At 43.4% G+C, this 72,089-nt stretch overlaps 2 protein-coding genes and 3 long non-coding RNA genes across 5 annotated transcripts in view; 3 read left to right on the top strand and 2 right to left on the bottom strand.

Annotated features, from left to right (window-relative positions):
• The window catches only part of LOC128458395 (tripartite motif-containing protein 29), a 2,502-nt gene extending 1,524 nt beyond the window's left edge, over positions 1-978 (bottom strand). The window contains exon 1 of the mRNA XM_053443219.1: positions 1-978. This exon is cut by the window's left edge and continues 351 nt beyond it. Within this exon, the coding sequence (XP_053299194.1) occupies positions 1-834 (834 nt within the window). The 5' untranslated portion in view covers positions 835-978.
• A 9,226-nt stretch (positions 979-10,204) lies between these two features.
• Positions 10,205-13,351, bottom strand: LOC128458964 (uncharacterized). Its single transcript, XR_008342078.1, has 3 exons — positions 13,240-13,351; positions 11,001-11,183; positions 10,205-10,381 (listed from the first exon to the last, which is right to left on the bottom strand). It is a non-coding gene; the product is annotated as an uncharacterized LOC128458964 (long non-coding RNA).
• A 4,891-nt stretch (positions 13,352-18,242) lies between these two features.
• Positions 18,243-22,599, top strand: LOC128458878 (uncharacterized). Its single transcript, XR_008342069.1, has 3 exons — positions 18,243-18,768; positions 19,652-20,147; positions 22,236-22,599. It is a non-coding gene; the product is annotated as an uncharacterized LOC128458878 (long non-coding RNA).
• A 7,618-nt stretch (positions 22,600-30,217) lies between these two features.
• Positions 30,218-31,361, top strand: LOC128458986 (uncharacterized). Its single transcript, XR_008342079.1, has 3 exons — positions 30,218-30,389; positions 30,749-31,079; positions 31,157-31,361. It is a non-coding gene; the product is annotated as an uncharacterized LOC128458986 (long non-coding RNA).
• Positions 31,362-39,047: 7,686 nt separating this feature from the next.
• fam20ca (FAM20C golgi associated secretory pathway kinase a) lies at positions 39,048-71,305 on the top strand. The gene is made up of 10 exons (XM_053444280.1): positions 39,048-40,468; positions 41,358-41,542; positions 45,755-45,833; positions 65,647-65,739; positions 67,631-67,746; positions 68,293-68,473; positions 68,610-68,719; positions 68,816-68,897; positions 69,155-69,214; positions 69,474-71,305. The coding sequence occupies exons 1-10, from the start codon at positions 39,918-39,920 to the stop codon at positions 69,730-69,732; spliced, it is 1,716 nt and encodes a 571-aa protein (XP_053300255.1). The 5' UTR covers positions 39,048-39,917; the 3' UTR covers positions 69,733-71,305.
• Positions 71,306-72,089: the final 784 nt, after the last annotated feature.

Raw genomic sequence — 72,089 nt, 5'->3', positions numbered from 1 at the left:
CTCCTGCTCCAGTCTCTCCTGAAGCTCTCTGACACGACTCACTTCAGTTTCCTGCTGGGATCTGATCTGCTGCTTCACATCAGAGCTTCTTTTCTCCAGCAGACGGATCAGCGCAATGATGATCCTCTCACTGTCCTCCACTGCTTTATCAGCAGAGCCGTTGATGGCCTCCTCCTCCTGTTGAAGCAGCTTCATGTCTTTCTCTGTGTCCTGGACTCTCTGCTGGATTGTTTGTCTCCTCAGCCCGAGCTCTCTCTGCCTCTCAGTCCTTTCTGCTGCAGCTGACACTGTGTCGTGGTCTTTATGTTCCTCCACAGAGCAGAGATAACAGATACACTGCTGATCAGTGCGGCAGAACATCTTCATCACCTCGTCGTGACGAGAGCAGATGTTCTCCTGGAGCTTCTCCGAGGGCTCCACCAGCTTGTGCTTCTTCAATGCAGCTGACTGAAGATGAGGCTGGAGGTGTTTTTCACAATAAGAGGCCATACAATTCAAACAGGACTTGATAGCTTTCAGTTTTCTCCCAGTGCAGACATCACAGGCCACATCTTCAGGTCCAGCATAGCAGTGATCAGCAGGAGCAGCTTGGAGTCCAGTCTTCTTCAGCTCCTCCACTAAATCAGCTAACATGGTGTTTTTCTCCAGGACAGGCCTCGGTGTGAAGGTCTGTCTACACTGAGGGCAGCTGTAGCGTCCTCTCTCCTCCCCATTGTCCCAGTGGGAGTTAATACAGCTCTTACAGTAGCTGTGTCCACAGACAGTAGCCACCGGATCCTTCAGTAGATCCAGACAGAATCTTTCTCTGTCTAGTTGAACTTCTTGCTGCGCCATTTCAGCTGCTGCCAGAGACTGAGGAACAGATTCACTTCCTCTGAACCGAAACAGATCTCTGCTCCTCCCTCTCTCGTTCACTCCCTGCAGTGACTCATCTCCCACAGTTCACAGCTTGTTGTTCACTGGTTCTTACACTGACACACCTGTGAAGGGAGGAGACACAGACATGTCCTGACTGGGAGGAGCTGGTTGTGTTTGAGGAAGAAGTTGTTGGTGTTTCAGGATTTCCTGCATTTCACAACTGGTGTTAAGAGGAGATTCAGTGAGAGTGTGTTTTACGAAGAATGAAAAACTAACAAAGTAGAATAAAGGTTAAGTTAAGGTTAAGGTCGTCTTTACTGTCCCTGTGGGGCCAGCTGGTTTGTAAACAGTTATGACACACAACCCATACACATCATAACAATACATACATACACAAAAAGAGCATTAAGAAACCATTAGTCATTTGTCAAAATACTCAAATATATTAAAAAAGTGTGTGTGCCAAACACCAGGGCTACAGCTGGTATAAAAGTCCGGCCGCTGAGGGGACAACAATCTTGTCTGTCTGTCTGTTCTGTTTCTCTCTCTCTCTCTCTCTCTCTCTCTCTCTCTCTCTCTCTCTCTCTCTCTCTCTCTCTCTGACACAGCATCAAACTGTGTCCGGCTGTGGACTGCTCGGAGGAGGAGGTCAGTCTGGCTGTAGGTGAGGTTGTTGGGTATGACAGTGTGAAGTCTGCCTCACGAATGAACAGCGATGTGATGGTTTTCTAGACAGCCCAGACAAGCTAACCAGCTACTGGAGAGTGGAGTTGTGATTCCGGGCTCCTTCACACCTGTGTTGTCCCCGGCTGATCCTGTCAAAAAAGTCCTTATGTCTAATGTGTCCCCGTTTCTGAAAAATGAGCTCTTAGAGAAAGAGCTGGCAAGACATGGACAGTTCATGTCCCCGATAAAGATGATCCCCATATATTGTAAATCTCAACATCTCAAACATGTCGTGTCTTTCAGGAGACACGTGTTCATGGTGCAAAAACAGAGTGAGGATGAATTAATCCTGGTCTTCAGGTTTAAAATATAGGAATTTAATTACACAGTGCATGGTACATCAGGTAACATGAAGTGTTTTGGCTGTGGGAAAGAGGGACATCTGATCCGATGGAGCCACAGAGCGACACACAAGGTTCACAGGAGGAGAACAGTGAGGACAATTTTTTGATTGAGGAAGATTTTCTCAAACTGTCAACCAAAAGAAAAATCCCAGAAAACAAAACAGATAGTAAACAAGCAAACAAAGTTTCAAAGATAAACCCACCGTGTTCTTCCTCTCAGTCAGAGGACAGTTTGATGAACGCATAGGAGAACCTGAAGGAGGATGAAGACAGTCTTTACTGGGGGGGATGACCTGGAATAAAGAAGGTCTGAGATAGCTGGGCATTCATCTTGGGGATACAACCTTCATGAGCAAAAATTGGGACAATGTTTAAGAGAAGGTAGAAGGATGTCTTACAAAATGGAAGTGGCTTTCCCACACATGTCTTTTAAAGGCTGCACCCTTATCATTAACAACCTGGTTTCCTCCATGCTATGGCACCGACTGGCATGTGTGGACCCCCCAGCACATCTGCTGGCCAAAATACAGGCTGTGATGGTGGATTTCTTCTGGGACCGTCTGCACTGGGTCCCAAAGAGTGTCCTCTTGCTGCCTAAGGAGGAGGGGGGACATGGACTTGTCCACTTGGCGAGCAGGGGGGCCGTTGTCAGGCTCCAGTTTGTCCAAAGACTCTTGACTGGACCTGGCGACCTGGTCTGGAGACCCGTAGACCGTGCCTTACTAGAGCGATGTGGTGGGCTGGGCCTGGCTGAGTCGTTGTTTCTAATGGATGTAAATGGATCTAAGTTGGACAACCTTCCAGTTTTTTACAAAGGACTGCTCAAAATGTGGGGAATGTTCCATAAGGACAGACTGAAGAACTGTGACTCTCTGCTCTGGCTCCTCAAAGAGCCAGTGGTTCACGGGACTCGGTTCCGATATGATGTAGAACCAGGCCTACCTCAGAAACTGTGCCAGGCCAAAGTCCTCACACTGGGCCATGTGGTGGAGGTGTGTGGCCCTCGCCTAGCCTACCCTGCAGGAGTCACATTTAGAACCGTTACGTACGCACAGAACGGGGCCTGAAACGTGCGTACGCCACTTCTCACGCAAACGTTGGGATTTATAAAAACAGTCTTTTCCACACAAACTCTGACCCATGCGTACGAACGTTTTGGAGACGGGAAAGTGGCGATGCAGACGTGAGGTGGTGAACTGTTCCACACAAACCTTTTAATTTAAAAATAAAAAAAAAGACTTAAAGCAAATTACGTTTAGAATCTATTAACAGCAAAGTTACAGAGCCAAGTCATTAATAGGTTTATAATATCCTCCAACACTGTGTGTATCATCAAATCACTGCAGTGAACGTGACTGGGCTGGAAGCAAACGCTGCAGCCTCTTCAATGTTTTTCCTTTCTTGATTATAACTCCCTTGAGCTGAAGACATGTACTTATTGTGGCACTGGTTTATCTCCGCAGTCTCCGGTCCTCCCTCCACCGTCAGCTTCCGTCAACCGACACTAACGACTTCCGCTGGACTCTTTCACACTAAAAGGCTTCATACGCTTCATTTCCTTTCATCGTAAATTAAAAATGTTAATGATCAACACTATCAAAGTGTTTTATTATAAGTTCATCTGCTAATTATGTATCTTAGAAAGTAGTACGAGTCGCTGCCACAACCCAGCATTGTGGGAACAAATCTAAACTTATGATTTAATCTACATATTTGAAAAAGGAGTGAGAAGTACAAACTTTTGTCTTGTATTTTCATTCGATCTGTTAATACGAGATGAGGAGAGCTTTATTCTTAAGGCAAAGTCATTGACATATATCGGCCAAGAATTTCCATATCGGTGCACCTGAGTTAGACGGATCAGTTCTTCTCTGTCTCTCTGCTGCTGGGAGCCTCCAGTCTCATCACCCCTCTGGATGTATATACAGTGCCTTGCATAAGTATTCACCCCCCTTGGACTTTTTTTCCATTATGTACTGTTACTAACTGGAATTCAAATAGACTTAAATAAACTTTTTCCCGTTTGATCAACAAAACATGCATAGTACTTTGAAGGTGCAAAATAAATTTTATTGTGACACAAACGATAATGAGAACAAAAAAGTTGACATCTGTTGGGTGCATAAGTATTCACCCCCCTGTGTCAATACTTGGTAGAACCCCCTTTCGCTGCAATTACAGCTGCAAGTCTTTTGGGGTATGTCTCTACCAGCTTTGCACATCTAGAGATGGAAAGGTTTGTCCATTCTTCTTGGCAAAAAAGATGAAGCTCAGTCAGATTGGATGGAGACCGTCTGTGAACCGCAATCTTCAAGTCTTGCCATAGATTCTCTATTGGATTGAGGTCTGGGCTTTGACTGGGCCATTTTAAGACATTAACATTCTTTAATCCAAACCATTCCTTTGTAGTTCTGGCTGTATGTTTAGGGTCATTGTCCTGCTGGAAGATGAACCTCCGCCCCAGTCTCATGTCTTTTGCAGACTGCATCAGATTTTCTTCAAGGATTTCCCTGTATTTGGCTCCATCCATCTTTCCCTCTATTCTGACCAGTTTCCCTGTACCTGCTGAAGAGAAGCATCCCCACAGCATGATGCTACCACCACCATGTTTCACTGTTGGGATGGTGTGCTCAGGGTGATGGGCAGTGTTGGGTTTTCGCCACACATAGCATTTTGCATTGAGGCCAAAAAGTTCAATTTTGGTCTCATCTGACCAGAGCACCTTCTTCCACATGTTTGCTGTGTCTCCCACATGGCTTCTGGCAAACTCCAAACGGGATTTTTTATGGATCCCTTTCAACAATGGCTTTCTTCTTGCCACTCTTCCATAAAGGCCAGATTTGTGGAGTAGACGACTAATAGTTGTCCTGTGGACAGATTCTCCCACCTCAGCTGTGGATCTCTGCAACTCCTCCAGAGTAACCATGGGCCTCCTGGTTGCTTCTCTGATTAATTTTCTCCTTGTCCGACTCTTCAGTTTGGGTGGACGGCCTCCTCTTGGTAGGTTTGCGGTTGTGCCATATTCTTTCCATTTTCTTATGATGGATTTTATGGTGCTCAGAGAGATGTTCAAAGCTCTGGATATTTTTTTATAACCTAACCCTGCTTCATATTTCTCCACAACTTTATCCCTGACCTGTTTGGTGAGCTCCTTGGTCTTCATGATGCTGTTTGTTCAGTAATGATCTCCAACAAACTCTGAGTCCGTCACAGAACAGGTGTATTTATACTGAGATTAAATTGCAGGCAGGTGGACCCTATACTAATTATGTGACTTGCAAATGTGACTTGTGAATGCAATTGGTCGCACCAGATCTTTGTTAGGGGTTTCACAGTAAAGGGGGTGAATACATATGCACTCAACACTTTTCAGATTTTTATTTGTAAATAATTGTGAAATCCATGTAATATTTCCCCCCACTTCCAAATGATGCACTATTTTGTGTTAGTCCATTACATAAACTCACGATGAAATAAATTTTAATCTGTGGTTATACCATGACAAAATGTAGAAAAGTCCAAAGGGGGTGAATACTTATGCAAGGCACTGTATGTGTCTTTTGTCATGAATCTTTTTGTTCTCACAAAAGTATACAGAGATAATCGGTAATATGTGATTAATCATGATTAATCCACAGACAACTGTTATTAATTTGATTCAAATTTTTTATTATTTCACAGCCCTAATAAAAACAAAAACAGAATAAACAAATATCGTTATCGGCTAGATTGTTGTTTTAAACATCGGTATCGGCCAACAATTTCCATATCGGTGCATCCCTAGCTGTTGCTTGAAAGTATCCGCTCTTCCGGCTTAAATTCAATTTAGAGATTGTTGTGTACACTACTCTTTCACCTGGTCTTGGACCTTCAAGGCGGTTTGGAAGCCTACGCTCCCGCTTGATCACAAATTTGCCTTCATTGACCATAGCACCCTTAACCTGAGGACATGTTCTTGTGGTACTTTCTTTTTCAAGAGCAGAACCAATTTGAGCAGCTCTCTTTGTTTCTTTTCCAAAATCAGATGCAGTGTGTTTGCTTTGCTCCTCCAAGACAACCCTTTGTATCTTTTCCTGTTTTAGGGCACCTTCAGGTTGGGCCTGTCTTGTCTTGTTCTCTGACTGTTCTACTTTGAATGTATCGACCGTATGTTGGCGCTTAGTAATCGTAGCTGGATTCTTGGATGTGATATCATCTTTCTGTTCCCTGATTTCTTCATGTCGTTGATAGGGAGCTCTGATGGGTTTGCTCTCCATACTTAGCATCATCTCCTCTGCATCTGATGAGGCGTCTTTTAGCCTCAAGTATTTTCGATATAGTCGAAAGTTCAGGTCTCTAGCGTTCTTCATGTCTTCATCGAGTCTGATGCGAGCTTCTCTTTCTTTCTGGCCGTAACTTCGAGCGAGCTGACTCTCACCTAGAGCATCCTGAAGCTCATATTGTAGCTTCTTGTTCTCAGAAGCCAGCTGGTGATTTTCCTGAGTAAGCTGGTCCAGTTTAGCTGTGTCCTCCTGGTGCTGGGAGATGAAAGCCTGATGAGCAAGGTCCTTCTCACGGAGCGCGTCATCAAGTTCACTCTGTAGACTCTTCCTCTCAGAAGCAATTTTGTTAACTTTCCGACACAGGTGGTTCGCTTTATCTGTGTCCTCCTGGTGCTGGGAGATGACAGCCTGATGAGCAACGTCTTTCTCACATACAGCATTCTCAAGTTCACCTTGTAGCCTCTGGATCTCAGAAGCAAGTTGATGATTTTCTTTGGTCAGCAGGTCAAGTTTATCTGTGTCCTCCTGGTGCTGGGAGATGACCTCCTGATGAGCAAGGTCCTTCTCACGTAGAGCGCCATCAAGTTCACTTTGTAGACTCTTCCTCTCAGAAGCAATTTTGTTAACTTTCCGACACAGGCGGTTCACTTTATCTGTGTCCTCCTGCTGCTGGGAGATGACAGCCTGATGAGCAAGGTCCTTCTCACGTAGAGCGTCATCAAGTTCACCTTGTAGCCTCCTGATCTCAGAAGCAAGTTGATGATTTTCTTTGGTCAGCTGGTCCAGTTTAGCTGTGTCCTCCTGGTGCTGGGAGATGACAGCCTGATGAGCAAGGTCCTTCTCACGGAGCGCGTCATCAAGTTCACTTTGTAGACTCTTCCTCTCAGAAGCAATTTTGTTAACTTTCCGACACAGGCGGTTCACTTTATCTGTGTCCTCCTGCTGCTGGGAGATGACAGCCTGATGAGCAAGGTCCTTCTCACGTAGAGCGTCATCAAGTTCACCTTGTAGCCTCCTGATCTCAGAAGCAAGTTGATGATTTTCTTTGGTCAGCTGGTCCAGTTTAGCTGTGTCCTCCTGGTGCTGGGAGATGACAGCCTGATGAGCAAGGTCCTTCTCACGGAGCGCGTCATCAAGTTCACTTTGTAGACTCTTCCTCTCAGAAGCAATTTTGTTAACTTTCCGACACAGGCGGTTCACTTTATCTGTGTCCTCCTGCTGCTGGGAGATGACAGCCTGATGAGCAAGGTCCTTCTCACGGAGCGCATCATCAAGTTCACTCTGTAGACTCTTCCTCTCAGAAGCAATTTTGTTAACTTTCCGACACAGGCGGTTCACTTTATCTGTGTCCTCCTGCTGCTGGGAGATGACAGCCTGATGAGCAAGGTCCTTCTCACGTAGAGCGTCATCAAGTTCACCTTGTAGCCTCCTGATCTCAGAAGCAAGTTGATGATTTTCTTTGGTCAGCTGGTCCAGTTTAGCTGTGTCTTCCTGGTGCTGGGAGATGACAGCCTGATGAGCAATGTCTTTCTCACATACAGCACTCTCAAGTTCACCTTGTAGCCTCCGGATCTCAGAAGCAAGTTGATGATTTTCTTGGGTCAGCTGGTCCAGTTTAGCTGTGTCCTCCTGGTGCTGGGAGATGACAGCCTGATGAGCAAGGTCCTTCTCACGTAGAGCGTCATCAAGTTCACTCTGTAGACTCTTCCTCTCAGAAGCAATTTTGTTAACTTTCCGACACAGGCGGTTCACTTTATCTGTGTCCTCCTGCTGCTGGGAGATGACAGCCTGATGAGCAATGTCTTTCTCACATACAGCACTCTCAAGTTCACCTTGTAGCCTCCGGATCTCAGAAGCAAGTTGATGATTTTCTTGGGTCAGCTGGTCCAGTTTAGCTGTGTCCTCCTGGTGCTGGGAGATGACAGCCTGATGAGCAAGGTCCTTGTCATGTAGAGCGTCATCAAGTTCAATTTGTAGCGTCTTCTTCTCAGAAGCCAATCTGTAAATTGTCCGTCTCAGGCGGATCACTTCATCGGTTTCCTTATGCTGCTTGGAGATGACCACCTGATGAGCAAGGTCCTTCTCACGTAGAGCGTCATCAAGTTCACTTTGTAGCGTCTTCTTCTCAGAAGCTAATCTGTAAATTGTCCGTCTCAGGCGGATCACTTCATCGGTTTCCTTATGCTGCTTGGAGATGACAGCCTGATGAGCAATCATTATCTCATGTAAAGCACCCTGAAGTTTGTCTTGTAGCTCCTTGTTCTCAGAAGCCAGTTGGTGTTCTTTCAGTTTCAGCTGGTCCAGTTTATCTGTGTCCTGCTCCAGGGAGATGATAGCCTCATGAGCCAGGTGCAGAGCCTCCTCAAGGTCATCTTGTAGCCTCTTCTTCTCAGAAGCTAGTTTGTGATTTTGATCATTTCTCTGATTCAGGTTGATGACAGTGTCCTCACTAAACTCCAGAGCACTCTGAACTTCAGATTTTAGCTTCTTGTTCTCAAAAGCCAGACGTTGGTTTTCCTGAGTTAGACGGATCACTTCTTCTCTGTCTCTCTGCTGCTGGGAGCCTCCAGTCTCATCACCCCTCTGGAGTTTGCAGTTCTCCCCTTGTGCCTTCATGTGCTGACTCTTCTCTCGCCGACGAGCTATTTCTGCTCGTGCTTGTTCTTGCATCCAGTCCAACTTCAGTGCAGCTCTGGCTTTGCTTTCTCTCCACGGGGCTTTTCGCAGATGAGCTATTTGAGCTTTTTCTTGCTTCAAGTTCATCTCCAGTGCAGCTCTGGCTTCTCTTTCTCTTTGTGGGGCTTCTTGCAGCCCACCTGCAGTCGCCTGCTTTGATTTACTTTCCTGTGAAACAAAACAGTTATTACTCATGTGCTTTGAAGCTGAACCAATTTAACAAAATTGGGGGTGAATTATCTTATACATTTCGCACGGAATTATTAAAATAGAGTCAATAACTGAAATGGAATCAATAATACCTCAAGCTTTATAATCGTCTCCATTTTCTCCTCTTTGTCTTCGGTCTCCTCAAATTCCTCTTCACTCTCCTCTATAATAACTTCTAGTAAATCGATATTCCAATGTTTGGTCATAGTGACATACAGGATTTATTGTCTACCTTACTGATACTACTTCATTTCTACAGTTTACTATTGACAAGTGGTAACCAACATCATAGGAGACCAACATCATCCTTTAAGATCTTTAGTTCTTAGATTCCTATTTCCTATGAAGTTGACCTCTTTATTAAGCATCACATCTGAGGCCAATGAAGGGTCATTATAGAGCTCCTAAAGGCTTAATTATGTTTCAGCTTTAAAAACAACAATATTATATCGGTGCTGAATAATTGCAAAAAAATATACTGTTACACACAAATACTACATCATGCAATTACCGTGTTGATTTTCTCTTTCACTCAATTCATAAAGAAGTCATCCAAAGCAGAATCTTGCTCTTTGAAGTAACTATAAATGATAAATTCTTAAAATCTTTGGGGGGGGGGGGGGGTAATTCTGATTGCAACTGTACATACATCGTACTCTCACGGCTGGGACCGCCCACGTTGGGGAGTCTCTTCGGCGTGGGTCTCTGCGACCCGAAGGCTCGCACCGGGGGGGGGGGGGGGGGGGGAGAGGGTCGCCGCGCTGCCGCTCGCAGACATCACCTCATCTTATGGTTTCAGTTGTCAAGAGATACAGTGTCATTTATACGAGAGAAAATATGTAGAAATATGTAGGCGGACACTGCACTGGTTAGCGGAGTCATACAACGCAGTGCGGTAATTCTAGTGTAGTTTTTTTTTAATGAATGGGTTATCTTTTTTATAATCTACAAAAAGTTATCTATACATTTGGTCACAGAATGTTACACAAATAAATTGGCAATAAAGTTGGCATCTTGCTGTCTGGCCAGTCTGACGATGCAGCTGAAGCGTCCATCAAGGGTGTTCTGCAGGTAATTTGGATTTTTTGTTTCTTGTGAAGAGGAGAATAACATGAATTCATACCAATATCAGTTTACAATCAAACCTTTTTGTGTTAACCTTGTGTAAACAGAGTCAAAGGACATTGTACAACAATGACACACATTTTTCCACAGTACCTGTCGTTCACTACTGAAATTCTGACACCCATTACTGGACTGTGTCTTCCTGTAGAGTGGTGATGTTCTCAACGTTCTTTTCACAGTCTGTCAAAACAAAATTAGAGTTACAAATGTTAATGCCCCACAACCCATTGCAGATACGGTTGTATTTGCACACCACATCGGATCAAAACAAAACTGCAGTCTGTGAAACAAGCAGTTTTGGTAGATATAAGGGAAATGCTAATATTTCTACATGAAACATATTCAGTCCCTTAAGCAAAATAACAATGATGGCAGGCCGCAACCTCGATGCCTTCGTCTGCTTTGCTTACAGACTAGTTTGCGGAGTCTCGTGCTGCCACCCACTGACCGATACATCATCGCTCTTTTCTGAAACTAATGAAGGCAAATTCACACATGTAGACAGAAATAAACAGTATAAATTAAAAGGTGTAAATATTGCTAACATTATGTTTGATGGGGGTCATCATTATACATAACAGAGGAAAACTTTGCACATGTATTCCTTAAATTGACTTGCCTTCCTGTGGAAAAAGTTGTTTTCCCAGTTAAACAATCACAGCAGGGAAGCATGATTGATCAAAATTCTTTCAGTGTGATATTAACTTGTATTTCAGCAAGCGTACTTTGGGGATGTAATAAAAATGTATATTTAGCACATTATATAAAATGGTGTTTCTGGTATGTAACTTAAAAGTACCTCTTTAATGGTAGGATCACTTCTCTCCCTCATCTTCCTCGTGGTACGTGGATGATGGTAGTGGGCTCAACCCGGCTTCTCTTTCTCTCCAGGCTGCCCTTCCTACTCTTCATCAAGCAAAACAAACTGTTCGGTCCAAGTTGTTGACGTTAATGAAACTCCTGTAGCTTCACTTGGATCCTCCTTGATTAAAAAACAAAACATAGCAATTGTTTTATAAAATGAATCGCAACTCCATAACATGGAAACATTATTGTCATAGTGCATACTATACATTAAACCAAATTGACCTGATATTGTGGAGTAATAGTAGAGAAATACACTCCTTATTAATCTAAAGCATTCATAAATCAAATTCATGTTTATATTTATATTGTAGCGTCCCTCAATGATGAGCTAAGCGTCTTGAACTGGTTTCAACAACCATGTATTCACCTCCCAGGTAGCACAGGCTACCGTGGGCTGAAGCATGTGGCTAACAATGGCGTATTAGCTGATGAACAGCGTCCATAGTGTGGATTGACGGACTCTCTCCGCACTCGGACTGTAAACCTAGATCGTAACGATCTTTAAAAACTAGGGCTGTGAAATGATTAAAATTTTTAATCAAATTAATCACAGGTTTCTATGGATTAATCATGATTAATCACATTACCGATTTTTTCGGAATATTTTTGTGAAAACAAGATTTATGACATTTAACTGTTCTTTTGTGCTGCAACTCAGCAGTTCTTCAGCAGTTATCATTGCTTTTCCATATGGAACATTAATATAATCTTCATCCTAAACAGAATTCGGGTTCCTTAGCCATTGTGTGGTTGAATAAAACTTTTTTTTTTAAATTAAACAGAAATTATTTGAGCTTCTTAGCCATAGGATGGTTGACATTTTTTATATTTTTTGTCACACAACCATTAACCACACCATGATACCTCGCCTCTAAAGGCCCTCTTAGCTACTCGGTCTTTAGCCAGTTGGTGAGGCAAACTAACTTGTTCAAATTCTCTGACAGTAAAGCTGACCGCTTCTTTTGCACAATGTGTCCGGCGAGTGAGTCTGGTTTGGCGCATTCCACTTGAACGCCCCTCGCCGAGCAACACATGCTTCGCGTTGCGGTGGTTAGGCGGTTATTGCTACGGTGAAACGATAACGTCTTCTCGCAGAGTGTGCATATAACCTTGGTTTTACTGAATGTTCGATCTTTGTTTTTTTGGAACACGATCTTCCCGTCCAGAAGGTCCTCAGGTTCATCAGAATTATCCATGTTGTTTGTTTGTTTGAATGGCAGCTGCCGTCTGACTGCATTACGCCGGGTTCACACCGGACGCGGTAGCGACGCCGAAGCGCCGCGCATTACTAATAATATCACATACTTCTGCTGTTATCAGCCTGCAGTAAAAACGGCATTTAATCATTTTTTTCAAGCATATACTTACTTGTTGCTCCAACATTAAGCAACAGCATCCCAACATGTGTCTTTTTTGGTGTTGTCTTTATACAACATATGCTGAGAATCAACAACTCAAGTTACTTCTCCACTTCAATTATTAATTTAATGTCATCCATGTTGAAGAAGTTCTCCGCTGTTAGCTCCGGTAAATGTCGGGTGTCGAGGGTAAATTACGTATTCTCCACTCAAGCCTATGTGGAGAATACGTAGCCCCCCCTCTCTTTTTTATCTTTATGACTGCTTGTGTGGCTGTAGTGGATGGGCAGAGGGGGACATTAAATAATGTGGTTGGTAAAAGTGGTAAAATTAAAACTCCAAGACAACAGAATGTGAATACAAAGTATGGGATGTATATTTGATCATTTATATCATATAAAATATGTCATCTATATCGTTTATAATCATTTTTCAGTGTGTTTCCTGTCGCGATACGCTCGCGTCAAGCGGAAAAAATAGACTCGACGCCGAAACGATCGCTTCACGGCGCTAGGCAGCCGCGGCACAACGCTACGCTTCAGCCTCCGGTGTGTTCAGCGCTGCGGTTTAACATGGGAGTGGATGGGAGCCAGAGGATTGGCGCTGCGCTTACGCCTCGCTTCGGCGTCGCTTCCGCGTCCGGTGTGAACCCGGCGTAGAGCGGCAACTAGTGCAGAGGCGGTGGAATTGGAAGGTCCTTCTGCGCATGCGTTAAATGCGTTAAAAAAAAAAAACGAATTAATCCTGTAATTTAATCATAACGCGTTAACGCGTTATTTTTCACAGCTCTATTAAAAACAATAAACTACTTACCTGACAGAAGGAAGATGACATCGTGGTCTTCCAAGCGCTCCGTGTTTATGACGCAGCCCCGAGTTAAAGGACTGGTTGTTTACAAATAGGGTTTTTACGACAGCCACACGTCATGTCCGCTCGTGCACTCGGTCCGGTCGCGCACTTGGGCCGGCCTCGGTATGAACAGACTCGCAGGATCCTTCTCATTAGAGATGTAATCTAGCCTCAAATATTACTATTATATAACATGAATAACATTCACGATCACTGAAGGACACCACGCAGGGACTGTGATTTAAACACCAGGCTGCGCCGTGGCATGGCAACCATCATAGCAACGATAAAAACATGCGTGATAACTATTAAAATATTTATCATAAGCACGAACTGGCTGAAGACTGTGGAAGCAAAGAGCACATTTCTCGCTAGAAATGGTGTCAGAATGTATTTTTATGCCCAAACTAAGTTACAAAATTATATTTTTATCTGAAAAAACAGGGAATCTCCGCCATGTTTTCCTCTCCGCAGACGGGAGCTTGAGAGTCACGTGACGTGAGAACACGCCAATGCAAAACAATGGGAGGACTAAATGTTACCATCTCACAATCTGAGAGGCCAGATTGTGAGATGGTAACGTCGTTCCAAGTGGACCAACGTTGCCATTGAACGTTTTCTGATGAGACTGGGTTGCACATTCACATTCACATGTTAGAACTTGAAAACGTTGCATTGCTCTGTGGTTCACGTTGGACCAGGACAGACCCTTCACACCGTCAGTGGTTATTTTTCAGTCTGTGTTGTTTCTCAGTTTTAAAGCTGGATTCATATTGGGACATTCCAGTGTTGCAGAGGCTTCACCTGGTTCCCTGCAGCTCTGCCAAAGGCTCTGCTGGAGTTGAAGTGCATCGGTATCTGCACAACAGGGCTGCAGCGATGTCACGTGATCGCCACGAGAGCTGGGATTGGTCCACTCGTGCTGCTTGTGTCTTCTACTGCATGTTTTTGGTGACTGCTGACGTTGAAGGAAACGACTTGAGGCTGGAGGCTGTTGGACAAAAAAGCAGCAGTAACTTACTTCTTTTTCAGGAGCTGGAAAAAATTGTATTCTGTGGCTTTTTTGTGTTGCACCTCACCTTCTCCTTATCTTATCTTATCTTCCCATGATCATCACATTGTGCTCACTGCGTGGAATCCTCCTTTCTTATGGGATTTACAGTAAATTAGTGCTGTGCCTGTTTGGTCCGGGTTGGTGATGCTGATTGCCGCTTTCTGTCAGGATTTGGGGAAGCAGATGGACCCAGGATGCAGGGGTTTAACAAAAATAGTATTTTAATATAAAGAGAGTCTTTAACCAGACAAAAACAAAACATAAACACTAAAGAGGAAAAACTGGATAACACTAAAGGGTGATAACTGGAGAGACAAGATCAGGACCGGAGATCAGGACGGGAGATCAGTACAGGAAAGCAGGACAGTAAAGCAGGACACAAAATCACCTAATACGACAACTAGTAACGATCCAACAAAGGACAAAGGGGAACACAGAGCCTTATATAGAGACACAGGAAGGCTGGGGTAATTACTGATTAGCCACAGGTTCAACACATGAGGAGTGGGGCAGACAATCACCGAGACAGGAAATGTACACACGACAAGCAGAAAACACACAAGGAAACGAGGCTACAAAATAAAACAGGAAACAGAAAACACTCTTAACGAAGAGACTGAAATCTACAAACTAAAATGACAGAACGTGACAGCTCTCTTTCTGAAACAGTAAAAGTGACTTGCAGTATCTGAGCTGTAAAAACCCGTCCACAGAACCTTGAAGCTGCGCCAGAGCGGCTGCACAAAGAGCTGTTCACCTGTTTGTTCAAATTTCGTTGACGCTTGACTCAGAACTCCTTCCTGAACAGCTGTTGTTGTCCTCAACATCACTTATAGTGCCTGTTTATTCAAAGCGTATCACTACACGAACAGATTGTGTGTACTTAGGTAATTTGCAATAAACATGCAAGCGATAAGATGCGTGATTCTCGAACTATGGAAGCCACAGACTGAGATTTCTGGCATTATTAGATATATTATATATTCAAGTGTTAGATTTCCAGGGTAACCCCATTGCAGCGATATTTCTTGCAACCATGTGAATTATGAAGGAGAAGAAGATACTTTTTTTCTTACGAATATTTGTTAACAACCCCAACTTGCTCTAAATCATGTGTTATATTGAGCATGAATCATCTCACGTGATGTGTTTATTTCTGATGTTTTCAAATACAGCCCGTGTACAACCACAGCTGCATTGCTAAACATTACATGCCAAGGACAAAAAAAAAAACGGTATTATATGGAGATGAAGATGTTTATTATGGGTGACATTTTCATCCACCAGCAACAGTTGGGGGTTTGCACACTTCACTGCAGATCCAAATCTTTTTTATGCTCACACACTGAAACCAGAACACAAATTACAAATTGGCCGCAGCAAAAATAAACAAAATATGAAGTGACATGGCTCTCGCTTATTGATTCCATGCTCTGTCAGTTATACCAGCTCCCAGTAGAACTCTTCCACGCCAGTCGCCTCTGTCACATATCGCACAGCAGGAGAAACACCGGCCTACATGAACGTGTTATGGATCCTTGCTTTCGTCTCTTTCAATTTGCTGAATGCAGGGCCTCAACTAACAGTTGGTTTCGTTACAAAGTAATTTACTGGTTATTGATCTAATTGTTGGTGAAAATAAAATATTGCAAAAAAGGGGGGGAAATTGCCTAACGAGGTAGATGTACATTTCTGTATTTAACTATCCTATACTAGTCAAAAATTCCGAAATATTATGGTTCCATGTATAACATGGAAAAGAAAATCTGACAGTTTTGCATGAAAATGGATTAAAACCAGTTAATCCTCACCGCTGTGGCTAAATAAAAGTAAAGATATTTAACAGTATTCAGGTGGCCGACTGAATTTAAAGACAATTGTACTGTGATCACTTGTTCTCTGATGGCTTTTGTTTAAATGACCGGATAAATCCCACAAATGTATAATTCACTACAACACTGATACCATTTTACTTCTTCTAGTAGTATTTTAGGTAATAAAATGAATGACATGTTTATATTTTAATTATGTGTTCGAATATATATCGAAAGGTTTGTTTAACTTTTTTTCACTTCAGCTTAAAAAATGTTAATGTTCAGGACAATTTGTAAAAGCCGAAGAAAACAAGTCTATGTCTGCATCTGCAAAGACGTCAGCCTCAGATCTGACAAAACACACAGTTAGCTGCACACAGAACATAGGATGCTTTGGCTTTTTGCTTTGTTTTTGCCATTTTCAACGCAGTTCTCAACAGCCTGTATCTATATCGGCCGTCCATATTTTCTTTTCCGTCTACTGCAACTGTCAGTTTTAACATCATGGCTTAGCACTATGTGACTCTCCGAAAGCGACAGTTCCCACAACTTCCTTTGCCTCAGACGTGTTGTTTTAACAGCTGCAGTGCCTCGTTGGAATAGAGACGCCTCTCAGTTGGAGGAGCCGCCATGTTGAGCTGAAGCCAAAAGGGAGAGGCTGAGGTTGCCAGATATAGCACCTCCACAGGAGCCCTCTCCTTCTTATAGTGCTCTTTCAAAGTGCATGCTTTCTTAAAATGATAATTGTAATAAAACAATTTCATTCTAAAAGTCTCAGATCAGAGAGCACTGATGAATTTTGTATTTAAGCAGTTCGGTTTTTATCAGAATGTAGATAAATGTATTAGTAAAATATAAGTCATCATAGTGGTAGTTTTAAGTGGCATTCTTACATCTGATCAACACCGTCAAACCCACTTTTCCGCTCACCTCACTGCACGTATACACAATATACTCGTTTCTGAATAGGTTTGTGTGAGTATAACAAATGTCCAATACTGTCCTCTGCTTGTACTGCGGTACACCGCCTCCTCTGTTCTCTGCCTACTCTGGTGAGTTAGCTCTCTCTACCTGCAGGGGGAAGGAGAAGTGGCAAGTGAGGATAGTCTGACAGATCTGATTTGTCAAGCCATTACCATGGGTACGTGCTCTGGTGGATTTTTTTTTTTTTCCCGGGCAGTGCCAGTGAATGAAATAAATATACGTCTGCATCAGCCCGCAAGATTTCTCTCATCATTCTCTACAAGCGTGTGCAAATTACTCGCAGTCAAAAAGGCACAGGAGAAAGCTCTGCTCCGAAACCAGAGCAGAGCTTTCTGTCGAAGAGAGCAACACACTTGTGCTGTGATAAAAGCATTAGTGTTTTCAATAGGGTGGAAAACAAAATGCGTGTGGAGGGCGAGAAGCCGACGGATGCGAGAGAAGAAGACGCAGGTCGGGCTGAGTCACAGAGAAGCAACAGATGAGCAGCAACTCAATCGTGCTGATAAAACGCCGTTTGTGACTCAGTCAAAATAGTTGTTACTTGTTGTTAAAAAGCCATTCAAGTTCAAACTATTAGATTCAACCCATCAGGTTTCACAGGATCAGGGCTGTAGCTGGTATGAGATCCTGTATCAAGGACTCAGTGAACTTTGAGCTCCGTGTTCATTCAAACCGAAAAGTGGCATCAAAATAGAGTCGGTGGTGTGTGGTCTCGCTTTGGGTGCAGAGACCAAAAACCGGGACTTTTTCGTTTTTGCCAGAAAGTAGTGACAAATGCCTTTAAAATGTCAAAGTGCTGCTGTGGGTGAAAAGTGGTGTGAGAGAGAATCTTCTTGATTCCTGTTATTTGTGAGTAATGGAGTAATATTCTTTCTTTCTCTGTCCGTCTGACCCACCATCTGTCTGTCTGTGTGTGTGCATGCACGTGCACGGACATACCTCAGGCACGAGTGTGTTTATGTTTAGACTTTTACGGGGCCCTAATGAGAGCCTTGACTGTCGTGGGGTTGTGTGGGTGGCAGGCTGGGGCTGTTTGTCTCGGCCCGTGTGACGTGCAGTCACCAGTCTGCGTTGACTCGATGAGTGTTTGAGGTCACGCTGTGGAATTCAGACGAGTGGGTGTGTGTGGTTGTGTGTGTGTGTGTGTGTGTGTGTGTGGTCAGCGTGGATTTCCCCTCTGTGGTTTTGGGCAAACTCGGTTGCTCAGAAACCCATGTGACAGTTCTTGGACTTTGGTCACTGGTAGCGGAGCGGTAGACGAAAACAGGATTTCTAGTCCACAGGCAAGTCATGGTTTCTTTTATTTCCTGTGTAGGTTGCATGGAAGAACAGATGCAATCCTCTAAACTCCATTAAACTTATTATTATTTCCACATCATATTTGAGGAATAGCTCATGCGTAACAAAGTATTTTAGTCTGAGTGATGACAAGCTTATAAAATCAGGAACCAGACTTTGTTTTTTGTGAAGGGCTCATGAAGTCACCTCCATACAATTGGAATAGAGTGGTGAGACTGTGACACCCCCCCCCCGACTGATCTCTGGCATTTTCACCAGCCCACTCTGTGACTGTCCCTGGCACAGCCGGGCCCTGCAGAAGACGGAGGCCCTAAATGTCACAGCGCCATCTTCTCCACAGAGGTGAGACAGCAGGGTTCCCTAAGTGCTGGTGTACCCACTCAGCAGCCAACGTTTAACGCCTTCGGAGGAGAGAATGGACGGCCAAAGTACCTGAATTAAAGCGTTTAAGATGAGATACTTTCGAAAGTGACATTCTCCATAAAAGCATTGTACCTACACATGATGACATCAGGCGTCACACACCATATCCTTATGTCTTCAATGCATTTGAAGAAACAAATAAGGAATATCCGCGAACACACTTGTCTCTGGAAGGCTCATAGTTTTCCATTTTGGTTCAAGGCGGCGGCTCCGCTCTGTGTTTTTGTAGTGACACAGTGTTTTGATTGAGACATTCCACCTCTTTGGTTGAGACTAAATTATTTAAACTATTTAATGGGTTGCAATAAACCTTTATTGAGACAGTCTCGGTTCCCAAAAGGACTAAAAAATACACTGAAACCCAACGAAAAGGAGGAAGTGCAATGGTTTAGATAGCGACTGTATAATATATGTTAAATAATTAAGTATGAGGTAAAAGTATGTTGTTAAGACTGGAATGACTCTTAATAGGAAAGATTTTCCCTATCCCTGTTTTAAAGTCTACAGTGAAAAACTGCATCCAGCTCCAATTACCTGGTAAACATGCTCAGAATATCTAGTAGGTATTTTGCTTGAGAAAAACAAGAGAATAAAGATGCTCCCAAGTGGCCCCCTCTCTGCAGGGGGACGTCTTAAAAGAACAACTGAAAACATTTACTTTGCAAAGTCGTAATAAAGAAAAGCACGCTAATGCACATGCATCTGATTTAATCATCTTCAACATGCTGTGTGTGTGTCTGTACTTGTAGCTACACCAGAAAAACGCATCATCGATGAATAACAGAAGTTTCATTCTCCACAGAATCGCATATATTATTGATGATGCTCCATGAAGCTCTGCTGGCACAGAAGTTCAAACAGCAGTCAGATGGAAGCAGCCACATTTATTACAGTCTGAGGTGTTTGCACGGAGCATGTGAACGCGGGGAAATCTGTTCTACTCACTCACTGTCCCGCGTTCAAAAGACTTGGAAAATAACACGGATTACAGATGTTTTTTTACGTCTCTTACTTTATAAACACTCAGATGTGGTGAATGAGGACTGGACAATAAAGAGTTCCTTCAGAGGCTCTGCGCATGTGGGCAGAGGCGGCAGAAACCAACTCCGCCGGACTGGAGAGCACGCTGTTTATTTCAGTCAGCCTCGTGGCAACGCATACAAAATCAATACAGAAGTCCGAAAAATCCATGAGGGGTAAAATGCTTCCAATACGTTTCCATCTGGCCGTCGTTTTTGCCCGGCTGCTTGATGCCATGAATATAAATCCTACAGTGATCCAAAAGCCATCAGTCACCGGTGAGTATTTTTCAGTTCAGAGCAACAGATGCCACATCTTGACTCTGCGTGTGCATCACAGAGCTTTGTCTCAACTCCACCTTTTGCTTTTTACATGCATGTGGATAAACACAGTCCCTCTCCTTGTACCCCCACTCTTTCCAGAACAATAACCCTAACAATGGATAATCCTCTACATGTTTTCTGCATGGCTCTGCAAAGACGCCCAGACTCACACAGTCCAATGAATATGTACAAGTGCAATGAGTTTTTTTCTAAGGCGGGATGATGGGCTTGGCGAGGTCTTTAATCAGCAGATTGGAGAGACAAGAAAAGTGCTGTGGGCCTAATTGGAATAATTCAACTGCTTACTTTGAAGTATAAAATAATACTCGTGCAGGGGGGGGAGGTTTGTGAAAGGTCAGCGCTAGAGGCAGCACACGTCCGCTGCTCTGAGATGTGGAGAGGCACACGGACAGATTATATTATTACTTGGATTTCTGTCTTTGATTAGCAGAGTAGGTTGATTACAACAAACCTGTGCATTTTTACCACTGATACTAAGATTAAACTATTTGTGTTCACTTTGTTGATACGGATTTCTCATTAAAAAGAAAGCACCACACGATTTTTAACTGTTGATATCAGACGTCCCGTCCACTGCTTTGATTAGACACTGATCAAACACGTTTTAATGTTGGTGGCTTATCGCTTTATTTGATCACTTTGACAAAATGAAACTACAAGATACGTTTTTAATCACCTTACTGGTTGTTAAGAATGAAATGACTCAAAGCCGGCCGAGGATATTCACCCAACTTCCACTACGTTAAAACCTGTTTTAATGTTGTGGCTGATCGCTGTATAATATAATCTATTTACTGATGTGTAAATCTGTTCCATAATATGGAAATAAACTGGGGGATTTAATCTGACCTTTTTCAATAAAACGATCCGCGACGTGAGAAAACAAAATAAGATTTGCAAATGCTGACTCAGATGTGCAAATGTGCTCTGAGAGATGTAAATGTATTCCCAAGGCGCCGACTGGTTTGATCTCGGCTGTGCCCAGTAACACTGTAGAGCTGCAGTGTTGTTTTTGGCAAGATGAGTCCACTCCATTGATTCTGTTTGGGGGAACTTACATTAACTGGACAGCACGGAGAGACCAAAACTGCAGTGTTGAGTACCACAAATAAATACAACCTACAACCTAATTACACTGTTTGACCTACTTATAGTTACTTTCAAGTTTTTAATATCGGGATAGACAAGTTCACAGTATAAAGACGTACATACGTAATCTAAGTGCACACTTGCAAATGGGGATATACATTTTATATCATATTATGTTTAGATTCTTCATTCATACCTAGGGTTGCAAAGGGGCGGAAAAATTCCGGTAAATTTCCTAAAAAAATTAAGTAAAACTACAAAGTGCTATAAGTAAGTGCCATTTAAATGCTACTAAATTGTTAGTTTAATTTACTTTGCCCATGTCTGATCTAGCCTATTTCTATTCATTTAACCATCAATTTTAAAATATTTTTAAAGAAGATTCCAATTGTTTGGCCAACTATTTATATCTCCGGCACTGCTTTAGTGTTTTTTTACAAGATTTTTTCTCATCTTATTTTACAGAATAATGCCACTTGCACTATCTTGTGTGTGGAGACATTATCACCCCAGCCAATGTAGAAGGAAAGGCTGTGTACATTTGCAAATACTGTGCGAAGACCTATGTTAAGAATAACACAAAGATGCAGAAGCATATAGTCAAGTGCCCAACGTTTCCTCAGGGCTCAAATCAGCCTATGACAAAACAAAATGTTTATATGTCTGTATATTAAAGGTAAATACAGTTAGTATAAATTTCCCACAAAATTTCCAATTTATTCCTGTTAATTCCTGTTAATTCCCGTTAATTCCAGTATATTCCCATTAATTACCATGGAAAGATTCCAACTTTTAATATTCCCGGAATGTTGCAACCCTATTCATACCTCAGTAAATACTTATCAAACAACCTTGGTAGAAATGAATATCACTAAATGAGTGATGAGCTTCTCTGGCAGTGATGGACGTTGTTCTGGTCTCCTTTGTTCACAGGCAGAGAGGCTGGATCAGGCAGCTACTCATTAATACAGTGTTCTTCATTAACAGTGCAGCCACCTCCTCCGTTACAGCTTGAAGCAACTATCTTCACGGATGACATCATCTGGGCTCTTAAGTAACTTTGGGACTTTGTGAATAACAATTTCTTTCCCCAGTGTGAAGGAGCTGCGACTGAAGAGAGAGATTTAGTGGCTTGTTTCTTTCCAATGCTCAGAAACTGGATGTGTTGTTATAGTAGGAATGTTGCGAGCTATTATATGCATTAATATTGTCGAGCGAATACATGTTACACAATGAGCCTGTTGGTTAGGAGACACTGGCAAATAAGATCACATGCAAGCTAATAAAAGATTTAACAGCAGCCGAGCGAAATAAAAACAAAAAAACATTAAAACAGTTTTCCTTTATTGAATATGATGAATAAAAAGTGGATGTTCACTGTGGAATTACACTGCAAATACAGATAAACGAGAGTCAAGTAGATGCATATAACATGATGCGGACAAGTGCAAATCCCCATGTGTGGTTTCAAAAAGCCAATTCCACGCTGTCCTTCAGAGGGCATTGAAATGCTGGACACAGCCTCAACCATTCGGTTGCTGCAGATCTGCAATGCTGAGGGCTGAATGCTATTTGTCATCATTTTCTTTTCAACAACACAATCTGCATCTATATGATTCATCTGACTTATGTGGCCCTTTATTATTATTTTCAAAGCTGTCCTCTTGTACACTGGTCATTCAGCTGCTGCCCGATGACTCACACACACGCATGAAGCTGCTCATGTCTCGTTATGTGCTCGGTACAACAAAAAAAAACTCTTTGTTGTCCTGTAAACAGTCTGTTGTTCAGCAGCTGCTTTTTCCAACACGTTGCTATGAACTTCTCCGTAGTTATGGAAAGTGTTGACATCACCGCTTACGTTCCAGCCGAGGCCTTGTGTGTGTTCCCTGGTCAGGAGGTGAAGCTGGGTTCTGACTCACAGGCTGAAAGTGTTTTGGATCAAAAATGATGTCTGTAAATATTTAGAAACTGCAGCACCTCGTACTCCAAAGTGTGAGCAGCTAAATGTTTTCGAAGGAGCAAACCTCCGCCATCCTCTTTTAAGACACTCTCTAGATCACTAACCAGGTCGGGACCCAGACCTGCACCTATGAACTAGCCTTTACAGCAGCCCAATCGTATGTGTCGTATATCAGCACATGTTCTGCTATTCAGCCAATCACGTCAACTCAAGTTAGTGGGGGAGTATACACTCACCTCTGCTGTGTCTCAATTCACGTAGGTCCGTACTCACACTTTTGCTATTGTATTTCATCAAACTACAAAATGAGGGGTCACACACAAACAATGCATGCTGGGAAATCTCACAGACTCTCTTAACTCACCTTAGTTTAGATTAACTCACGTTCTGTAAGTACTGGGGTGGTCTAAAAAGGAAAATTCTGGATTTTAGGTTGATCCACATACGTTTACTATAACTTATTGAAAACACATATTTTGAAGCTGATTAATTTAGATTCAAAACAACATCTGATAATCTCTACTTGGGGCAAAGAAATTAATTTGTTTCAAAAGTTAGACTCTCTGAAACTGAGCTGGGAAATAAAAACATTTCATTATAACACTCTGTCCTGGAGAGGATTATTTTTGATTGTGTTTAGATTCAAAGGTGTGACATTTCATTTAAATTCCATATAGTTTGCCTTAGTTGACATTTCTCCAACTCTTCAAACCATCGCTCTGAATCATGATGTGTTTGTTTGCAGCAGAAACATTTAATGAAAACTATCTTTCTCTTTCATTATGTGTGTATATTCAAAGTTTTTTCACAGTAGCCCTTAGGTGTGAAAACTTGATACAGGGGTGCAAGTAAAACAAAAAGAGTGATGCATGGAAATCAGAAGACGTTTTCGCACCTCGACGAAAACACATCAAACAAACCTGCGTGAGAAGTCAGTGATGTCATCCCAGTGTTGGTGTCTAATGAGAAACTAATTAAGTTGGATATTGTTGCAGAAACAGTGAATAAGTTGTCTTTGTGTTTCAGAGCATTCAGGGATTCTAGTTTTGGGGTGACACACACACACACACATTCACACACACACACACACACACACACATTCATACAGTCCCACCTCCTACCGCACCATTCACCATTCTGACCACACTGTCTGGGGATGGGAGCGGTTTTATCTCTCTGACATTTGCAATGACTTTTTGATGAAAATGTTGCCTGACGCCGAATGGCTGACAAACATCAGCCGATTTTCACTGAATTGACCTCATAGCAAAATATTTACCGTCCTGGGAATATTCTGTATTCAATTGGCGGACGGCTTTTAGACTCTATCTGCTTCAAGACACGGTTTGTCTTCCCAGAGCAGCGGTGTGAGAAACCAAAGTGATGAGCTCAACTGTCAAATAGACGTCATGCATCAGATTGAAAGTCTCCATCTCTGATGGATTGCCTGGAATAACTTTTTGGATTTGGAAAAAGGAGAAAATTCAGCAGTGAAGAGCAATTTCAGCAATTTTGTCCACTCCACCGTAGCCCTTGTAGCCATATTTTCTGTCTGTATTTTTTAGCATCAACCCCTCAGCGAAAGTTATATCTGGCATCAATCAACTTCACTATACCAATTTTTGTTCTTTCCTCCTTGTCTGTCTCCTTCCCCCTTCGTTTTCATCAGCCAGCCTGTCAGTCATGTTTCTGTTTAATAATTCAGAACTACATTTTTTTTTTCTCTCTTCATCTGATAGAGAGAAATCACGGCCTATTGGAGCCGCGGAAGCTTCCTCAACCTGAGACAGGGCCGTGAAATTGGAGTGCCAGGCAGCCATTAACCTGGCTGGCTATGTACATATTAATACGCTCATTATCTGCAGCATGAAGGGACATGTGGTCTGTGGCACGCCAATGACATTCAAGAGGACACAATGCAAAGGCACATGTGTTTGCACGGGGGAAAATCTGTGTGAAAACGTGCAGTCAGTGTGTGCACAAAGCTCTCCAATCTTTAGCCCGCCCCACACACACACACACACACACACAAAAAGCACAAAGCAGCACAAAGCACACATGACCAAGTCCCCTCTCATACGCCCACACTCATTTTCACAATTTTCTGTTAATTCCCTCAACAGAAGGTGTAGGACAGCATTATTAATCAGCTGCAGCTTCTGACAAAGCCAAACAACCCCAGGAAACAAACTGTAACTTGTTTACGCACAAAATTAATTCTCTGTCATGCACATCTTGTTTAAGAATTAAAGAAATTAGCCCGGGGGTGACGACACGTCCGTGGTGTGTGTTCGACCTTGTTCTGTGGCTGGCGGTGCACGGGCTGTGTTTGGTTGCCGCAACAGGCCGAAGACAAAATGAGCGTGCAGGATCTCCAAAGGACGGGAACTGTTTGGAGGACGCACACTGAAGAACGGCAAACAACTAACGCACACAAAACAAATCACCTTACATTTCCTTAGACACTGTGTTTATGCTGTTTTTGTAAAGCATGAACCTTGTGGGTTGGAAGCACAGATCTTTTTTTTTGTTTAGAGCAGCATATCATCATATTATTTTGGCCTCTGGCAATGTGTCAATAAATCATTTTGTTTTGGTAGTCTGACTGAAGCACTTGACTTATCAGCTGCCCCTTTCCCTCTGTGATCCCACTCTTAATGATTAACTCCCGACTGATGGTTCGACGTGCACAGGCTCTGGCACAGACGCCTGTTGTTAGGATCACCTCAGTGAGGGATCATGGGAGTTTTCTGATTAAAGAGCACTTGGTTCACGCACACTTTACTCCCCCCTATCATGGAACACCACTCATTGTGTGGCGTGCTTATATAAGTACACACTGAAGGCTTTTGGATTAGCATAATGACCATCTGCAGACTTTAAAGGCTGTAATCAAGTTCCTCAATGAATCTATAAATGCTAATGAGACTCATCGAGGACTTCACGTTCAAAAAGACACAGCACAGTGTCAGTGCAAGTGAATCTGTGGAGGCCAAACGTTTACGGAGACGTAAAAATATTTTTTTTTCTTTCGTTAGTTGTATTGGTTTGTTTGTGTGTTCAAGAAAACATTCCTTTTCAAAATGTTTTGGATTTCTCTTCTGATTATGTCTCTGTTTCTGTTCTGCAGCAGATGCAGAGACATTTTTCTTACAGCCTGACTCATTGTCCAGTCTATCAACTGCACTCCCAGTGGATCGGTCTGGTGCCAGAGGCGACAGGACAGGAGAAACAGTGGCAACAGCATTTAGTCTGAAAGGATCAAAACCATCAATCATCTCATTCAAATTAAAGGCTGCTATATTTCCACACCAAAAATAAACTCAGAGCTACAACATCTCGCATTTAAGATTCGATAAAATATTTGCATCATAACACAATGGTGAAAAAAGAGCTGTTTCCATTGAAAATTAAAAGAAATATTATATTTGACAGCAGGACATCATTCAACTTGCGAAGATTTACAGGCCCAAAAATGATGACCCATCATTTAATACTGTCACTAACCACGAAAGTGACTGCTGGAGTACGTCTGGTAGCTCAAGCAACCGGCACTCGATTATTGATAATGATCATGGACTTGGGCGATAGACGAAGAAATCCATCATTGAGGGATTATTCCTATTTCCCCTGTCTCCATCCTCTCTCCATCATCCTTTCTCTTGTGACCAACTCTGTCGGCCAACATTAAACACGATTCATTTAATCATGATCAGCAACTTCGCCACTGTTTCCCTGACAATAAACACCGAACACCATAAACACGCATTAAGCCTCCTACAGGGTGGCACTTCGATACATCCCTTTCACAAGATAAAAATAAACTCTTCTATTCAGTAGCCTGTACAGTCGTGGCATTGGAGAATCGCTCATCCATTGGAGAAGACGGTAAACTTAGCATCAGTCACATCGCCGAGTTTCACGCTTCATCAGGAAACCGGTGAAGTAAGGTCTCTCAACATCCTTACTTTCCATTTTAATTAAAACCACAGTTTTTATGCAGATGATGTACTATTGTACTTACGTAAAACTATTATTTGAACTGAACCCAATCAACTCTACGCGGTCTGAAAATATTTAGGACTCAGCAGCATGAGATTGGTCCATCCCACTTCACATTGGCAGCATCAAATATTTATGCATAATATTTCTCCTAGGCTGTCAGAGCTCTTCAACCTTGTTCAGGCCCAGTTGCTAAAAAAGATTTAAGATGACGTCTACTGCTGGACCACTCTCCCAGAATCACTTCAGTTAAAATACAAACCTCAGATTAATTATCTGTTTTATCTATTTACTTCCCACTATTCCCAGCAACGAATGGTTCAAAGCAGCCAATTCATTAACTGCTCAATTTTACTGAAAAAAAAGTATTTTCTCATTATAAAATATTAAATTCCCAGGTGGCCTAAAAATGTTCAGTTGTTTTTGTAGATATTTTCTTTCTTTTTGCAAATGGGCCCAAAAGCACAATAACAAACAACCCACGGCTGCATGGAATTTAAGCCAAATCGATCAAAACCATTTAAATGGCAAACTATGAAGAAACATGGCACAATCACAATTTCAAACTGCACAACCTCCCTGTGTGAAAGTAGGGAAACATACAGATTCCTGGCATTTCAGGTGTGGATACTAGGGTTTTGGCTCCTGGTGGTAAACCTCCTCCCGAGGGTCTGGAGCATGACCTAACCATTTTACTGTTACTAAGACAAAAAGCACTTATATATTTGTTCATGCATTAGTCACTACATACGGATTTAAAAACACATCCACACACCCCCACTCCACTTCACCTGCTTTCTGTACACGTCCCTTTAAGAGACATTTCTTATTCATTTTGGTTCTGTCTTTCCTGAACAGCGATCCACCTTTTCAAACATCCCCTAATTTAAGTTTAATATATACATTTTGTCACTTTAGTAGTGAATATATGTTATTATGTCTATTTGTGTCCATCCACTGGTTTTGTGTTTGTCTTGCTTCACCTATATTATCCCAGTAGGGACTTGGACCAGTGAGAACAACCTGGTGCTGGTGAGTACAGACATTATGGGCTGGCTGTGTGTGCAGGGCTTTTACCACTTTGTCAGCAAGTGGCATAATTTGAGATACTCTGCTTTATACTGCATCAGTAAAAGTACATGAAATATGTATGATACGCAATAATGTATGAAATATTAAATATACACATTATGAGTACCCTTTATAGCACGTTGAAACAATATGGTGCAGTGGGTGATAACATATTTGCTGCACCACTGGCTCTTAGCCACTGCTGCTATCACATTCTGACCTTTACAGTTACACAAAGAATAGGCTGCTATACACAATACACTTATGGGAAAATATATCTAGACTCACGATCCCTTGATATTATTCTGTTTGCACTTGAGTGACCATGAGACAGAGTGAGGCAGAGAAGCTTATTTTTAAGTTAAAAAAAAGAGAGATTGGAGTTCAATTACTCAGAAGTTTTTATTTGTATGAAAAAATGAAATAGGAAAAACTCAACTCAGTTTCAAGTCTATTTGTCATTCCAGCCATATCTGTAAAAACACCTACAGTGTATGTGCATACACAAACAGATAAAAGACCATACAACAGAGATGCAGATAGAAAAAGGAAATACTCAAATTAAAATGTGGAAGTTATCTTTGTAGATAAATAATTGTTTCTAATAAATTCACATTCTCGCATTTAGAGGTGACACAACAGCAGCAGGAGCTGGTGAAGGCAGATGGATAGATTAGCTTTGCTGGGAGATTTTACATTTTGTTAACCGGCAGTGTTGGTTGTATGAGATCTGTGGCCTAATCTAAACCTGCAATAAGGCACACAGAAAGCTGGCAGGGGACATTTGGGCCGTGAGAGGAAAGCAAACATCAAACAGGCCAAGTTATTTACCGTATGGGAGACGAAATGTCAAGAGGGACATTGATCACGGCTAAAAATAGACCTTCGCTTGATTATGTGTGCCAAATCTCAAAATGGATCTCAGAGTAATGACCCCTTTGGATTAAATTGATGTAGGGTATCAAATAATTTATCTGTACTTTATTTTTAGCTTGATTAATTGAAGAAAAAAACACAATCCTTAAAGCTATTTCAGATTTTTTTTATACGAACACACTTTGCATACAAGGAAATGTCATATCAGTCCCAGTGACACAGGATGGTGAGGAAATGTACCACAGCTGAATGTTACATAAACAGAGAGATCATTTAAAATTACCCAAGAAACAGGAGTAACTTAAACAAGGCAAGGAAATCCGAGTTGAGCTGTGTGAGAGGTGACTCCAGGATGTACCAGTTGGTGAGAGGCTCAAATCTTTGACTCATTACTTCCTGTAATTTTGAAGTGTCCCTTTAAACTCGAAGCAACAGACATTTCCATCATGTTTTATCCCACAGTCTGACAAAATCTGAAATGATTGCATTTGTTTGAGGACACCCACACAATAATTTCTAGAGTTGGCAGTGTCATATTTAATCAGATTATATCAAAAAGCATTCTGTCTGTTTGTATTGCTTGTTAATTCGCTGATACCGGGCTCATTTCGTCTGCTGCCATTGTACAAGCATGAATACGCATGACGGACAGTTTGATACAGTAATTTCTTCTGACCGAACACTAATGCCTGTCAGTGGCGATGCTGAGGAATGATGCTGATGAGATGGGTTCAAACAGCCCCCCCACCCTCAGCAAATACAGGCCTTAGGACTATATCTCTAATAGTGAATATTTCACCCCAACAGATAACACAAACATTTGGCCCAAGTCAGGACATTCGACAAGCTCCGGGAGACAGCGCGCCATGGGCCCCTCCAAACTTTTAAGGCTTTTTGGCACATGCACACACACACACACACACACACACACACATACCGTTACAAACAACCGCCCTTGTATCGGCTGCCCTGAGCCAGCCTCGGACAGAAACCGCTTGTTTACTCAGTGATCCCATGTCGGCTTCCAGACCACAATGACCTGGGAGCAGGGCAACTTTATGTGGCCTCGCCTGCCCCGTAGCCTCTGTCGCTGGCCGAGGATCAGGGCTGTCTGAGGTCGCTTGAAACGCAACCAGCGAGAATCAAGGACCTAAACACTGTAGGAGGATCAGAGGGTAAGAAGCTGCTGACAGTACAAACCAGATACAGAATGGAAAAAAAAACAGATCTGTAACTGTGGCTCTGTCCGACAGCGCCTGAAATAATGCAGAGAAAACAATAATAGAAAACACTAATGTTATTTATGGGTGCACTGTAATATAATCTCCCAGGGAATTATATGTGTTTTAATTGTTTTTCATCCCATTGTGTGTTGGGTTTATTTTTTTTATTAAGTATGAGGTAGGAGTAGTGCTTCAGGTGGTCAGTGCAAAACTGATTAGGCGTGGGATGATAAATATTGGGAGCAAAAGCGGAGTCAGCAGAATATATATATTGTAGGAGTTAGCATAAGGTTTTGTTTATATTTCTCCAGAGGAAGGTGGAAGATCGATGGGCTGATGGTGCAAAGGGAACTGCCGAGCCAGCCCTGATAGCGCAACCACAAACACCTATCGACAGTTGCCCCGAGGTGACCCAAAGGTCACCGGGAAATATATGGATCCGACTCAAGTCTAATTGGTTGGTGTTGGGAAACCAGGAGGATGCACTGAAGAAATGGAAAAACGATTCTCAATTCACCGGGCGAGAGTTCGGACATACGTTGCACCATTATCGCGTGGAACAGCTTCTGGAGCCCTGTGGTTTTACTCCTGACGCGCTGCAGCCTCATCATCAGGGACAGGGCTCACCTCAGCCGTCAATAGGTAATTATTCTAATGCAATTAAACAAGACTCTTCCTCTCCTCTCGCAGTCAATACCGATCATTTCCTCTAATCACAGGAAACGTGTCATCGAGGTTCAGCGGGGGTGTTACTCCTGTAATTAAGCCCCAACACTCATTGTGCTTATGAAAACCACCGAGCAACCAGGCCACTCGCCTCCACTCTTTAACCTCATCCTTCCTTGGAATCATCCGGCGGGGTCTAATTATGGGCTTCAAGGATGAAAAGTCATGTCCAAACACAACATAACCCACAAGCATGTGAGCCACTGTTACACACACCAACACACACACAAGGGCACTGAACGGAAAAGAGAAATGTCTGCTCACTCTGTGTGTGTGTGTGTGTGTGTGTCTGTTTGCTTTATATCTGTGTGTCTGCCATGTCTTTTTATGGCTGGATGTTTGGAAGCATGGCCAACGCCCTGCAATGACCGATGTGTCAACAGGCGAGTGGGAGCAGGGCCGTAACAGGATGTGGCCCATGAGGGGACGCAGCAGTAGCACCAGAGCCACGCCAGACTCTTGTGTAACGAAACACCAGTTAAATCAGCCGGAGGCAAAAAGAGGAAGCGAGGGCCAGCGGCGGCCGTGTTGCAGACATACCCCGCATGTGCAAATACTGAAAATCGGAGGATTGCCACATCATCCTACCAGCGGCCTGTTGGGCGTTCTGACGACCCACAACATGTCAACATGTCACGCTAACCTCGCACTGTGGGTAAAAACCATCAACTTGATAGCTTATCTCAACAAGAGGCAGTGCATTGAAAACAAGTGAATTTTTTTAATACTTTGTGTACAATGCTGCCCACGTATACCACTTTGCCTGTGTGGCTTTTAGAACAATATGAGCCCATGTCTGGATTGATGTGAAGTTAAGTTTGGTTATTTATGGCTTCTAGAAAGTTAAAGAAGGTAAAGACTTGACACTTCCACTCTTTGTGAACATTCATGGTTTCCGGAGGTCGAATCTTGTTGTTCTTTTAACCTTCTAACCTTTTTTCAGACCACCAAGCCAAAGTTTCCACTTGTACACAATAAACATCGAAATGTAATGTTCATGATATCATGGAATTAGATCTCCATTCCTTCAGCACCAGCTTCAGGACCAATTTGACCTTTTGTCTCCACTACTGGTTTTGAGAATAGTAAAAAAACATCAGCCTCTCGTGTACTTTGTGTAAATGTTAGAGTTGTATAGATGTTGTCTTGATTTCCCTAAGCTTTCGTGTTTGTGGATTCCCAAAATGTAAATCTTATTGAAGTATTTTCTGATTTGATAAAACCATTACAAATAAACAAAAAAAACGTAAATACATTTTATGATGTGATAGCATCGCGGTTGAGGTTTTGGTTAAAACCAGTACTCAGAGCAGAGCAGGGGCGGGGACTTACATCATCATGGTTAGAATAATAACAGCTTTAGTGAAGGTTAGGAAATGAATGTGTTCCTGTTTAACTGTTGCTTACCTTTGGTGTTTTGTTGACCCTCCCATCCAACCTAACCATTTGCTCTTTGTTTTTCTTTCAGTCTGTGGGATTTTGTTCTTTCTGAGAAGGTTTGGAGACGACAGTAAAAAAGGAAGTGCAGTATTCTAGTCGTCATCTAATCATTTCATGATCCAAAACCAAGGCAGCGCCGGGACTCCGAGACTTTTGTATGGCCAGCTAAAGGCAATATCGAAAACATGCATTATTGGAAGTGACACCTCACTAACAATATCATCGTTATTCACTCATGCACATTACTTTTGTTTGGTTGAGCAGTGATCCAGCTTCAGCCCTGCTGGAGGAGATACAGCCCAGTCTGACATGCAGAGAGCTAATATGACAGCGTATTACCATTGCAGCCCGGCTTACCAATAACCTTGCTGAAATATAAGATTCTGCTGTGTTACTGCGAGTGGTCACAGGCCTGTCCTCTCCCACTGAGAGGGCAGCGCTGTCATACCTTCAGACAAGGTGTTAAATTTAACCTTCCGAGCCACCGGATCTGATCTCCAGCAACTGTTATTTTCATGTTAACAGTATGTGAAAGGCGAGGCTGGAGGTGGAATGATAATACATTTCTCTCTCCAGTTCTCTCCAGTGCAAAGTCATTAAACTTAAGTCCCTGTGCTAAGTTCAATGACCAATAAGTCAAACGTAAATTGAAAACACAAACCACGGAGTTGAGGGCACAAGATGTCTGCTCTGGCTAGACTCACCAACCCTTTGTTGTGCGGGACCACGACCACGCACACATGCATGTTCGCACCTACACAATCATTCTATAAGACATGTAACAGTAGAGAAAACCAAGAGCATTTAATCTGACACAGGATAGATTGACAGTAGCCTCTCCCTTCCCACCACATTAAAGAAGAAATGCTTAATTTTCTAACCAATTAGCAGACACGTGGTTGTTTCCAGGAAAAGAGCCCACGCTTTCGCTGGTAATTAGTCAGATAGTACGCCCAACAATGAGAGCTCAAGACGTTGAGCCACGACGCTCCACCATCAACAGATTGTCTGAAATTTGTGGGAAGTGTGCTGAATGTTTGATTCTAACAATCAGTGTGGTGCCAGTCTGCAGACAGAACCGTTGTGCAGTTTCTCTCGCTGCTCAATATCTAATCTACATCTGCAACAACAATTCAACAACTCTATATCATCAGGAGAGTGTTAATTAAGCACTGGTGGACGGCAGGAGGACAAAGGTTTGGATTTGTGCAGCCAGTAAGAGATTTGTAAGGGGATGATGGGGGGTGCTAAAAGTAAAGTGAAAAAGACGGACATCTATCGTGTGGCCTTTGATCCTGGTTTGAAGTGGGACCTTGGGTGACAACAAGATGTCAACTACTTTGTCAGTGGATGATGGACCACCAGAGAACTGTCATGATAGATGGGCCCCAGTTGCTGCTGTAACGCTGTCATGTGTCTTTCAGGAAACGTCCTACACACATGTGATCGCACACAACGCGCACACAGCCATCCCTCCTGTGCCAAGGTCACACCCTATCCCCTAAATTCAAATCCCCGAGCTCAGTTTACTCTTTGAGTCTGTGAGATAAAGGGATCAACGCAGCGGGACCACTGCACTGCTGTGCATGACGCCAGCTGACTCATTATTCTAATTCTGTGTCATGCTGTGATTGGCAGAGGGTCCCAATGAAAGACTAATGCAGTCCATGTGCCAGAGTGATGCTCTTTATTAAATTCATTCTACACATCAAAAAGATTGTAGCAGGTGCTCAGCACATTCCATTTGACACTGGTAACTGAAACAGAAATCATTGTAATGGTGTCTAATTATATTCGCAAGTTCAAAGTCCGGCCACTAGGGGTCTCTCAAACAAAACAGTAACAAAAGACTTAGTGCGATGATGTCGCGAAGCAGCGTGGGATCTTGGGAGTTGTTGTCTTGTTTAATGAAAGTCTACCTGACGTGACCCGTGTGCAAATCATATTCATGCAGCAAACGGCAATTAATAATCGTGATCCGTCACGAGGGATCTATACAAACAGTGGGAAGAAATATCTGCAACTGACTAACTAGCTAGCCGTGAGGATTTCCTTCTTCATACGTTATTTATCTCGAAAGCTACAGCACAAAGGTCAAAGCCACTGGTAAAGCGATATGAAGCAATTAAAAATGAAACCAAATCCAATTACCTTGAATAGAACTGTGGATTTCTCTGAGTTTGATGGAAACATTTTTTATCTAAGTACACAAGTTGATAATATATATATATATACATAATGTAGGTCTAGATGTCTTTAGATATTTTAATAAAGCATTGTTACATATTATATCTTTGTACCAAACACCCACACTGTGTGGGTCTGAGCAGAATTCACTGAGTTAGTAGGAGGACTTTTTTCAGCTCAAAGTACAAAGACACCTACAGTGGATGATGGATTCTATGTCCCTCACATGCCCCCAAAGAAGTTCAGCCTCAGCATGTACTCGGTCAAGTGAGTAACTTTTACTCACCTCTCAATCTCTCTCTCTCTCTCTCTCTCTCTCTCTCTCTCTCTCTCTCTCTCTCTCTCTCTCTCTCTCTCTCTCTCTCTCTCTCTCTCTCTCTCTCTCTCTCTCTCTCTCTCTATCTCTCTCACACACACAGCCACACTATCCTTTCTTTTAACAAGCCGACAAGGATAAATGACAAGCCATTTGTCAAAACATCTTTTTTTGGTTATTACTTTTACCCGCCCATATTATTCCCCAATTAACTTATATACTTATGACATTTACAGAGCTACTTAGTCCTCAGTTTGAAATGAGCTGCTAACAAATCATCAGGCTCTTAAAAGAGCAGAGCCGTTGATGTGATTGAGCTCATGGTCGCTTATGAAACACTGTGGTGAAAACACACACACAGGCATATGTAGATCATGTATGGTTGTATATTGGGAGCAGTAATGTAATAATTCTTGTTTTAATTAGACTAAGAAATCAGTTTCGTCATCTTAGTGATTATATAAGCCTGATTCATGCAGACTGTAATTTGCCGTTAGTGAGGTCTGGAAGCTCAGGCTGAACTTTGCAGCGTCTGCTTTTAACCTGAGGAGCCGACGAGCCCTCGGGTCCAACAATCAGACACAAAGACAGACACTGAAATATTTGTCAGCCGTTCCCAATGGGCCAAACCAGACCAGAGTATATGTGCTGCTTTATTTATCCTCAGCGTTTGCTCATCTGTTTATCTCTCTCCTCCCTTCCCGTCTTACTCTAAACACAAAGTGAATCATTCTTTAATACGGCACACTGGTGCAGCTATGAAATGCAAAATGACTTATGAGGTCCCCGCGCAGCTGAACTACTTCATCATTCGTCACCGTTCTTTCCTTCGGTCAAAGGTTTCAAGACGCTTTAACCTCTTAAGAGGGTTAGGGTTAGGGTTAGGGTTATATTGAAAGCTGTTCTTGAACCATTTGGAGTACATGCATGATCTTGGTCTCGTTTGAAAGGTAACATTCTGATCTTCCCCTCCCAATAGTCAGAATCACTATAAGTGCTACTGGCATTGAGTAATAGCAGTTGGCACACAGTTAGGTAGAAGGTTTTTATTTTCGCCTGAATATTTTTGGTAAACAGATGCCTGCTGATGACTCTAGCTGGGACTTATGAGCTGGAAAACACAATGGGACCCTAGCATGAAGCCTTGAGTAGCTCAAGATCAAATTTGAACACAATACCAAAGAAAATGAATATTTTACAGATGTTTTACTAAGGGCATGTCTGGGCGTTTTCCAAAAAGGCCATTTGGAGGCTCCAAAGGACCCTTGGTACCCATGGTAACCAAATAAGCAAAAAGGCTACTTTTACACTAAACATTGATGCAGAGAAATTACCCTGGTTTTAAACCAAGAACTGTGGTCAACATAACCTTAAAGCACCAGGAAATCATTATTTATTTAAGAGATGAGATTAGATAATATAAAATGATGGTTTATGATTACCGAAAACTAGGTCACATAAAACACTTTTATGTGAAACCAATTTGTTGCTCCATTTTATGAGATTTTTAAGGTTTATTCTTATGTCTGTCATCTAGGGAATTATTTCTGCAGTCAACATGTATTTTTTACTTTCTCTACATTAGTCACCTTTGGAGACTCAGGTCACATTGTCCCAGATGTGTTGATGATGCTGTGCTTCATGCTTTTTCACACTGTTCACATGGTCATTTGTTCAATATTGAATTTAATCATCATTATTGAGCTTCATGACTTGACAGAGCCTCGGATGACTGTCGGATGATTTTATTGCAACAAAGCATCGGGGAAAAAAGCTGTTTGCTAGTTGTTGCTCGAGTTCTAGGTCAGAGCCGCAAAAAAGATGTAAGATGTAAAAAGAAGAGATGTAAAAAGATCGAAGTGGTGTTTTCCATTTTTCTCCTTGTACTTTATAAAATGCCTCAAAACTTCAAGGCCAATTCTCGAGTTAACATTTCTCGTCGTGAGTTCAAATCAAAGGAGACACGTCACTTTTTCCAAGGTACTTTGGACAAAATGGATGCATATTGCTTTTTTGTTGTCTTCCTTCATAATCCACATCAATTTAGATCAAAATGACATCTGATCTGAATTATGTCTGAATGTCTCTTTCCACAGCTGCTCTTATTTGATTTGCTGCAGAGAGCATAAGTGACATTTTTAGAGTTTGCATTTGCATTAAAAAAGGTGATTAAAAACGTACTTTTTTAAAACATGACTTTAGTTCACTGGTAGAATCTGCGGTTTGAGGAGTTTCTTTTAGTTAACGATTACAAATGATTCCTCAACAGCTGCCGTGTGCCAAAAACCTCTTCCAGACTCAGACGGCTTCCATAATAAAATGTCTCATATGTGGTTAACCTTTTATTGTCTCTTTAGGAACAGAAGCAAATTATGTAATTATGCAATACCTTTTTTTAATATCAGTGGATTCGAACGTGTCTGTGTGTGCCACTTTGTTTCGCTCGGAGCGGGCGATGATTTGAGACAGCAGGCTCGCCTTTCGGGAGAACTATTTGTTTGCTTGTTAGCTTTAAGATCCTGTTTAATTTAGATGCACAAATCTGGCAGTTGCATGAACTCCAACTCAGTCCCTCTGGAAATCCAGGCTGAAGCCAAGTGAAGCTCTTCCAATCAAGCCCCCTTGCTGAGCCTTGTATATCACACTAACCAATGGAATGTGCATCATTTGTTCATTTTATTGCTTTGTGCTATTCCCCTGAGCTGCAAACATTTCTCGCTCGCCCTCTATTCCCGTCTGCTTTGTCACAACGTGGTTAAAGAGTGCGTATTTGCGTATTTTTCATCCGGGAGTCAAAGGGCCTGCAGTCGGCAGCTTGAGGGAACTCTATGCCACTTGAAATGTGATTCGTTTAATCCTGTGATGTCCGGCCCAGCTTTAAGTGCCGACCGCAGTAATTGCTGTGAGGTGTTTTGTCCCCCGCAGTTTAAATGAAAGGTGTGCAACACTTTATCAGCAAATAGAAGAAATAGCCCCAGAGAAGCCAGGTATTTGTGTTTTGACTGGAAAATGTCCGTAAAACACGATTAGTGTTTGGACAAAAAATAGCCTAATTAGAAACCTTTGGATTGAATTAATACAGTTTTGACATTTGTAAACGGCTAAAATAAAGTTTAAGGGATCCGCACAGTAAGACCCATGACGTCAGTTTGATAACTAAAGACACACACATGCTCACATTGAGTGTGATGTATGTTTTAGCACCATCACTGGTCAAGGTCCTCCTGATCACCTGCTCTGTCATTGACTTTAATTTGAATTACTGAATTATTTGACTGTAATGTTAATGTCCCAGGCCTCACATAGAGTGTATATATGTTTTATTGCTGCTCCGGGCAGACAAGCAGAGGCAGGACGACTGTGAACGTGGTTGTCAGCAAGTCAATCATCCACTTATCAAAAGTACAGTATATTACATAAGTCACATTAGGGAACAAGCCACAAAAGAGCAAGTGCATTTATAAATCTATATCAGCTTATCGTGTGAATAGAGCGACTGACAGTGGTCTCGTTGGATTTCAAAACAAAGGTTTACTCTTTTCTCATCATTAACCATCTGCTGCTGTCTGATCTTCCAATTGCTTGTTTCGTACGCTTTAAGCTGTTTCCCAGTGTTTCCCTTCAAAGAACTTGTAAAACCTTGTACCTCTGTTTTGAAAGGCGCTATAGAAATAAAGTTTATTACATCTCTGTGAAGCTCTCGTTAAAAATGAAACCAATGGATTTCAGTGGTTCCTCAGACCACATCAGTTGGAGTGGCTTAGTGTGCACTTTGAAGAATGGCCCACAGTGTGTAGTCTATACATCCCCACTGTCCCTCCCTTCATATATTACTATGTGCAGTTTCAGGTTGTACCAACGCCCCCTGGCTGCATTCAGGAGGGCTGCAGCCTCGCCTGTCTCCCCCCCGGGGCAAGGCTCCGCTCTCTCGTGGCACCGTGGAGCTGCTTGTATGTGCACACGCAGCCAATCTCTTTCCTCATGACGCACCGAGGCTGGGCTCGGATATCACAATATTTAACACACCCACCCTGGACGAGCACTTGGACTGAGGACAAGGCGGCAGCGAGGAGAGGACACATGACAAACAGGAATCCGTGCACCTGCCACCACCACCACCGCACCGCCGAGGAGGAGAAGCCGGGGCAGCATCCGAGCATCTCTGCCACGGATCACCTGCTATTTTCGAGGAATTTTCATTTTCTTCTTATTATTATTATTATCACTATTATAAAAAAAACATCCCCGGGGCGGCTGTGATTTTACGGACCTGTATCGACCTTTTTTGTCACTTTTTCCACAAAAGGAGACATCGTTTGACATCTCACTTCGTGCTGGCAGCAACACAAGGAAGCGGCTCTGAGGAAGAATAGAACAGGACCTCTCTCTCTCTCTCTCTCTCTCTCTCTCTCTGTCTGTCTCCCTCCCTCTCTCCCCCTCTTTCCTAACGATTTATGTAGTGGTCCGTCCTCCTGACACTGAATCCTATTCAACAACGGGATGAATGAGGAGCACTTCCTGAGCCGCTGCCAGTGAAGAAGTGTCCAGCTCTCACAATGCGCCGATGCGTCCACCTGTCGGGGAGGAAATCTGGACTACTGTAAGAAAGAACAGAGTGATGGCACCATGGAGTTTTTAACATGAGCTCACACGCGTTCTGTGCGCGATGATCGCAGTTAATCCTCCGGCAAACATCGCTGCGTTGTCATCGAATAACAGCGCCGGACATCAACGTCGGTGCCGTAAGGTGCGCCGCGCGTAAAGAGCCCACGGCTGCGTCAGTGTGCAGAAAATACCCCCAAAACACAAAGATGATCTTGTTTCGTAAATTCAGAGTGTTGATCCTCATGGTGTTCCTGGTGGCGTGCACCATGCACATCATGATAGACTTGTTACCGAAGCTGGAGAAGCGGGCGGACGGAGGGGACGGCGGCGGCTGCCAGTGCGCACATCACCCGGCCGGGGAGTCGCAGGGCTGGGGGAAGCAGCAGCGCACCCGCTCGGCGGCCGAAGCGGGCTGGCCTAACAAGCACACGCTGAGGATCCTGCAGGATTTCAGCAACGAGCCGAGCTCCAACCTCACGTCCCACTCCCTGGAGAAGATCACGGCCGCCGGCGACGGGGCGGACACCGTCGCGCGGACGGGACCGTCAGCGGCGGGGAAGGCGGAGGACCACAAGCCGCTCATGGGGGAGGCGAGTGGGGGTCGGACCGTGCATGCTCACGGTGTCTCCAGACTGTCCACTCTGTTTGAGCATCCTTTATACAAGGTTGACCTTCCTCCCCTCACGGATGATGACACTTTGTTTAACGTCAACACCGACATGAGGTTTTATCCAAGAGCAACAGGGAACCAAGGATGGTAAGATTATAGAATAAAGTAAACTTAAAGGGTTACAAGTATATCTATCTATATCTCCATCCATCCATCTGTACAGCTATTTATCTATCTATCTATACATCTATCTATACATTTATCCATCTATACCTCCATCTATCCATCTATCTATCTATACAGCTATCTATCTATCTAGCTATACATCTATACATCTATCTATACATCCATCTTTCAATACATCTATCTATCTATACATCTATACAACTATGCATCTATCTATCTATGCATCTATCTATCTATAGATCTATCTATCTATCTAGCTATCTATCTTTCATCTATCTATCGTTAAATCATCTATCTATCTATCTATCGTTAAATCTATCTAAACAGCTATCTATATACTTAGATACATCTATCTATCTATCTATCTATCTATCTATCTATCTATCTAGATGTCAGCAGACAGTTCCTTCCATCCGTCCAGTCAGTTTCTGTCTCTTCTCTGCCTCCAGTCTAATGTCCACTCATCCATCTGCTGCATCCACCCATCTCTCCTTTTCGTGAAGCCGTCTTATCCATTTGTGCACATGATTTACAGGTTCTCATCCTGCTGGATTCTTGAGTATATAAGTGGATTATTTTGTGGGCAGAGCGGCTGCGTTTTAAACACATGTTCATTATACTAACAACAGATCCATGTGTTATAAAGATGGAGTGTTCTGTGCCACTTCCTCCGGCATCACTTAGTCGGATGGGGTTAGTCTATATTAGGAGACGGCAACAAATGCTCTGTACCATTCTATTACAGACACTAAAAATAATCTCAGGGGGAATCTGCTCGCACCACAACTTCTCGTTAAATCTCCTCTCCTCTCCTCTCCCCCTCCTCCCCCCGTCCTCTCCTCCTCTCCAGGCACAACGAGGATGGGAACCAAGAGGAGGACGAGTTCCCCCCGACTGGAGAGGTGACGGCCGAGTCGTACCCCAACTGGCTGCGTTTCCACATCGGGATCAACCGCTACGAGCTGTACGGCCGACACAGTCACGTGCTGGACGCCCTGCTGAAGGACCTTGTCACACAGAGCATCACCAGTGTGGGTGAGTCAGTGAGTCGGGAAAGGGGCTGTGTTGCCGAGGTGTGTGTGCAGTGTAGATGATGGTAGGATGTGTGTGGTATAAGTGCACTCGCTGTATTGATTATTGGTTACCTTTGACCTATTGATCTGTGTGTAGTTCAGCAATGACATTTTCTTTCCTTTGTTTACATTTATTAACGTTTCTGACAGTGTAACGAGTATAAGAGATTATATTGTAGGTGCATTCATTTAATTAGTACAGTGTGTGGGTCAGTGAAACTTCTGCAGGGTCAATACAATAAAGAGTATTTACTTTCGGCATTGAAAGGTCAGTGCCTCCACACTGGTTAGACCCGAGTGTGACTTGTCTGAGTGACTTGTATTACACTGCACACTCTATATTAGTGAGCAGTGTGAGTGTGCGTGGGAAGGAGGCCACAGTCACACACATCTGTTTTTTATCTGTATTTATGCTTATGTGCGGGCCTTTTTTTTTTCTCTCTTTGGTTTCCCTCTGGGGCTTGATCAAATAATGTGGGCGTGTCAGTGTGAGAGAAATGTGTGTGTCTGGGCTTCCGTGTTTGTTAAATTGTGTCAGCACCAGGAAGTTTAGTTCCTGTGGAAGCTGTGATTCACTTCGATATCATTTGAAGGTTCAAATCCCCAAAAAGACAGAAGAAGAGGATGAAACATTCGTTAAAAAAAAAAAAAAACTGAACTCAGCTATTAAATATTTTTACATAAACCCTAATGGCAAAATAAGGAGAAAGAACATTTGAGAAGAATTTGTCTTCCCAATATCTAAACATTCCTTTTATTCCTAAAAAATCCATTACTTCTTCTCATCTGGAGACATTTTGCTTTTAGATCATCAGCGAAAATCAGTGCAAGTATCTTCTCGGTAGTGAGTGAGCGTCGAGACATTACACTGTAAGTGTGTAAATTATGGTGCAGACGTTCTTTGTCTGAGCTTTTATCTGCTCATTATTTTCAACCCATCTTGGCCAAATCTTTGAGAAAGGGAGTTTGTCTATGTGTGAAAATATCAGAGGAGAAAATTACACATTCCACTTCCCTGTGCCTGTCCCTCCATCCCTCGCAGGCAGCTCACAATCCTTCCTGCTACACATCTCAGCTTGCACGTTAGGAGTTTGTGTGTATCGCTTTTTTGCCCCCTCTGTTTATAATATATAAACCATCAATCTGTACCCAGACACACCGATTCCAAAACACTGTCTGTCTGCAGAAGAGAAAACCCCACTGCAGCGTCTGTTTACGCGTGTGCCTGCAAGCATGCATTACAGCTTCTGTGCCGCGTAATTGGCGCACACACTTACCACTTATCTGTCTCACTGAAATTACAGAAACACAGGCAGCATTAGAAAGTTCCCCCGTTCAGCATTTTCTCTAAGATAGCGCCCAGCTCCTCCTGGCTCGCTCTCTCCTCTCCCTCCCTCCTCTGTGTCTGTCTCCCTGTTGGGGCAGGCTGTGGCCTTTTGGTCAGTTTTCCAGCTGGACTCATAAATCATGCTCTCAGTCCTGTGAGGTGTCGTAGGTGAGAGCAGGGTGGATTCATCATCACGGCGCGGGAGGGGGATCTGGTAGTGGTGGGGGAGGCCTGGAGCTTCCTGAAAGACGAGTGAACGCGAAGGTGTGGAGACAAAGACGGGGGCATCGATTCATTTCTAGGCGCTCGGAGGAAACGGGGCAGAGATAGAGATGGTTGGACGAGGAGAGACACATACTGTCCCCTCACAGATACCCAGACAGATGGCCTTCAGGCGAACGAGGAGAATGTCTTGTTGAAGTTCACTGTTGTCCCTGTTGTTTGGTTGCATGTCAGAGCTTATACAAGCCCGGGAAACAATCAGCCGAGCTTTGCCCGGGTTTTTCCACAGGGGATTACCTTTTGTAGTTTCTGATTAGAAACCAAATTTTATAAATGGCCAGCATCGAGCAGTGAATCGAGGTCAGCTCCCCAAGGATCGTGGCTTAAGGGTTCAAGGTCACCGCATTAAAACATAGTTGAGTCATTTGCAATCTCTCAAAGGTTTTAGTTTGGATGTACAGCTTCACTAAGTTTAAAGATTACTCCGGGGGCACTGTGCACTTGACCTGGCTTCAGCGAATCTGGCACATGCGTAGACCTTATACTCCTGAGTGTATTCTTTGGCTTTGATTTGACTCGGTGTCCATCCCATGTCGTAAAAGAAAATGCACTGACCTGAGGTTAGGAAGATTGTACTTTGTGCAACAGTGTATGTAAAAATTCAAAAGCTTTTGAGAATGACTCACAGTAAATGGGGAGGGTTGCCAGCGGTGAGTAAGATTAAGTGAGACAGACAGAGCATAACAGAGAGAATATGAGTAAAAGGATGACATACACACACACACACACACACAAAGGAAAGGAGGAAAAACCGAGCAGCCGACTGAGAGAGCCGAGAGAAACGGCAAGAGAGTCAATAAACACTAAACACAGCGCTGAGCAGGGGGGAGAGTGCGGCCAGCCACTCAGCCAGCGAGGCCAGTCAATGAGCGGGTCCACGACAGGGGGCTTATGTTGATATTGGGGCTCGGCAGAAGCGCTGTGTTGAGTAATATGCTCAAGTTAATGCGCTGTAATAAACGGGCAAATCCCTGCGAAATCCTGTCCATTATGACAGAAACACAAGGCGTTTAGACAGAGCTAAGGCCCCTTTGTCTCGGGGGAGCTCACAGTGCGTCTCCGTCGGCCTCTGGGAGACACCGCGGATGTGTGCAGTCCACAGAGGCCTGAAGAGAAACATCTGGTCAGAATCTGGTCTGTTACGGTGCATGTGCACATACATACACACGCTGATAGGAATGCACAGTGGGGGGGGGAAAAGATTTTTGATAATCAGGAAAAAAAGGATTGTTCAGACTGATGCAAGAGGATTTTTTATCCCCGAAGCAAAGTCCATTAAGTCCTTGAATGAACTGATCATCTGCGGCTGAATAGTTTGGACTTTCATGACATTTTGTCTCAAAGTCAAAGTCAATCTGTTGGAAAAAATACATTTCATTAGCATGTTCATCCTTCCATCAAACCCAGATCCAGATATTAATTAGAAGTCACCAGATGCTTCCCGTGCCAGTGTTTCCGTTCTCAGTCACAGCAAACTCCTCGGACTGACACAGTTGCACTTTGATTTGTACGCTGCCTGTTCCATTGGTCAGCAGATGTGATGGCTCTATTACACATTCATGCAGCGCTGAGTTCTCCAAATTGGCAAATGAGGGAACAGCTGTCTAAGCGCGCGTGCAGTGCGTTGGTGTGTGTTTACTGTATGTTTATGTACAGATGGGTGACCAATTAAAGGAATAAACCTGAATAAATGAGGGGGAAACATCACAAATGCAGATGCTTGCACACAGATGCAGCTCAAGGTACAATTAAGCCATTAACATCCCACCATCCTCCGTAGGAAAACAGGGAGGAGGCCCAGTTCTGATTTTGTGTCAAGATGCAAATAAGAAAATAACTCTAGTGCACAGACTGAATGAGTCTCAATCATGAAGGCTGCTCAACGTCTGTATTTTCCTCTTAAGACGTCAGTAAACTTGTGTAGGACAGAGCCCCATTGATATTATAGCCGCTCTGCAGTAGATAAACCTCAAGTCAAAGTGCTCTGGTCCACAGAGACGTGAAAAAAAAAAGGAGGGGATGTGGTCGGTTGAGTGATCCTTCTCCATTTGGGTGGGTGGGTGAGTGCATGTGTGGCTTTCACCAAGAGAACAGTGCCGGCCTGGATACTTGACCCTCACATTGGAGGGGTCACAGCAGATCAATGCAAAAGTTGTTGTGGGAGATCATCATCATCATCATCATCATCATCATCATCATCATCCTAAAATGAAACATATTGATGGTAATGGGTGTGGTCTCTTCCTGGATGGCAACAGGGCATGAGGGGGTCACTGAATGGTTGATGAGTGAAATTATGAAAAATCATATGTGATGGTCTTCAGAGTCACCCAGTTAAAAACCAGAGATTTTGTACCAACATGTTAAGGCAGCGCTCTCCATCACCATCATGAAAACACTATATCTTTTGAAGGAATGGTGTTTAGAGACTTGAAGATTACAAGACACTCTGGTATTCTGATGGCTTTGCAACCGACCAAGACACTTTATGTTGGTTTGTGTGTCTAAGTGTGTGTTTTGTTATACTCAGACAGTGATCTGACGTCTCCACTTCTTTCTCCCCAGCCATGAAATCCGGAGGCACCCAGCTGAAGCTGATCATGACTTTCCAGAACTACGGACAAGCGCTTTTCAAGCCCATGAAGTAAGTACCCACCGTATGACAGCCCAGTTAAACCACAGGTGCTCTGGGTTACATCCTCAGGGTGTCGTAGATTATTATCATTTGGGGAGAATCTCTATTGCTCCCTTAATGAGAACTAACATCAAAAATCTGTTTGATGCATTTGGTTTGACGAGCCCACTCGTAATGTGGGCTATATGTTTCGAGAGTGCTTCTCAAAATCCCATCGGGATGAGAACCAAGCACTGGCGCGTTGTGTTCGGATACTCCCTCTCCCCTCTGTGTGATCTTTTTTCTGATGGGGAGTCGTCTGTCTGCTTTTTAATTAACATCAGCCGGCTTATGTGTTAATTAAAATGAGCACTGAGCCATCATGAAGACGTCTTTGGGGAGGCATATATGCTGACAAAGGCGCGTTGCACATGAAAAAGAAATAACCCTCCCAGTCAGCTGTTGGTGAGTTCTGCCCGATGGATTCCCTCGCCATCAGGGATAAACAGTGTCCAGGCCAACTGGGCTGCGATCAGAAGTAATTGCTCAGGAACCTGGTTTGATTGCTGTGAAATGCATAATGGTTTTCTACACGAGAGTCTCAGCGGAGAGTGTTAGACTCTGGGAGAAAGAGGTAGAGACAGACAGAGGCTGGTGTTTGTGGGATTTTTCTTGCAGAAACGTGGTTATTCTTTATTTCTAGTGGACCAATCCCATTACCATAGCATCCACAGTCACATCAGTGGGAGGATAAGGAGTTCAGGCCAATGGGTTCCAGCTTCAGCTTGAAAAATGATGAAATGTTGCCACCGAATATCTTATCACTGTCACAACTTGATTTATGGAGAGGCTGCAAAGTTTATTCAAAGTTTTCTTCACCCACTCTTTCCGATGCTCCTCTCTTCCTGGATGCAGTACAACCTTAACCCTTCGCATGAAACCGCAGCAGCGACGATTCGGATTTGTACTTTTGAATGAGTCATCTTCTTGTCTCCTGACTTGAAATTTCACTTCAGGGTGAAGCCGTGGCGAGTTTTGCCGCCTGTTAGGATACGAGGCATTGTTTTTACAGAATGGGCCTCAGAGAAAATGGTTCAACTTATGGCAATCTGAGCATCTTTTGCAGTTTGCATTCATGCAAAAGGTCAACAGCAGCACCCAGCAGGCAACATCAGGCTGAGTCATACCTAACAAAAACTAAGATTACCCTGCGTTTGTGTGTGTTTGTGTGTGTGTGTGTCTGTGTGTGTATTTTTTAGTTGCTATCAGACTGGACTAAACATGCAGGGGGTGCTTCCAGGCAACATGGACAATTGGACAATATGTGCACGTGCATGAGTCGTACCTGAAGTGTCATGTTGTGGTCCATGGCTGTGCTCAGGGCAGCCTGTGGTATTTACAGTATGAGGAGCAAGTCAGGCATTATAATCCATAGTTTCGTGTCTTGTTAGAGAAAATAGACTGTATATAAAGACGAGTGATGCATCTCCTCTTCCTCCCACTATGAAGCAAAGATATCCTGGATTTGAATCCTGGTGTAAACCCTGCAGAAATGTATCAATCTGCCCAGTTAACTAAACGTGAAAGAGCTGATTTCCTACAGTGGATATAAATAAAACAGTCTTTTTCCAGCTGCCATCGTAAACCGTTCTGACGTTAATTACGGTTTCTGAAATACATACTACAGATTCCTGCAGCTCTTTATTTAGCCTGTCATATTTTATTTAGGGTCTCTGCTTTGACTGTCACTACCATTTATCTCCAGTGTTTACAATGTCATACTTATGTCCTCAGAGAAGAAATATAAAAATATCTGAGAGAAATAATGAAGAAAAACAACCTTGTTCTACTTTTGCAAAAGCACAACGTGTGGTTTTGTTGTTCCCATCGTGGCATTGAGGTGTCCTTCTTTTATTTGAGGAATTGAGTGGTGCATTCTGGGTACAGTAGTTCAGAGCGTTGCTGTGTTGCGTTGTTTTACTTCACCTGTCCCATTGTGCAGCGTCAAGTGGTGCTTCAAAGACACTTTGATGTCGTGGGCCTCCTTTGAGTTGAATTCAAATCTCGACACTGGCACGGGCCGGGAGAGAGGCTGCACCAGCTGACAGGTTGTCAGACATCACCATGCAACGTTCTCTCGGTGCTGTTCAGGGGGAGAGAAAGTTAAGAGCTTCATTGCATCTGCCTGACTAACTCCATGATTGTGTTTGGTGATGTAAAGACGCTCATTAAATTTTTCTAACTGCAATCAGGGGAAGTGTTCTCGCTCACGGTGGCTTGTTTCCCCCATTATCCGCCCCTATTTCCTAATTTGTTGTTATTGTAAATTTTTTTTTTAATGTCGATCTATGCAAAGCAGTAGGCATCTGCCCTCATCATAATACCTCAGCCACCTAAAAGCAATAGCTGGAGGAATCCTGGAAAAATCTTTACTTTATCCTCCAAAAATTCACACAGGATCGATAAAATTATATATTATCATATATATATATATTGTTTTATTATATAATGTCAAATTTCTCTGGGATAAGCTGCTCATAGGCTGTAGAGAAAGAAAATCATTGAAATGGCAAGTGAAAAGAGAGAAAGGTTTGTTATTGGAGGACAAATGTGAGGACCAGAGGGGGAGGGAGCAGTACGCACTGCCAACCCGTCAAGGAACCGGGGTCTTCCAGCTGGAGCCAGGGACCAGGCCCAATGGAGACCCCTCCATGCCAGGCCTCCGTGTCTGTCTGGCCCATGTGCCTGGTGCCCTGCCTGCCCATATCCCTGCCAAGATACTGGTCGCAGTTTGCACACAACCCTACCCATAATGTTCATGTCATGCTAATTGGATTTGTCAGACAGAGGGTTGAGGGATTGAGGGAGGAGGTGTAAGCCTCAGATCTGCAAAGAAAGAATACATTTCTCCATCATGAGCTCTTTGACAAGCCGGTTCCCACCCCCTCGCTTTGATTCGGTTGATAGCCCCGCAGTTCAAAAACGGTTCGTGAATCGCAAGAATAGCAGGAATGACTTTGATCCTCCCTGTTTGTTGTGCACATGCCCCAGTCTCGCCGAGAGCTGTTATATCAACAAGCAGGGTACGTAACATGTAAACACGTGTGCGAGAGCATATATGTAGGACAACCATGCCCGTCCTTTGGCACCGCGGGGAATCAGACCACGTCCTCGTTTGGGGTGAACCCAATCAGTTTTGACAAGCTTGGGCTCTTACTGCCAGTAAACCCAGTGGCTGTGGAGCCTGTGAGCTGCAACACCCAAGAGGCTGCTTCATTTTAATCTTCTGCAGGCTATTTCATAACCATCGGAGGCCTCATCATATCCACTGTGTCCCAGTTGGGTTATGACTGACGTTCCTACATGGATCTTCTCTCTCTCTCTCTCGTTCCGTTCAGATATTCAATTAAGACTGAAAGCATCTAATGTCCTCTGGAGACAACCTCTCCTTCGTCATGGTTATTCATCTAATCATTAAAGACTGATGCTTTTATTATTGATTTACATGCATTCATGTTAAGTGCAGGAGGAAACAGAGCTGTTCTTTGATCACTTGTGGTTTTTATGGGCGAGTTCAATGCTGACGAATTCCCCTTCTGCCTGCAAATACTTCCTCGGTACAAGAATAAACATTTAATCTTCTTTAACCGTGGAGATTTTAGATCCATATGCCTGGATCCCAATCCTGTAAACTTGCGGCCCAGATAATAAGCATCTGTGGACCGAATGATAGCAAAAGCTGGTCCACAGATTGCGTTGTCCCTTTTTTCACTAAACAGTGACGACCATGGACGCAAACCCAATGAAATCCAGAGGGAGGAGAAGGATAATGCCGTCATGTTATGTAGAAAAGCCAAATCTCATCAAGCTTCACAAGATCCATCGCAATCCAAAGCAGTCCCATTGTTCGAGACATGCATGTCTCATTTCATGGATGAATGAAGCATGACCACATACACATGCATGAATAAACATACAAGCATATGCATGTAAATATATGCACAGAAGACATGCACTGTACGAATACACACAAAACCCCCTCCTGAATACATCATTATAGATTTCACTATTTTAGACTTGAAAGGGGAACATATTAAAATTGTAGAATTTGAATTTGTTTTTCTTCTTTGTTAGTCACTCGTCTCCCAGTGTTTCACTGAAGAGCTCCCACGGGGGCCAGACGAACTCTGCTGGTTCCCATAAGTCGGAGGCACTTTTGAAAGGTGCCGTCTGAGCTCATCTCTGGGTGTGTGTAGAGACACAGAGGAAGCACGTTACTATAGACAGCTGTTCGCACAGCTGCACCTCACACACTCGCACATCCATGTACACACAATCCGCTGAGAGAAGGCACTGTGGGGGTTAAGGAGTTCGTGCACCCTCCATCACCCAGAGCTGGTTCTGGAGAATCTGCTGTGCGCGGCGAGGCAGCTGTAGCAGCTCAATCAGAGCTGTGGACATGTGACACAGAAGGTGGTGAACGTGAGCCTGTGCACACCGAGGAAGAGCAGCTCGTTCACTACAGCTACTCACTACTTAACACTGACCTACTGATTTTCACGATGACAAGTCAGAAGCCTTAAAGCACAGAGAGACTTCAAATGTGATGAAGCATCAAATCTTTTCACATTAACGTCCTCGTCCTATCGTCCACGACAGAGTTTTTGCTCCTGACCTCAATCTTGCATATTATGAAAGAAGCTTCAGCTGAGTTTTCACATTTATCTTTTCACTCCCTGATACGTTATGTAAACCTTGGCTGCACGGCTCTGAGGCTTCTTCCTGCCTTGTTCCGGTGCTTATGGCAGAAAGAGCCTCTTCAGGTTTTCAGTAGTGCCCCCTGTGGTGTCGTCCCGGCATCAGAGCAGCCTCACAGGCGACCCATTGAGCTCGCTCACAGGCCCACTGGACCAATCAGGGAGCAGGGCAGCAGCTCAGGATGCCAAGCAATTTGTCTGAGGGGGCGTTTGAAATGAATGACAGTCTGTAGGGTACAGGTGTAGTCAGAGATGGAGGAGGCTATAAATCCAAAGTGTACTGTAGAGCGCTGAGTTTGATGCCAGGGCAGACAGCAAAGTGACGGTCCGGACAGTGACCTTCAATCAAGCCCTGATCAAAGCTGCCATGCACTGATTCTGTAGAATAGCTGAGAAGGGAAAAAAATGCAAAACAAAAGTTAATCAGACCGTTTACAGTTTAGCTTAACGGACCAATATTTTATTTAATCTACAATAAGTGGATACACTCTTCTCTGATTGATCTTTTATTTGTTCTGTGTTTTAGAAAGTGGGGGAAATCAGACACACGTGGGGCAAACAAAAACATCTGCTATCAAACCTTATCTGCCGTGTTTTCCCTCATCTCTTTTCCATATTTTATTGTTGTCTCTATCTCTCTCTCTCACACACGCACACACACACACAGACACACACACACACACACACATACACACAAATACACACACAAGCACAGAGTGAGAGTGCTCCGGTGTCAGGCGTTCACAACATCTGTTTCTCATGCAGCTTTGTACTTGCAGCCAGGCAGCCGGGGGGGGGGGGGGGGGGGGGTCAGACCCAGCAGCTCCTCTCCGGGTGCTATTGACTCCCTCCGCAGGTCTCGAAGATGAATTTGGATAGCTCGTCTTACACAGCGACACTTTCACACGACTCCATGCTCCTCTCTCCTCCTCCCTGTTATTGAGTCCATCAAAGACTTTGGTGTCGTCCCAACTCGGGATGATAATGTCCACAGTCTCAGCGTGACTTTCTACCATCCATGTAAATGTTGTGTGTTTTTCCTTTGCCATCATTTACCCCCTGATTTACATGTTTCCACTTCAAGGCGTCTGTTTGAACAAACCCACTTCATGAAATCCTTGATCTCGCAGCTACACACTGAAGCTGCCTCGTGAATGATGTGGGTTGTTTGTGTTAGAACTTGAAGTTTGTGTGTGGCTTAGTAACCATGGACGTACGACTGCGTAAGTGTGTGTGTGTCCATGTCCAGTGCAGTCAGTGTGTGGGCGCTGTGATGCCTTGACCTCCTGTAGGCCGTGAGATGAGCCAGTCAATTATTGCGCTGCTGCATCGCTTTAACAGTCTTGTAACCAGCTGCATTCAGTGGTTTGTCACATCTGCCCAGTCATCAGGACACACACACGCACACAAACACACACACACAGACACACACATACAGTATTTGAATTGAGTATTAGAGTTAGCTGAGAGAAAGCCTTCTGCAGAATTGCTTGCTGCAATTTTTTGGATTGAAGTGTCACATATCTGAATTCTGCCGATTTATTACATGTCATTATTATACGTTTGTGTGTTTGGGTGCAATCGTACAATCAGTGATTATATATCATTCACATCTGTCATAATTACGACCGACCCATTTCTTCACCCTCCATCGGGCGTGCTGAGAGAAGAAGAGACGTATTTTCATGTTCCTCTTTCTTCCTCCGTCTCTCTCTCTCGCCTCAGTTCCGTGTCTATCCTCGATATTCACGTTTCAGAGAGAGATCAGCGCTGTAGCATGTCATCTCCAATCTGAAAGAACTTTTTCTTTCCCTGACAGGCACACTCACGCAGCCTCCCAACAGAGACCCAGAAACACAGAGGACTGTCTTATTTTAGACTCCCAGTGCAGCCTCCCCGCTCTCACTCTAACACATGCAAACTTCCCATAAAGACAGTTCTCATGAATGTTTTACTAGGTCAGCTCTTGAAGTAGCTGTGTTTTTTTTTCTTCTTTTTTCATCACCATCCCTCTCCCCCCCCCCCCCCCCCCCCCCCCTCCCACTTTCTCTCCCTCTCTCTCTCTCTCGGTCCCTCTCTATGTCTCCATCTCCTGTCCATGCTCCTTTAAGGACTTGTTTGTTTGATTTGCTGAGGCGGTACTAATCCTCGGCTTGTCCCTCACCTCCATTCAGAGCCTCTCTGATCTGTATTTTTAGATTCCCTCACTTTTCTCCCTCTCTGTCAAACAAGTGTCTGTATGCACAGTGTACAGTGTGGCGGAGCTGTGGTGGGCCCTGATCGTAATGTTGTTACAGGCCAGATGAGCTGCTGGAGATGAAACCATGAGGGATTTACTCGTGTGTAGTTCTCCGTTTTGGTTTTGGTCCTTTTTTTTATGGATTTTTTATGTTCATCCTGTCACATATTGTAAGATTTTACACATCCACTTCATCAAACAGGTAGAGATGCATGACCATGAGGTTGTGGGCAACTGAAAATTAAGGCAAATATTAGGGATATAATATGTAACACCTATGTAACATATTTCGCAGACTTGTGTACTTACGCTATATAAAATGTGATGTTTAATTTTAGTCACCTTTCATCTGTTTTACCCGTGTCTTACTTTTCTATAACCTCGGGAGAAAATTACATATGAATAAGGAAAAGCCCACTGTTAGCCAGTCAGCTCCTTTACCTTCCCTTGTTTGTGATGATCACATCACAATGGATCCAAAACTTTAAAAAAGTGCAGTATAAGTTAATAAGAGTCGCGTCAGGTAGATTTTTGGCAACAGTGATGAGCACAAACACTCCCATGATCCCTTGCTACTTCCCGACATCATCACATTAGGTCTTTTATATGTTTTGATTGAAAGACCCCAACTGGCCAAAGGTAAATCCTCAATCCTCATCAATTAGTCGTTATGATTCCAGCTAATACAAAAAATCACATGATAACTCTCCTTTTCCCACTGAGGTGGTGACGTGTCATTGTTCTCTGCGCTTTTTGAAAAACTAAAACAGGTTTCTTTTTATGGCTTGCTTTTCTTTTTGTTCACTTTATGTTAGGGGTTAAGATCGATGAAGGAAACACAGTGCATATAAAAGCTGTGTGTAACAGTGCAGAGAGTGTAGAGTGGATCCTTGTGTAACTCTGGTGAGGACAGGATTAGTCACTGACTTCATGTAAATTTGAACCTTGAGTCTTGTGACAGTTTTGGAGTTTTCACAACAAGCTTCCCTCAGTCACCTTCACACGCACCTTCAGGAGGAGGAAGATTTGATGGACAGATCAAAAAGTCTCTTTAGCCTTGAAACCAACAGGTTCCTTCCTGGGATTTGGATCTCAGATGTACAGTGTATGCCTGCGTCTCTGTGCCTGTACGTGTGGACCAGAGTGTGTGTCCTCCTCTGTGTTACACCACATCCTGGGTGATTAAGATTTTTTCGCAACTGTGCATGCTTATTGTGGTTCCCGGCCCTTTCTCTGTCCACTGCTGTACGTGGTTAGGCATGTAGGTCAGGCATTCCATCATATCATTACAGTTTAAAATACTGGATGGGGAAATTCCTGAACTTCCCTTCTGGAATGTCACTGGCACATTTGTCTGGAATGCAGAAAACAGATTTTGCTCCAGGATGTGAATTCCCGATTAAGCGTTTGTTTTTATGAGGATATGCAAGCAGGCTGAATCTCCTGAAGGATATTTCATGTTTCCTTCTGCAGCGGGATCTGCTGAATAACATCCAAGGTTGATATTTTAAATGAGCTTTCAGGAACGCTGTATTTAATTGAGGGGAGTTTTCAGAAGCTTATTATCCTCTAAGTGCCACCGTGAAGCCACTATCTGTGATTAAGACCTTACATTATAACAATTTACCCCGTCAAATTAGAAAACAACTGAAGGTGCAACATAAAATCTTGCTAATTGCCCTTGTTTTTAATTGAAGTCTTTCTCAGAAGCCGCAATAAGGTACCACTCTTTCCTTGTCTTTCATTGGAGCAGTCTGAAAATGATAGAGCACACATGCTTCATTGTTACTTGGTCACTAAATCAAGTGTGGGCCCTCAACAATGGACCACACGCACTGCACCACCCCGTACTGCCGAGCTCAGACATTAGATAAGGACCTTTCCCAGGTAGATCTATCACAGTCCACCTCAATCTCTCCCCGAGCTGAATGAATGAAACAGTTCTTCCGCGGAGAGAAAGAGAGAGAGCATTGTGGCTCTGTAACTTGGGCCTTTTGTGATAACGTGCACAGAGGTTAATACATCCATTGTGGCCCGGGCCCATGCTTGTCTAAGCCTGTCCCACGCAAGGTGGCAATTAGGCCGTGTGTGTGACTCCCCTATCCCCCTGACAGGGGCCTGAAGAGGGGGCGGAGAATGCGATCATTGTCTACCAATTAAACCAGAGGAGGGTTCTCCTTGGCTTTGCCCATTGTCTGAGCAGGATGTGGGAGGGGCTGTCAGGTCTGGTATCACCGGGCCAGAGTGGCAGGAACCTGATCCAGGGGCGAGACTGGGTCATCCTGTCCCTCCCATGCACCCTCCTTCCTGTGGCTCCGGGCAGCAGTGATGCAAACAGAGGAGCCTCTGTGCTGGAGGTGCAGGGACACTGGGTCAGGTCTGCTGCTGCTGCTGGGAAGATCGTTCACAAAAGGAGGGCTAGTCTGAGGTAAAACCCATGTCAGGTGTGACAAACCACAGGAGAGGAGGTTTTCCTATTCTTCAGTTTTACACCTGAGAATATTATATCATCCACAAGTGTTTATCTTTATCCCTTTAGGTTCGTGACAAAGCAGCTTGAGTAGATACAGACAGAGACTGTGTGTGAGGAGCAGACAGTTTCCAGTAACAACTGTCTCCCAATGGACCTGTCAACCTGCAAGCTTGAAGGGAAACTCGATATAAGAAAAGATAAAAAAAATGTTATATTCCTTTTGATGCTGCATTATCATTATAGAGCGGCATCTGTGTGTAGAAGGTTTGCAAAAGAAAAGAAATACACATCTCAATATACAAGTGTTTATCATCCTCCCAAAGGTTGATTTGTTATCACAACCTCCACCTAGTGGCGCTAGAGGGAAAGTAAACAGCAGGATATCTGATCTGGAAAACCATGAATATCTGTAGTGTAATCGATGTTGAAATCCAGATCCAAATGAAATGTTAGGGAATGATTCATGTATTTATTTAATGCATTCATAATTCTCAATGCATTTTAACAAATACCAAGCATGTCGACCTGCTGGTGACAGAAGGGAAATCCGAGGATCGTCAGAGTCAGGAGGACTTAAGCGTTGGACTCAACCATCCCCAGACCCAGGGTGCTAATGTGGCTGAAAAACACAAGCCCACCTAGTTGGAATGTTATAGTGCAATGTTATTTAGCTTTTCACAAAATGGTACACGAACAAACGGGAAAAACATCCCATCATCATTACAGGATGATGCATTGGGACACAGTCTGCAGTGGCATTTAAGGTCACATTGCAAAATGTGGCCGTCACATGATGATGCATAGACGCTGATACGCTCTGTGAACAATAATAGTGCAGAATAACTGAGAATATCCTGTTTAGACTCTAACCTTTTTACATTTGAGCATCATTTACCGCACTTGAAAAAGTTTTCTCGGTCACAGTGTGACAACATCCGAAATCTGTGATTCCTTCCAAATACAAATTAACTTTATTTATCCCCTTGTGGCGTGGACTCGCTCCATGCCACTTAGCTCTTACACAAGGATAAATGCAGCCCTCAGAACTGTTTTCCCAGCGGTTCCACCACTTCCCCCCTTCGCCGCCGTCACCCACTCACAACCACAACGACATCTCTCAGCCACCACTTAGCCCCTGATAGATGGTTTCTATTTGGGAAATGGCATTTGACCGCAAACCATCGAGCAAAACAAGACTGTTGACAGGTTTAAATAGAAAAGTTCAGCAGTGGGAGAAACAAAGCACAAACACTAGTGCAGCGATATGCCCCCCCCCCCCTCCAGTCTGCAAAATAGCTTTCTGGAAAGACTCTTTTGATTGCTTTCTTCGGTTGAGGCATCGAAGTTCTCGTTTTTATGTACTGACGATTTCACTCGGTGCTGTGCAATCCATTTTGGGACGGTGAAGAAAAGCGGCGTGGAAAATAAGTGACAGGCTGCTCAAATGAAGCCGTTCCTGCTCCGAGCTGAGGGAAGTGATGGATGAACTGCGGGAACTTGGAACTTTTAGCACTCGACAGAACAGGTTGTCGCTTCTCAGGTAATTAATAAACACATTCATTAGGGAGCATAAAAAAAGACAGCGCCGCTAAATCAAATGCTTTTCTATCATCAGTCATGTGCTGCGGGAAGATGGCATTTTAACAAGCCTCACTCTGAACTAATTAGGGGGGAAAATGGTACCAAGCCTTTCATGCCGTTGTGGCTTGTTAAGGATTAAAGTCTTCAGGGATAGTCAAAAATAAACGACCGCCATGGTCCTCTGTTGATCTGCTGTTGTGTGTGTGCGTGTTTGTGTTTGTGTGTGTGTGTGTGTGTGTGTGTGTGTGTGTGTGCATATGTTTGCATCTGAATGTCTTTATCTGCGTTGGTTGTGTGTTCACGCTCAGTTAGAGTAAACACAGATGGGAAAGGGAACAACTGGTCAGCCGCCACGTTGTCCTTCAGGAAAATTAAATCAGAGGGAGAAGAAAGACAGGAAGGGTGATGAAGATGGATTTGGGAACTTTCAGGTTTGGCTAGTTTATAGTCAATAGACAGTGCATGAGGATGGGCAGATCAGTGTGTGTGTGTGTGTGTGTGTGGGGGTCTATCTTTATATTTTACATCTTCATCTGATAACCTCAAATTTATTGTATGACTTGTAGAGAACCTGCAACAATCCTAAAACACAGCGTTGCTTCAGCTTTGAAGAACTTTCCAATTAAAGTGTATGTGTTCGAGCTTTAGACATGTCAGCATTCAGCCTTTTTTATTTACCCGTCATGTTTCAGATCACAGTCAAAAGCAGAGAACAAACAAAGATACTAAGGGAATTCAGACTGTTGAGCTGTTACTGCTTTCTGTATCTGAGTATAAGGGGGTCTGCTTTTTTCGCTAACCCTGCAGTTTACTGAAACTCTCAAACCGGGAATGTTTTCTCCTCCTCTCATCACTTTTAGCTTATAATACGTGTGCTGCTGGATACCAGGGCTTGTTACCCAGTGAGATGAAGACTCTTGGCAAGGCCCATCGATTTTGTGCACAGGCGGAAAGAAAAACTCACAGACACATGCAAGAAAAGCTCTTAAAATCCCCCACTGATCCCAAAAGGCCCAGAGCCATCTAATTTGTTTTCATTACTGAAGTAATGTCGGCCTTTGTGGACTTAGCTGATCCTCTGTTGCCTCTCTAAGAACAGAAGTGTCAAGGTGGATGCCGTCTTCTTACTTTTTCCCACATTATTCGGTTTGAACCTGGCTTTTTGTTCTTTGAAGCTTTAGTCCCCCCCCCCCCCCCCCCCGTCCTGACCTCCCTCCTTCTTTCACAACTTCTGGAGCTGTGAGGGATAGAGACAACTGGTCGAGGCTTTCTGGAGGAATTTCCTGTTGGGATAAGTGCTGCCCATTCATGAGTATCAGTTCTTTCTTCTATGTGCGAAATGATCTTCTTGACATTCTTTTAAGTGGCCTGGTGACTAACTTGTGATGGTGTGGGGGGGGGGGAAACAACAACCTACATAAACCCTGGATCTTCTCTAAATCTCATTTAGTGGTGAATAACCTGGCATGGAAGGGCCAGTGTTGAATGGCTGTCATAGTCCTGGAGATGTTTTGGGGACAGGTGGCTGGTTTTCGAAATGGACAGCTCCAGTGTAGACAGATGTGCTCTGGGAAGCTGTGAGAGAGGAGATTATTGTTCTGAACATACCCGAGCTGGTGCATTTGGACACGTAATCACCGTTGACCTAAGAATACCCTTGATGCCTCTGTATGTTCTGCATAATTCACAGTTCACGTCCTGTGCAAAGCCTGTCATGAATCGCGCACCCTGTGAAGGATTGCCTCAGACTAGCGCTATTGAAAACGGTTAATCCTCTGTGGATGGATATGCAAATGTTGAAGTGTGTTGCTCTGTGTTGCTGGAACACTCCTGATTGTTGGGGATAAACGGATGTGCTCAGTGTTTGTTGTGGTGGGTGCTGGTGTGGGAGAAAGGCAGCGGGACAAAGGGAAGGTAGCCGGGAGCATAAAGACCTGTCCCGTCCTTCAACTGCACAAGAATATACAGTATAATCCCCGCGGTGAACACACACATTACATACGGTGCTTTCTTGAAAAACAGCTTCTACTGAACCTATACAGTAAACACACGTCAGAGCTCCATCGAAACACACTGTTTTCTGTGCATTGGCATCCCTCATCTTCACCACGTGTGATCTACTAATGCCAGAAGTCTGTATCAGTCTGTGTGTGTCTCACATATCTTGAGAAACATTCATTTTATCAACTTCCCACTTGGTTTGTGTATCCTTAAGGGCCCTATGAAGTGCAGGGTCGAATTTGGACAATGCATTCACGACAACAGCACACACTGATTCTCGAGTTTCACCAAACTTTGGATAAGTAGCTGAACGGCTGTTTGAGCAGCATCAGGATCCGGCAGACTGGGTCGTTACTTGCCGCAGCTTCAATTGAATGCAGGTCATTTTTACAGATTCAGAAAGAAAGCTGCAACCAGAGGCCAAACAAAAATAACTGAATTCCCTTTAATCTATGTGTTATCAATTTTGTAGAATTTCTGTAGATTTTAGTTTGTTCTTTCTCTTGTATAATTTATGACCTCTCAGGGGCGTTTCTGTGTTTCTGCAGAAAGAGACAGAGTCAAAACCCACCAACTCAATCTTACTGATCTTTTATGCTTCTATAATATAGGTGATGAGACAGGAAATGAGGTCAGAGAGATGTGAAATTACCAACGTCGGACTAAATAGAGGGAACAAGGGGGAATTATTTGATGCATACACAAATCCTACACGTTGACCAGGACAATCTTGGGAACGTAACTGAACACTAAACAAAACCTCAAGTCCCAAACTCAGAAAACCATCAGTCTAACGGACGCTTTCCACCGACAAGCGTTTCTTAGTATCCTACCAAAGCCCAAATTATCATTGTGGCATTTATTGCTCTTTATATTGCGGTTGAGCAAAAGGTTTATTTGACGATCCCCAGCCTTCCAGTGGTTACTGTATATATTCTTTTGTGTGTTATATCTGCAGCAGTATCTGTGTAGTCTGTCTTGTAGAAGCACTGTACACACAGAGGGTAGTTAGAGAGCAGCAGGGCTTTGCAGACCCATAAGCCACAGCCTGATCCCTGACATATACAGACAGGGACTCCCAGCCATCTGCCGAGATGACACAGTTGGATAGGCACATTTTCTCTTTCTCTCTCTCTGCCTCTCAATCGTGACTCAACCTCTCTCTCTCACACACACACACACACACACACATACACACACATACACAAACACACGCACACATATACAATTGTCACTGGTTCTGAGGATTTTCTGTCTGTCATCTATCTCAAGGGTTGCCAGAGAGCTCTGGTGGTCACAGATATGGACTTAGCCCACAGCCATGCAGCTTCTCTCAAAGCCGAACATTTAGACTCTAAATTCAGGGCCTTAGTTTGAGCCTGCAACTTTTAATATGAACAGGTCAGACAGCCCAAAAAATAAGAGTGAGGGAGCTGGTGGTAATTTGAAAAGAAGGAATTACCGGGGATAAAACTGAATGAAATGAGAAAATAGAGAAAAGAAAACTATGAGGAATATAAGTTGAGGGGCTGCACTGTCCTTGTTTCTTTATCTATATCTTTATACAGGTATTACTTATCCTAATTATTGCATTCAATTTGACGTATTGTTATGGATTGCTAGACTTTACAAAATCATACATCTTCATCTGGTGATACATTTAAAAAAACCATGCAGAGACACATACACACAGGAAGGAAGACAGATCAGAAGTAACCGTATAAAGAACTATTACGTATCGATGAATTGAAACGCACAACTCACAATAAATGAGACAGTAGAGAAAACAAATTATGTTTATCAGTGCATTTAAACACAACGATCTCATGTGTGTGTGTTGCAGTCACATGTTTCGCTGCAGTTTGTTCTTTTTACCACTAGCAGTGCTGTAGAGTCATGTTTGCATGAGCAGGGTCCCTGTTATTATCTACTATATGTGTTTTATTAGAGGTGATATGAATCATATTCCTTCAGACTGCTACATAGTGACGGTCAGTGGACATAGCCGGGAGCAAGGCAGCAAAAGATACAAACAAAATAAACTACAAACTGATGTGCTGTCAAAAGCAGCTCTATAAAATAAAAAAATACTTTTAATTATGTATTGGGAAATCCATTCATCATGTTTAAATGAACTGTGTTGATGAGAAACACTGAATTGAAGTTGTACCTTTTTGCACAGTATATTATGAACTGTTTCTTCTTCCAGTGTTTAATGTATTATGTATTACCCTCAGAGTGAAACTGCCTCTATAATATCATGAGCCACTCTCACATCTTTTAATGCACATCATTAATGTAACAACACGACTCCCAGGGGCACTCTGCTCTGATAAGGGATCAATCAATAGACATCTACACCTCTAAACTTGCACGTACTGAATATTTCATGCAGCAGACAGATGATCATTGACAGCGCTGCACCGTCTTCATATTCACTGCACATCTCTCCCATCTCAGTCTCTAATAACTCCGAAAAACTGAAGCACCGACTCAGGCCAACCGTCCCTCTCCGAGTCAAGTCTGATTACCAGAATTCTTATGATAATATCGCCCATGCAGCTTCCCACACATGCAAATAGGCTGCTGTTCCCTCCAGTCTCTCACACTGCGTTGAAAATAGCTGAGACTAGAACACAACTTGTGTAACATTGATTTGAAATTCAATCTAGACAACTACCTCAGGGCCCTGGGCCAGTTCTCAGATCCCTCTCCGATACCGACGCTGGAGGAGGCAAAGGGGGCTGGCGTGCATGTGGGGAAAAAAGTGAGAAATAAGCAGACAGAGGACATACTGCTTAGATACACACTCAGTGCTGCTGTGCACAGATGTAAATACAGGCGCACACACACACACAGACACACAAACACACACATCTGCCTTGACAGTCATTGCCTGTGATTTCTCTGATACTTCTGCATGTAGTGCTGGTGACAGACAAGCACCCTCTGATACAAAGCATCAGGCTGAAGTGGTTTTTACCCCCCAATCTTTTATCTGGTCCACTTGTCTGTCACCTCGAGAGGTGCTCAGGTATTCCCCAAGCTGCCATTTAGCCATGAGTGTCCTGAATATATCACACTGATCACTTTCATTCCTCCAAAAACAACTCATACACACCAAAAACACTTATCCACAGCAGAAAAGGTCTTCTGAAAAGAAATAGTATACAGTGTTGAGAGGAGGGATAAAAGTTAAAAAAGTTGTGAGAACAAAATAAAACAAATAGGTGGTTGATGGGAAAATTTTGATTCAGGAAGAGAAATGCAATGGAAAGTGGGAAGGGATTGATTTAAATATAGATGGAAGAAGAAAGGAAAGGGGGAGAAACCTCATGCTTGATAATTGGTGCTAAGTAGGATGAGGCTGGTGAGAAGTGATTTCATTTAGCTGCATGGGAGCAGAACTGGTGAATCAAATCAGGTTAGAAAATATAAAGGGGGATCCAATACTCTTTGATTTTCTCCTTTTCTCTCTTTCTCCTCATGCCAAACCAGATGTCCAGGAACAGAAACCTACATGCAAATATATTCTCTTGTTATTCTCCTCTTGTCATCATATGACTTTTTACGCGTGGGCCAATGTCATCAACCTCAGTAGATGTGACTTGTTAGGCTCTGAACAAGTGAAGCCCAAAGGGGACACATTAGAGCACAGTTGACAACACTCTGTCTTGTTAGTCACATGCATTTACATGGTTAATGGGATTAATTGCAGGTCTGCGACTTGTTATGATTGACTAGATGAGCGCGCTACGCTAATGCCGCATTCATGTCAAATCAGAGTCATCGGAATTATAGTTCTTGATGGTGAACATGAGGATTTGTCTGACAACTCGAATGTAACCGTCTTGGTGGATGTTGTCGCAATGTTAAAGAAAGTGAAAAAGATTCCCTGGATTCCCGAATTCGTTTCAGTTGTTATCGTGTAATGTTGCTAGCTATCAAACAAACATACAAACCAACCAACAAAGCTAGTTCCCTAAAACACACACAAGGACACACAGGACAGAGGGACAGGGACAGGGACAGGGACAGAGGGACAGACTGGAATAAAGACTCCTGTCAGTGGGGGGGCTAAAATTGGTTGTGTATTACCAATAGATGACAGATTTCCCGTGTGTAGTCTCTCTCTTTCTCTCTCTCTCTCTCTCTCTCTCTCTCTCTCTCTCTCTCTCTCTTTAAAAAACCATCTCAGTGGAAGCTGTAACGTTTTCTTTTCGTTCTACTTTTCACCTGCAGCTTTTCTGCATCATGCCATCTTACCCCCTAAACCCTCAGCACCTGTCTGGGACACACAAACACCATCTCCTCTCAGCGTGCACGTGTGACGAGAGCTGCCGATTTGCTCTCATGAGCTTCATTTCCAAAGGGTGAAACGAGGCGTTTAGCACCTTGATTCTCTCCTCGGCGGGTTTGTCTCTACTGCCCTCTGTCTGTCAGCGACATGTACCGTTATTCTGTCTCTGTGAGAGTGCATGTGTGTGTGTTATAGGAGAGAGAGAGAGATAGAAAGAAAGAAAAGAGGAGTGTGCATGCACGAGTCTGGGCCACAGCTGTCGTGGTGCCCCCCCTCCTCCTCCCTCCATTCTCCCATCTTTCTCGAATATAACCCTCCACTGTGCAGGTTCTAAACTCATGAAAAAGCATTAAATCTGCCAAGTCAGTGCAAACTGAGTCCACATAGGCATGCAGTTCAGTTTCATTACTTCATACACACACACACACACACACACACACACACACTGACACGCACACATTCTGCTGAACAGTATGTAAGCTGTAGCCTGATCACACGCTGCTTCAGATAAAGGAGCTTTTATTATCAAGGACACTAACTGATAAAGGAGGTGTGTGTTTGTGTTTGTGTGTGTGTGTGTGTGTGTGCGCGCGCGCGCAACTGTGAGGGGAAATTTTATAGCGTGTGTGTGTGTGTGAGTCCGTGCATGGGTCGGAGCTTTTCACATCACAAACCTGCTTTTACCTTCATTCAAAATTCTAAGGAGCTTCCTCCCAGACAGGAAATTGCATTTTACATCCTGGTGACCATGGCAACCAAAGCTCGTAATGCCTGTCAATCAGGTTTATGTTACATTTCTTGCGTAGAGGAAAGGGAAGTTATAGGGTTAAATTCATGTATGGTCAAATACTAAATAAATACTGGGACGAAGACTGAGTAAATACATCATTATAGAAACTGACTGAAGTCAAGGAAGCTTTGTTTTATGTCAATTTCAGACGGTCTCTCTCTCTCTCTCTCTCTTTTGCTATCTATCCATGCAGTGTACTTTAATGAAGTAGAACCTGTTATTGTTTCAAAATGTTCTCATGGTTAAAACTGCTTGTTTTTGTCCCTTTTATTCAGTAACCCTGATGATCCACACACGCAAAGGCACCTTGATCGCAGCATATTTGAATTATAACGTCACAGGTGCTTTGAGTGCTCCTGCTCATAAGATCCCCTTTAACTCCACTCTCTCTCCACATGGTTGCTCTGATCCCCCTGCCCCTGAAAATGAAAAGAAACCTACAATAAGTCCCCCCCCCCCCTCCTCATCCTGTGTGGGAAAGACAGGATCACAAAGGCAGCAATTGATTTGCCTGCGAGTGGCGGTTCTCTCTGACATGTAAAAGAAGAAGAGGGGAGTTTTTTTTCTTTTGTCTGTGGTTTGACTCTTGGAGAAAAAAAAGGGAGAAGGACGAGAAGAGGAGGGGGAGAGGAAACTAATGCACCGCTACACACTGGAGTCCAATCCACGCTAATGGAGTGGAGGAGGGGAGGGAGGATAAAGGAGGGCAGAGAGGGAGGGGATATGGCAGCGGGTTGGAGCGTGTGTGTGTGTGTGTGTGTGTGTGTGTGTGTTTCTAGGTTTAGCTGACTTTATGCACGTAGAACAGTTATAGCAGGTTGTTATGTGAGTGTGAGAAAGAGGAAACAAACGTGTGAATGTGGAGAGATAATATCCCTCCGCCAGACAGGAACAGAGAGAGAGACCAAAGAGGCTTTGAGCGGCCCCCTGACTCAGATCCATGGCTTGGTTGGCACATTCACATCTCCTGGATGTCTGGCTGTGTGTGTTTGTCTGTGTGTGTGTGTGTGTGTTTGTCTGTGTGTGGTGGCGTGTGTTTGGCGGGAGGAACAGCAGCATGGGAGCAAGAGAGAAAAAAGAAATCTCATCCAGCTTCCCCCTCAGCTGCCTTGTCCAAGCAGGCTCTGGCCTCATGCGTCAGCTCGTGTCCCAGAAAGAGAAGCTGGGATGAGTTTCACGCTGCAGGGAACAAACATCTGATGAGAGCTGAGGAGATCTGATCAGACGGGAGCTGAAATGTCTCAAACTTTAAATCAAACACATCTGATTTGAGAAATAGAGGTGAATGTTATGGAGTTATTGTTTTGAGTTGCTTGAGTATTCAAGAGGGGATCTGATACAATGACAGAGCTCCAGCACTTTGATGTATTCACATTTTCAACCGGCTCATATTTCAGTCCTCGGCTTGAATTAACTTTCAGTTTTAGAGGAATATGAATACAGAAACCTAAAAGGCTTTTAACTCATAATTCCATTTTGTTACCCTTGAAGGACCTTCTGAAACTTGTGATGACAGACGACTGAATTTATCATTTCCATGCACAGTGGTGAATCATTTCCCTTACTTGGAAATACGGGTTCATTACAACACAGATCTGTATACAAACATCCTTTGTCCAGCGTGTATATATAAGAAAGACATGGAAAAGAGAGCGATACAAAAAGTTTCCTGCTGATGTTCGTTGTCTTCTTCGTCTTTCAGGCAGACCCGGGAGCAGCAAACGCCTCCAGACTTCTTCTACTTCTCCGACTTCGAGAGGCACAACGCTGAGGTCGCCGCTTTTCACTTGGACAGGTGAGTTTTACCAACTTTTCCTAATCCCCCCCCGCCTCGCTCTCCAAAACATAGGGATCTCTCGTTGACTCATCTGTTTTTGCGTTTTTAATTCATCCTTCACGGGAAGAATGACGGGTCACGCCCGACGTGCTCGTTCCCACAGACAGCGACACTTTAACCCCATTATAAACTGGAGGTGTGCCATAATAGACTTAAGCTGTGAAAATTTGAATAGGATTATAAATACGCGAGGGATTACCTAATACACAGAGAGCTGGGAACATCTCCTCCACTTGCTGCTGAGTATAATGATTTCACATGATCCTTTTACTCTAAGGACGAGTTAAAAAAAAAAAAAAAAGCTTCTCAACAGCGAGGAATACTAAGAAGCGGGGTATTTGATGGTTTGGGATTCTGGGGGAGGATGATAAATGGACTGCAGGTCATATCAAGGTCTGCTGAGAGCACAGTAATTGTACTTCACACATACACACTCTGTTAGTTGAGGTCGGTGGTATGTGTTGGCATGGGCAGAAAAACAAATGGAGCCAAACAGGAAGCCATGGGGCACGCCATTACCACCAGTAGTAATTTAGAGCAGCAGGAGGTGCCTGTAATACCCCTAAAGAGCAGTTTGTTTTTAGTTTGCATCCATCACGCGATGTTTCTCTTGGCTAAAACTTGATGTAACTCAATTTCTAATTCCAGACAGGTCTGATAAAAATGCACTTAAAAGTCCTGAATTTTAAATTAAGAGGTAACATCCTGTTTTCAATGATTACGTATAAATCACTGTTCTTTACCTGTGTACTATCTTATTGTGAACTCATTGCGACACGAGGGTGTGTAATCGGCAAGAGTGCACAAAAATAGACACTTCAGTGTTCTCTCTCACACACACAAACACAAGTAGACACACTCACAGGTGCTCCTTTGTCACCGGGGCTCAACATGACAGTGCAGTTTTCAGCTCCTGAATGCTGTCCTCTGTAGGCTAAGGTTTCGCCAACTCTGTTGCACCCAGCCGGTCTGTCTGTGTGTCTGCCTGCTCCCAGGAGGCTTAGTTCTAGTCTCCAACTGGTCGGGCTCATTTGGACAGACAACATACACTGAGACGGTCTAATCAGGGGCTGAATAGGAATTGTGTTCTGACATAGGAGCATAAGGACAGAATGAAAGAGAGAGAGAGAGTTGAGAGCAGGATGAGTAGAATGAACCTTCTCTACCATCTGACTATAAGCGGAGGATTAGATCAGGATTAAGTGGATGTGGTTCATAAAGTTGTGTATTGGTCTGTATTTTAACACATTGTGGGGACAGACGTCCTCGTTTTGCTCACTAGCAGATGGCGAATGCCAGTAAATGCTGCTCTTGATGCAAATGACAGTCAGACACAAAGCTCTGTAGAGTTGGTGAAGTATTTATATATCTCGTGAGGTGAATCCGAACGGATCAAGTTCTGAGCCGACGAGTTTGATGGGAAATCACAGAATTTTGCTCTTCTGCGAGAAAAAGGTTTTTATAATGCGCTTTACCAGTATTATCTATATCATATATAACATTCACACACTGTTGACACAACTGTGAGGGGCAGTTTTGCTTTTTGGAGTTCAGCATGGGGAACAAGCCACCCAACGTCAGGTTGTTGTACGACCCGCTCAACCCCCGAGCCACAAAGCGGCTGAAGATGCTGCATCTATTTACAAGAAAGAAAGTAAAGTTGTAAAGACAACGTGTATGACAGTAAAATTTGGAGTTGATCTTTCCATCTGTAACTTTGGCCAACAGCAAATAGTTTTAATTACACATTGTAAGATCCATTTAAAAAGGCCTGATGAATGTGTTTAAAATAGAATGTAATACAAATGTCTCTCTGCATCTCTCTCTCTCTCTCTCTCTCTCTCTTTAGGATCCTTGACTTCCGAAGAGTGCCCCCGGTGGCTGGACGACTTGTCAACATGACAAGAGAGATCAGGGATGTGACCCGTGATAAGAAACTGTGGAGAACCTTCTTCATCTCACCAGGTAGTGACTCCGCACCCCTCTGCAGTTTAGCACAGTGTCGTGGCTTCTTGTTGTTTTCATCCTACTTAAACAAACATGTCTCACTGGCTTCACTTCTAAGACACGACTGATTCAGGCAAACTGGCTTGTGTACAAAATCTGTTGTATGACATCAAATAAAGACAAAGCTAAAAGTCACCACAGGGTGGCGCTTTGAAGTCAAATCAATTTGTGCTGTACAAGATACATGAGTGTTTTTTACGATTCGTTGATTAAACAATGACAGAAACAAAATGTATAACACACGTGAAATGCTTTGAGCAGTCTGGTTGGTCTGATGTGATGATGACAGATGACCAGGTTCTCTTCCCTCCCTCTGAATCTGCGATTAGGAAAACATCCCCATCCTGGTCTTATCACCGTCTACTACTTATTTCCTTCATATCTGTTATTTTTTTATTCACTCTATCATTCAGACACATTATTTACAATCTTCAAACCACTCCTCCCTCCTCCTCACCGACTGCAATTCAAAACCGGTGCGTTTGCTTTTTTTTCTCCCCTCAGCCAATAACGTCTGCTTCTACGGCGAATGCTCTTACTACTGCTCCACTGAGCACGCTCTGTGCGGGAAACCAGACCAGATCGAGGGCTCGCTGGCGGCCTTCCTGCCCGACCTGAACCTGGCCAAACGCAAGACATGGAGAAACCCCTGGAGACGCTCCTACCACAAACGCAAGAAGGCAGAGTAAGGGAGCGACACCAGTGAAGCACATTCACAAATCTGTCAGCAGTGACGCTCCTCGTGATGTTGATTGGTCTGTGCTTATTTTACAACAATCTACATGTAATCTTCTTATCATCTAAACCTGACATGTTCCCAGGTGGGAGGTGGACCCAGATTACTGTGATGAGGTGAAGCAGACGCCACCGTATGACCGTGGCACTCGACTGCTGGACATCATGGACATGACCATCTTTGACTTCTTAATGGGTATGTGAAGAAAATGTAATTAATATGATAAATTGAAATGAATGGGTCTCTTTCAATAAATAAATACTTACTCATGCACCATTTCTCCTTGTGCAGGTAATATGGATCGTCATCATTATGAAACTTTTGAGAAGTTTGGAAATGACACTTTCATTATTCACCTCGACAACGGAAGAGGGTAAAGACATCAATTAGCTTTTATATTATAATATATACTTGAATTATACTTCTATGAGTCTCTGTATTAGTAGCTGCTAAATGTTTGATCCACTGGAATCTTGAAATTGAAATCAATCTGATCACTTAAAATATTTCTCAATTTCTGAGGATTTAGAAGAAATACATCCCAGAAACTTCTGCGGTAATAGTTTGAATAGTTCGCATGGGGTGCTGCTGTTGATAAATCCTGTGTTGTTTTTATTTCCTTCCTTGTAGGTTTGGAAAACACTCCCACGATGAGCTGTCCATCCTGGTGCCCCTCAGCCAGTGCTGCAGGTTTGTGACTTTTCAAAGTCTTTTCATGGCCTTGGAGGATAAGCTATGTCAAGCTGAGGCCTTTCAGACAGAAGAAACATCTAAATCTAAAGCGGAGACAACTTAAGATCATACTAAGCAAAATCCATCGAGGTGGATCAGTATAAAATTCATAAATTTGAAAATTATTATCTCTTGTTTTTAGAATATGTGCAGCCAACACTATTTATCCTGATGTGTGAGGTCAATCGCTCAGTTATCCTCTCTCCCATGTTTCCAGGGTGAGGAAGTCCACATACCAGCGTCTCCAGCTGCTGGCCAAGGAGGAGCACCAGCTCAGCTCCCTGATGGAGGAGTCTCTGCTGCGTGACCGCCTGTCGCCCGTCCTCATCCAGCCTCATCTCCAGGCCATGGACCGCAGGCTCCGGCTGGTGCTGCAGGTCCTCGTGGGCTGCATAGACAAAGAGGGCTCCGTGAACGTGGTGGAGGAGGATTTAGTCGGGGACACGGCCACGCGCAGGAGCCGAGGCCACAGGTAGTGAGGGCGCTGCTCGAGAGTGACCGCCAGGGACACAATGGACAATGTGCCGCGGTGGCCTGTGGCTGTCTGACCAACGGGATTGGAGCAAAAATCCCTTCTCTGATATCAAGCTGAATTCAGTGAATTCCAAGACTGCCTCTATGGAAACTTGTGTTTGTGGGAGAAACTGTCCACAGACACGATGGAAGACTGTGCTCACACAGAGGCTTTGTATTTGTTAGATACAGATGTATTTTTCTTTCATCAGATGTTGTATGAGACACACAGGAACCACTGCTGTGTTCAGATGTTGTCCTGTTTGTTTTGAATATGAGGGTGCCAGCTTGTTTTTATGTGTTTATTATGTTAGTGCATAACCAAATGAGAAATTGCACTGACTGGGCATCTCATGGCCAGATATTAAGCTTTATCTGATTTCACGAAGGTTCCGGTTATAATTTTGATTTAAAACATGTCAGAAATTATAGTTTACACCTTCTGTTGTAAACTTCATTGAGACGAGAAGTTAAGGCCGAGTACAAAAACGTACCACAAATAGGGAAAAGGGTTTTTAATGGTGGGTTTTCTTTATCTATTTTTTGGTCTTGGCACAGACTTTGACTTTTTAATGTATCTATATTTCTGAACAGCATAAAGAGGAGTATTCTTCTCACTGTTCAAGCAGTGCCATCATTTTGCCTTATTCCAATTTTGTATCCCCTTTTTCTTATTTTTCAGTTCCCTTGCAAGTTGAGCTTGCACATAGATGCAGTACAAACAGCACGACACTAAAATATTATTTTACAAACCAAAAACACTCTTACATGTGAAGAATGGAGCCCACACTGATGGGCTGGTTAGTGGTCTTCAGATGCTATGTCAGTTCATTTGAATGCACAAACTTTCTTACCTGCAGGCCTCAAATATTTAGTATTGTTGGGTATAATTTTACAGATTATTCAAGGCAAAATGTTACAGTTTGTATGTTGTTTCATTTTATGAGATTTCATGTCCAAATGACTATTTATTGGTGCGTTACAAGGACTGAAGTGGTTTAATTAATTGCTGGTTATGGGTTTGATTCAAGTTGCTTTAGAGGAAACTATAGAGGAAATATTTAGCATTTGGATATTATTTAAATTGGGTTAAATTGGGTTTTGTTATTTTTAGATAGAACACTAAGCTGTTTTGTTTGGGACATTAAGTTGTAGAAGTGGTGCCAGTGCAACTTTCAGTTTCCTCCAAGGGTCCTGTGTATTGGCTAACCCGGTACCTGTGCAATGACAGAAATGGAGTACTTGAATGTTTTTGGGGTTGGCAGTACGGACAGGATTCACAGAGCTACAGACAGTGTCGAGCCTGGGAGCCGGACTCAAGCCTGCTCGGGGGTTGATGGAGGGGTTCAAATGCCTCGTCCCACCACAGGGATAACCTCGGGAACAGTTTTCATATTCTCAGTGTAAATACCTATAAATAGTTTGAAGACCTGACAACCTGCACCGCACAGTGATTCGCTTCTGTTTTCTGCTATTGCATTGTTACTGTGAAGATCTGTTTACTAAATGATTAAAGTGTGCAATAAAAACAAAAAGTGAGGAAAAAACTCTGTGTGTGTGGGCGGGCGGTTGTCGGCGTATGGGCCTCCTCTGAATATGTGCACCTGTCAGAGTGGGTGACGAATAACAAGGCAGAAGAAACATTTTACATCTGTGACACTCTGCATACACTTAACAGGTAACTCCCTGAACAGCACACAAACAATATCTTATACGTGAATTACTACAATATGTATCTGAGCAGTAAAAGACATATAGCTTGAACTGAAATACGGGGAAATAAGTCAAAACCTGGACTTTCTTAGATCCCCATTTCAGAGGCTTATATCTGCTCACTGTGATAACACAACAGGTTTGGAGTAAAGTTTCTCATCTCACACATCACACAAAGCACATCCAAAGGTAAACGTCTTCCAAGGGTGAGTCAGACTCTGCATGCACTCCTACACAAACTGCACTTTGCATGTTAAGCCGATGTTTATTTGTCATCGTAGCATTCAAATATTCATTTCCTCTCATCTTTTATTCCTGAGGCAAAGACTGAATTTTATTCGGCACAACTGATTTGCAAATCAGCCTGTGCAAGGGCCCTTTGCTGCCAGTCTGCCTGTCACATCTTCTTATCCTCGCTGATTCTCTTTTTTAATGTGGGTCGAAAAAGCCAAACTTAATGTTTTAAAATTGCAGGTACGAATTATACCAAGAATAATTTACCCAGAGCGGCAGTGGCTCAAGAGGCAGAGTGGGTCGTTCACTAGCCAAAAGGTCAGTGATTGGATCCCCTGCTCCTCTAGTCTGCATTAAGAAGTGTCCTTGGGAA

This window comes from Pleuronectes platessa, chromosome 16 (assembly GCF_947347685.1).
Source record: "Pleuronectes platessa chromosome 16, fPlePla1.1, whole genome shotgun sequence".
Lineage (NCBI taxonomy): Eukaryota > Metazoa > Chordata > Actinopteri > Pleuronectiformes > Pleuronectidae > Pleuronectes > Pleuronectes platessa.
This window is presented reverse-complemented; position numbering and strand designations above follow the sequence as displayed.

Excerpts from the sequence above, each read along its gene's own strand:
- fam20ca (XM_053444280.1), top strand. The coding sequence starts at position 39,918 with ATGATCTTGTTTCGTAAATTCAGAGTGTTGATCCTCATGGTGTTCCTG. Across the intron at positions 40,469-41,357 it reads GCAACAGGGAACCAAGGATG|GCACAACGAGGATGGGAACC; the intron begins GTAAGATTATAG and ends CCTCCTCTCCAG. Across the intron at positions 68,898-69,154 it reads CACCTCGACAACGGAAGAGG|GTTTGGAAAACACTCCCACG; the intron begins GTAAAGACATCA and ends CCTTCCTTGTAG.